Genomic DNA, 72,089 nt, shown 5'->3' with positions numbered 1-72,089 from the left:
ACGACACAGACAGCGCCACCACTTTCTACAACACCACCCTCACATCAGCTATTGATTCAGTCGCTCCCCTTGTGCATGGCAGAGTGAGACGAATCAATAGACAGCCCTGGCACAACAGCCTCACTAAAAAACTTAGGCAAAGGTCTAGGGCTGCAGAGCGGCGGTGGAAGAAAACGCACTCCCAGGAAGACTTCACCACATTCAAAAATGCAATTCACACATTTCGTTCAGTCCTCACCTCTGCTAAACACGATTACTTCAGAAACCTCATATCCTCTCTAACACACAACCCCAAACAGTTATTCAACACTTTCAACTCCCTCCTTCGCCCACCACTGCCCCCTCCAACCTCCCTCATTTCTGCAGAAGACTTTGCCACCTATTTCCAAGAAAAAATCGACCTAATAAGGCAAGTCTTCTCTGCTCAGCCACCACAACCCCTTCATGTAGCTGACCACTGCCCCTCCCCCATAAACTTCCTCCCCACCATCACCGAAGGAGAGCTTGCACGTCTGCTCTCAAAAGCGCACCTCACCACCTGCGCACTTGACCCCATGCCATCCCACCTTCCCAACCTCACCACCATCCTTATTCCAGCCTTAACCCATCTCTTCAACCTATCTTTAACGACTGGAACCTTCCCCTCTGCCTTTAAACATGCAACAGTCACACCTATCCTAAAGAAACCTTCCCTCGATCCAACCTCTACTACCAGCTACCGCCCCATATCACTACTCCCACTTGCCTCAAAACTCCTGGAACAGCATGTCCATGCTGAACTTTCCTCCCACCTCTCCTCTAACGCTCTCTTTGACAACCTACAGTCCGGCTTCCGTCCACATCACTCCACCGAAACTGCCCTGACTAAAATCACAAATGACTTGCTTACTGCCAAAGCGAACAAGCACTTCTCTATACTCCTACTCCTAGACCTGTCCTCAGCCTTCGATACCGTTGACCACTCCCTCCTATTACAGACCCTCTCTTCCCTTGGTGTCAGAGATCTTGCCCTCTCTTGGATCTCTTCATACCTCTCAAATCGCACTTTTAGTGTCTCCCACTCCCACACAACCTCTTCATCCCACCATCTCTCTGTTGGCGTCCCTCAAGGCTCTGTCCTAGGACCCCTACTTTTCTCTATCTACACATTTGGCCTGGGACAACTCATAAAGTCCCATGGCTTCCAATACCACCTATATGCCGACGACACCCAGATCTACCTCTCTGGCCCAGATGCCACATCTCTGCTGTCCAAAATCCCGAAATGTCTATCTGCTATATCCTCCTTCTTCTCCTCTCGCTTCCTAAAGCTCAATGTGGCCAAAACTGAACTAATCATCTTTCCTCCGTCTCACCTACACTCTCCACCTGATCTATCTATTACAATAAATAACACCACGCTCTCGCCAGTACCCAAAGTTCGCTGCCTCGGAGTGACCTTTGACTCTGCCTTATCCTTCATACCACACATCCAATCCCTCACCACCTCTTGCCGTCTTCAACTCAAAAATATTTCCAGAATCCGCCCTTTCCTCAATTTGCAATCTACTAAAATGCTAGTGCATGCCCTCATAATCTCCCGCCTCGACTACTGTAACATCCTCCTCTGTGGCCTCCCTGCCAACACGCTTGCCCCTCTCCAGTCCATCCTTAACTCTGCTGCCCGACTTATCCACCTCTCTCCTCAATACCACCCCGCTTCTCCTCTCTGCATGTCCCTCCACTGGCTTCCAATCTTCCACCGTATCCAATTCAAACTTCTAACACTGACCTACAAAGCTGTGCATAATCTTTCCCCTCCGTACATCTCCGAACTACTCTCCCACTACACTCCAACACGTCACCTCCGGTCCTCCCAAGATCTCCTCCTCTCCTCCTCTCTCATTCGCTCCTCACACAACCGACTCCAAGACTTCTCCCGAGCATCCTCAGTCTCCTGGAACTCGCTGCCTAAACACGTCAGACTATCCCCTACCCTTGCAAACTTCAAATGGAACCTGAAAACGCACCTGTTCAGAAATGCCTACAATCTACAATGAACTCGCTGCCGCCCGACCACCGTGCGGAGCTGCCGCCCGACCACCGTGCGGAGCTGCCGCCCGACCACCGTGCGGAGCTGCCGCCCGACCACCGTGCGGAGCTGCCGCCCGACCACCGTGCGGAGCTGCCGCCTGACCTACACCCCACCTATTGTCTCCTCCCCATAATCCTATAGAATGTAAGCCCGCAAGGGTAGGGCCCTCTTCCCTCTGTACTAGTCTGTCTACTGTAACTTGTATACGTATTTTGTATGTAACCCCCCCTCTCATGTACAGCACCATGGAATTAATGGTGCTCTATAAATAAATAATAATAATAATAATAATAATAGATCAGCCTGGAAGTGTGAAATGCACTGCAGCAAAAAAGAATGTTATTTCTTTTTTTTTTTTTTAAATTGTGAAAAGTTTATTCAGAGGGTCATTTATTATTCAACCCCTCAAACCACCAGAATTCTGTTTGGTTCCCCTAAAGTATTAAGAAGTATTTCAGGCACAAAGAACAATGAGCTTCACATGTTTGGATTAATTATCTCTTTTACCAGCCTTTTCTGACTAATTAAGACCCTCCCCAAACTTGTGAACAGCACTCATACTTGGTCAACATGGGAAAGACAAAGGAGCATTCCAAGGCCATCAGAGACAAGATCGTGGAGGGTCACAAGGCTGGCAAGCGGTACAAAACCCTTTCCAAGGAGTTGGGCCTACCTGTCTCCACTGTTGGGAGCATCATCCGGAAGTGGAAGGCTTATGGAACTACTGTTAGCCTTCCACGGCCTGGACAGCCTTTGAAAGTTTCCACCCGTGCCGAGGCAGGGCTTGTCTGAAGACCGAAGTTTGGTGCCAACCACACACGTGACGTTTGGAGACTGGATGGTACTGCATACGACCCCAAGAATACCATCCCTACAGTCAAGCATGGTGGTGGCAGCATCATGCTGTGGGGCTGTTTCTCAGCCAAGGGGCCTGGCCATCTGGTCCGCATCCATGGGAAGATGGATAGCATGGCCTACCTGGAGATTTTGGCTAAGAACCTCCGCTCCTCCATCAAGGATATTAAGATGGGTCGTCATTTCATCTTCCAACAAGACAACGACCCAAAGCACACAGCCAAGAAAATCAAGGCCTGGTTCAAGAGGGAAAAAATCAAGGTGTTGCAGTGGCCTAGTCAGTCTCCTGACCTTAACCCAATTGAAAACTTGTGGAAGGAGCTCAAGATTAAAGTCCACATGAGACACCCAAAGAACCTAGATAACTTGGAGAAGATCTGCATGGAGGAGTGGGCCTAGATAACTCCAGAGACCTGTGCCGGCCTGATCAGGTCTTATAAAAGACGATTATTAGCTGTAATTGCAAACAAGGGTTATTCCACAAAATATTAAACCTAGGGGTTGAATAATAATTGACCCACACTTTTATGTTGAAAATGTATTAAAATTTAACTGAGCAACATAACTTGTTGGTTTGTAAGATTTATGCATCTGTAAATAAATCCTGCTCTTGTTTGAAGTTTTCAGGCTCTAACTTATTTGCATCTTATCAAACCCGCTAAATCTGCAGGGGGTTGAAGACTACTTGTAGGCACTGTATATGGAGGGGCTTTTCATTCATTAAGGAAGGGGTCAGTTTGTGCCCGTAACACGTAGTGTCCTTTTAGTCCCACTGGTATTTTACTTATTACTAATAAATTATTTTCCTCAGCCTCATTGTCACTGCCTATCATTTTGATCAGCAGTGCACCAAAGTTTCATCCTTTTCCTGTGGGCCCTTGGCACTTCAGCCCAACACTGCATTTTAGGGTACGCTCACATGAGTGTATAAATCGGACGAGTGCAATGCGAGAAATTATTGCATTGCACTCGGACCAATGTTAGTCAATGAGGCAGAGCAGTTGGTCAGCTTTTTTCTTCTCTCGAGAAAAGTCGCAACATGCTGCAATTGTATCCCGAAAACGTCCAAGACTCGCCAATACAAGTCAATGGGTGCGAGAGAAAAATGGGCGTCACACGGACCATCCATGTGCTGTCTATTTTTTCACAAAAAAAAATAAAAGGAAATTGCATCATGCAAACCTCCAAAAAAAGACAAAAACGCCAGAAACCAATAGAAAAGAGGAAGTTCAGCGTCCACGGACACCATCACCATGTCAAGACACATCAATATGGAGATGCTGCTTGTTCTGGTGCAGGCAAGGTCAGTATTATGGGACACCAGGCACCCTGGCTATGTGAACTGTGCTCGGCAAGATGCATCATGGCTGTATATCTGTCGCCAGTTGTTCCCAACTTACAATGACAGCTCAACAGAGATCCAACATGAGATAAGTAAGTCAATCTGTTGATTATAGACACCTGAGATTATTTTGCTGCATGCAACAATACATAATGTTTACTTATTATGGTTTTGTTTATGTTTATTGTTACTATTCCTGCATTTTACAGTGTCTGATATCATTCGCCGCTGATGGAGCTGCCGGAATCAATACCGGCGAGAGAAACAACATCAATGTCATAGTGGTTCTGATGCTCCTAGGAAAAGGCGTTATATATATTTTGACCAGCTCAATTTCCTGGCTCCTATTGTGGATTGTCGCCCGTAAGTTATTTCTTTAAAAATTTTGTTAAAAAGTTTGTTCTTTCAAATATTGATTATGTATTATGTAACAGAATGGAAAGTAACCTCAGAGATCGGTCTTCCTCCGAAACAGAGGCAGCTGTGAAATCAGTGGAGGAGTCAGCAGAGGAGGTCTCTTTGACAGCTTTTGCAGCTCCTGAACCACCACCACCACCCAAAGCACCCACATCAGCTGGTGGTCAGCAGGGAATTGAGGAAGAGGAACAACAGAGCTGCAGTCCTTCACTGCCTTTGGACCACTCCCCGATAGCACTTCCAGTTTCAAGACGACCCCGTCGCAGGAGGGAACTCCCCATCATCAATACCAGGCGCGAGTAAGATACTGGTGTGTTACAGTATCTGGCTCACACTGTTAATGATGATGGGGAGGAGGCATTTACACGCAGCATGGCCAACTATCTGTGACAAATACCACAAGACGTCAGGCTGCATGCAAGGGCTGCAATGCAGATTGTTGTTGATGCATATTCTGTACCAAACAATCCACAAATCAAATTGTTTTCAATACCCTAGAACAATGGCAGCAGTCTTCTAACAACCAGCTGTGCATGCCAACAAATAATAATATGGTGCCACCCGCTCAAGCACCAGCACCTCAACCACAACCACCTCTTCCACCATCACCCCAACAACAATATGTTCAACAAAGAAATTATAGCTCATATCATGTTCTAAGCCTCTAAGGGAATATGGAGACTAATGTTCAAGTCAATGACCCACCTATTTATCAAGCACATCAATGGCCTTCTGCTCTCCAGGCACATGAGTCACAGTATGGTGAAAGTGTTCCATACCCTGTTCTGCAGTAGCCTCAGCCACAGACAACATCCAGTCAACATCAGCCGGATTCATATACCCATTTACAACCACCCCAGACATTCCAACAGCCACTTGCACCTCAAAATCCTGCCCCTCTACCATGTTCACCAATAACCTATCTGTAAAGTTTTTTTATTTGGTATGTTGATGTTTAATTATTCAGTCTTTTGGCAATGTTAAAGTATCCATATAGCTTAAATATGTTATGATAAAACAATATCCATGTTTTAAATTTATGAATAAATGTTTTAGTCAAAAGCATAGCAAAATGTTCTTTATTTTACGATTGTTTAAACTTAAAAAAAAAAGGTTGCGCCATCACAAAATTCAACAAATAATGTAAAATTAGGATATTTTAATTAAAAACTTTGCTTATTTTGACATTGAAAACAAAAATAATTAAAGGCCTAGTAACTAAGGATTCAGGCAAAGGAATAGCTTCCTCTGGCAAAAGTAACTAAGGATTCAGGCAAAGGAATAGCTTCCTCTGGCAAAAAAAAAATAGTTGGTAAAAAGTTCACGAATACGTATGCCCGAGGCCGCACTTCTCGTGTAACCGGGATGTCTGGTTGTGTTTGGCCTTGTAAATCTTGGTAACCATCAAAAACATCATGATGTTGCTCAAACATTCTGATGAAGTTATGTAAGATCACACATGCCTTTATAATACTATTTACATTCCTCTTACTCACTCTCACTGTCACTTGTAAGGGGGAGATCAATACTCTCCATTTTGATGTTAAAATATCAAAGGCACATTCCACAACTCGTCATGCAGGTGTTAATCTGTAGTTGAATATTTGTCGATGTTGATCAAGTCCACATCGTGGATATGGCCGGTGCCCTTCTCGACATAGTTGGAATGCCTCATCACCATCAACCACAAAAGGTGCCGGATGTGCTGTTGTACCCTGTGAGAGCTGTGGGAGTGGGACACACAAATCCTTGTTTCGAAGCCGCCAACTCATTATGGACGAATTGAAGATTAGAGGATCTGAAGGCCTCTTTACACGCTATGATTATCTGACGATATGTCGTCGGGGTCACGGTTTTTGTGACGCACTGCCATCATCGTTAGCAACGTCGTTGCATGTGACACCTACGTGTGACTCCGAACGATCGCAAATAGGGTGAAAATCGTTGACACGTCGTTTTGTTTCAAAATATTGTTTGTCGTTTGGAACGCAGCAGACATATTGCTACGTTTGACACCATGCCAACGACGAACAACATCCACACGACTGCCTTGGTCAAACAATATATCGCTGAACGACGTAGCGTCGTTTGTGAGATGTGTTCATGTGACCGCTACAACACGAACTATGAGCGATCTCGGCAAATCATAACAACGATCTGGGCGTGTCACATTGCTTACGAGATCGCTAGCGATATCGTTGTGTGTAAAGCAGTCTTTAAGTTCATCCATAGGCCCCTGTTACGAGGGGGACCCGGGGAAGCGTGCCAAGATGGGAAATGGACAGCTTCCGCCGGTCAAGGTCCACTGTGCGGTGTAAGGGACCGCCGCTATGGTGGGTGAAGAGTGAGCGGGTTGCTGCTAGCGATCGTCTGGAATGTCACAGACGATCTATGTACACCGATCTGCCCTAACCCGTGAGGGTTGTATGGCAGGGATCTCACGGCTCGGTGTACCTGTTGCACGGGGAAGCACAGAGGTGCCCACGCACGTGTGCCAGTGGAAGTCACGAGAATATGGCACGAGGGTAGCACAGAGGTGCCCACGCACGTGTGCTTTCAATAACCAGGTGAGTCCGGTGGAGGCTTGAGGAGCTCACCTGGGACAGGAACACGGCCTGTTGAAGGGGATACTGCCGGAGCAGCAAGGCAGGAACACGGCCTGCAAACGAGGTACTGCCTAAGCAGCAAGGGCCAAGCCCACAAGAGACAGTAATGCCTGAGCAGTGGCGTGGCAGCATGCTGCCAGACATCCAAACATAGAAGGACGGTCGCGCGCCGCCATGATGGCAGGGGGAGCTTTTAAGGAGGTGCAGCTCCACCCGAGGGCGGGCGCGAGGCGGAGATAACGGACTTGACCCAATCAGGGTCCATGACGTCCCAGCCTGGCCAGTCAGGATTCACCACGTCACCAGCCTTGTCATCAAGCCGTGTGACGACAGTGAGCAAATCAGGACCCACCACGCATTGCACATGCTCACCCTCCTGCCTCTGGGAAATAGAGGCGGGATCCTCGGTCTCACAATGTGCAGAGATAACGGGAGTCTCACTGCTTCCCTGAGCAGTAAACCTCTGCACATTGCGCAGCCTTGCAGACCTTCGGGGCCGCTGAGCAGGAGGGTCTGCGGCAGGCAAGGAATGGGAGACTGCCTCAGTCCTTGCCTCAGGAGAGCCACGAGATGTAACATTACCCCCCCGTCTAGGCCCCCCCTGTCCGTGCTCGAAGGCCGCTATCAAACCCGGGGCGCGGATATGATCCTCCAACTCCCAGGATCTATGCTCCGGACCACGGCCGGCCCACTCCACGAGGTAGTACCTCTTGCCCTGTATGACTTTTGTCTCCACAAGTTTTGCCACCTCAGGGTCGTTGGACGGGGAGTCGGTTTGAGCCGGCAGGGACCCCGAGAATTTATTAAGTCGTACGGGTTTCAGGAGGGACACATGAAAGGTGTTGGCTATAGCCCAGCGTGGAGGGAGCTGGAGTCGATATGCCACTGGGTTTACCTGCTGTAGTACTTTAAACGGACCCAGATACCTAGGGGCGAATTTGGCTGCCTGTACCCGTAGGTTAACATTCTTAGAGGACAGCCATACTAGGTCACCAGGGGCGAAGGATGGTGCAGGGCGGTGGCGAACATCAGCCGTTGTCACCATCTGTTCTTTAGCCCTTTTAAGAGCCTCTTGGGTGTCATCCCAGATCTCCCGGGCCTTGGTCGCCCAATCCTCCACTCTAGTATCGGGTGACATAATGGGCATCGGAACCGGGATTCTGGGATGTTGTCCGTTATTGAGTAGGAACGGAGTCTGGCCAGAGGATTCATGGACCGAATTGTTAATGGCAAATTCGGCCCAAGGAAGGAGGTTAGCCCAGTTGTCGTGGTGCGCGGAGATAAAATGGCGGAGGTAAGTTACCAAGGTCTGATTAGTCCTCTCCACTAGTCCATTGGTCTCGGGATGGTATGCGGAGGAGATGTTCAGCTCTATCTGCAGGAGCTTACAGAGCTCTCTCCAGAAGCGAGACGCGAACTGGGGACCCCGGTCGCTCACCACCTTGTCAGGCATGCCATGCAACCTAAATACATGCCGAATAAACAAGGTGGCGAGAGCACGTGACGTCGGGAGTCGTGGGAGAGGCACCAAGTGGACCATTTTAGAGAAGTGGTCCGTGATGACCCATACGACCCTGTGCCCTGCTGACTTGGGCAGATCTCCCAGGAAGTCCATCCCTACCACTTCCCAGGGACGATCCGGCACTGGCAGTGGGTGAAGAAGACCTGCCGGTCTCTGCCGGGACGGCTTATTCCGAGCACACGACATACAGGCTCCCACATACTCCTGTATGTCCTGGGGTAGTCTCGGCCACCAATAATGCCTGGTCACCAGGTCTCTGGTCCTTTTGACCCCGAAGTGACCCCCAACCTTGGAGGCATGGGCCCACGATAGCACCTCGTTCCGTAGTTCAGGGGGAACGAGGGTCTTGCCAGGTGGCACCTGGTCCAAAGAAGTGGGAGTGACCATCCTCAAGCTATCCGGGGGTAGTATAAGACGAGGCTCCTCCTCGTCCTCCTCCAACACAACCATACAACGTGACAAGGCATCGGCCCGTACGTTCTTCTCACCGGCCAGGTGGCGGATAATAAAGCGGAACCGGGAGAAGAATAAAGACCAATGGGCCTGCCTTGGGTTCAGGCGTTGTGCTGTCTGGAGGTATGTGAGGTTTTTGTGGTCAGAAAATACCTCAAATGGATGCTTCGCACCCTCCAGGAGATGCCGCCATTCCTGGAATGCTAGTTTCATCGCCAGTAACTCCCTATCCCCTATGGAGTAGTTCCTCTCGGCCGGAGAAAAGGTCTTGGAGAAAAAGAAACAAGGATGCTTCCTTCCTCGTTCGTTTTTCTGGTACAGGACTGCACCTGCACCGACCGAAGAGGCGTCTACCTCCAGTAGGAAGGGTTTGGAGATGTCTGGACAATGAAGGATGGGAGCTGTGGAGAAGTGAGTTTTGAGAGTGTGAAATGCCTCTACCGTTTCTCGTGTCCATGCTTTGGGATTAGCGCCCTTGCGGGTAAGGGCAATGATGGGTGCTGCCACCGTCGAGAAGTTGGGAATGAACTGGCGATAATAATTGATAAACCCCAAGAATCGCTGGATCGCCTTCAGCGAGCGGGGCTCAGGCCAGTTCATCACTGTCTCCAACTTCCCCGGATCCATTGCTAACCCCTGACTGGACACGATGTACCCCAGGAACGGCAAGGATTCCCGTTCAAAAACGCACTTTTCCAGCTTAGCATATAGCGAATGGGTGCGGAGCCTCTTAAGTACTCGGATGACATCCCTCCGATGGGTGGTAAGATCGGGGGAGAAGATAAGAATGTCATCCAGGTATGCAACCACGGAAAGATACAAATCCCGGAAAATGTCATTCACAAAGTCTTGAAATATGGCGGGGGCATTGCAGAGTCCGAAGGGCATTACTAGATACTGGTAGTGACCGTCCCTGGTGTTAAAGGCGGTCTTCCACTCATCGCCCTTTCGGACTCGCACTAGATTATATGCCCCGCGTAGATCCAGCTTTGTGAAGACCTTTGCCCCGCGGAATCGATCAAATAGCTCAGTAATGAGGGGCAAAGGGTATTTGTTCTTGATCGTGATTGCATTTAATCCCCTGTAATCGATACAGGGGCGCAGATCCCCTTCCTTCTTCTGCACAAAAAAGAACCCTGCACCAGCCGGAGAAATAGACTTGCGAATGAACCCCTTCGCCAGGCTGTCCTGAATATATTTGGACATAGCCTCCGTCTCTGGAGCAGAGAGTGGATACACTCTGCCCCTAGGGGGCTCGGAGCCTGGCTTCAGGTCTATTCGGCAATCATATGGCCGGTGGGGAGGAAGAGTATCTGCGGCCCTTTTGGAAAAGACATCCCTGTAGGCCTCATAAGGTGTCGGTAAACCCGGCCCCCCTGTATTCTCTGAGGACCCAACCGACCTAATGGTAGCGGGTGGTTCGGTAGTCACGAGGTGCTCTCTACAGGATCCTGCCCAGGAGGAGATCTCCCCTGTTGCCCAGTTGAGTATAGGAGCATGCTGTCTCAACCAGGGAAGGCCCAGTAGGATCTCATCCGTCCCCCCTGGAAGCACCAGGAAGGACACCTGCTCACGGTGTCCCGGTGGTACATCCATCCTGAGAGGAATAGTGATCTGGGTGATAGGATCGAGTAGTATGGACCCGTCGACTACCCGGACCCTGAGTGGCTTGGGCAACAGAACCAGGGGAACTGAGTATCGGGTTGCCAGGGAGGTCGAGATGAAATTGCCTTCAGCGCCTGAGTCCAAGCAAGCCAGGGCAGAGAAGAGAGTAGTGCCGAACTGCAACTGGGCGCTGATAGTCAACCTAGAGGGAGAGGTAGCGTCTAGAGTCCCCCCTCTGATAGAAACTAGACGCTGTCTTTTTCCCGACGGTTTGGGACATCGGGTAGCTATGTGTCCCCTCTGCCCACAGGAAAAGCAGATGACACAAGACCGAGAACATGGGGCAGAGGAGACCACCTTGGACACCTCCATTGACTCCACGGAGTCACCTACAGGGCTGGCTGGGAGAACTGTCTGATGGAAGACGGGAGCCAGACGCTTTTTAGGCCGAGAAGACGTGGGTGCTGAAGAGGCCTTGAGCCTTCGCTCCGCCTGGCGGATGTCTATGCGAGAGGCAACCTGAATCAAGGACTCTAAAGTGGCAGGCACCTCACAAGTGGCCAGTGCGTCTTTGACAAACCCTGCCAGGCCCTCCCAAAACACAGGGACAAGGACCTTATCCGGACAATCCAACTCTGCGGCAAGTGTCCTAAAGTGTACAGCAAAGTCCCCGACTGAAGCGGACCCTTGCCGAAGTCGTAGGAGGCGCAGCGCGGAATCGTGGGTGACTTGAGGCCCGAGGAACACCATTCTCATGGCCCCAAGATAAGCTGGTAAGTTATTCACCACACGATCTCCGCGCTCCCACAACGGCGTGGACCACTTCAGCGCTCTCCCTGTGAGCAGGGACTGGACGAAGGCTACCTTCGCCTTTTCGGTAGCGTAAAGAGTCGCGGACAGCTCTAAGTAGGTGGTAACCTGGTTTATAAAACCACGGCACTCAGAGCTGTTGCCACTAAAGCGCTCTGGGAGAGCAAGGCGAGGAGACCTTCCGCCCAATAGTACAGCCTGGGTAGCCGCCTGGGTGGCGACTGTCGTCAGAGTAGTCTTATCGGAGGAAGACTGCTCCACTGCTGCCAATCGTGACTCCAACTGCTGCACATAACGCAGCAACTGCTGCTGCTCTTCAGCCATAGCCAGACCTTTGGCGCGACCGTAATGTTACGAGGGGGACCCGGGGAAGCGTGCCAAGATGGGAAATGGACAGCTTCCGCCGGTCAAGGTCCACTGTGCGGTGTAAGGGACCGCCGCTATGGTGGGTGAAGAGTGAGCGGGTTGCTGCTAGCGATCGTCTGGAATGTCACAGACGATCTATGTACCCCGATCTGCCCTAACCTGTGAGGGTTGTATGGCAGGGATCTCACGGCTCGGTGTACCTGTTGCACGGGGAAGCACAGAGGTGCCCACGCACGTGTGCCAGTGGAAGTCACGAGAATATGGCACGAGGGTAGCACAGAGGTGCCCACGCACGTGTGCTTTCAATAACCAGGTGAGTCCGGTGGAGGCTTGAGGAGCTCACCTGGGACAGGAACACGGCCTGTTGAAGGGGATACTGCCGGAGCAGCAAGGCAGGAACACGGCCTGCAAACGAGGTACTGCCTAAGCAGCAAGGGCCAAGCCCACAAGAGACAGTAATGCCTGAGCAGTGGCGTGGCAGCACGCTGCCAGACATCCAAACATAGAAGGACGGTCGCGCGCCGCCATGATGGCAGGGGGAGCTTTTAAGGAGGTGCAGCTCCACCCGAGGGCGGGCGCGAGGCGGAGATGACGGACTTGACCCAATCAGGGTCCACGACGTCCCAGCCTGGCCAGTCAGGATTCACCACGTCACCAGCCTTGTCATCAAGCCGTGTGACGTCAGTGAGCGAATCAGGACCCACCATGCATTGCACATGCTCACCCTCCTGCCTCTGGGAAATAGAGGCGGGATCCTCGGTCTCACAATGTGCAGAGATAACGGGAGTCTCACTGCTTCCCTGAGCAGTAAACCTCTGCACATTGCGCAGCCTTGCAGACCTTCGGGGCTGCTGAGCAGGAGGGTCTGCGGCAGGCCAGGAATGGGAGACCGCTTCACTCCTTGTAACAGGAGAACCACTAGGTGTCACCCTTCTGCTGCCTCTCTGAGAAGGTATCTCCTGCACACTGCACAGTCTGGCAGACCTTCGGCACTGCTGAGCAGGAGCGCTCGTGGCAGGCAAGGAATGGGAGACTGCCTCAGTCCTTGCCTCAGGAGAGCCACAAGATGTAACAGGCCCCAATATCAACAACCACAAACCAGAATGTACTGTCAGCTAAGGCCAAAAGAACAATTGAAAAATATTAGGTGCCTGAGATTGGCGGCTTCTTGACGCGGATGTGTTTCCCATCAAGAGCACCTATGCAGTTGGGAAACTGACATTCTTCTAAAAATCCACTTGCAATCTGATATCAATCTTCTTGACTAGGCTCGGGCATAACTAGGGGTTGCAGCTTGCTCCAGATGGCTTCAAGAGTGGACTGAACAATGACAGATATGGTTGACTTGCCCAGTAGAAACTCAAGATGTAAGGCAGCATAGGACACACAACTGACCAGGAGCAGGGAGGGGAATGAATGGTGCCTCACCGGAATCCAACAAAACACAGGTGCCTGGAAGAGTGGCTGGATACCACTCCTTAGCAGCAATGAAGAAAAGAGAAAATTCCAGTACCAGGCGTTTCTTCATTAAAATCTTCAATATTTTATTTTCATGTCAAGAATAAAAAAATTCTCATGTGGGGATGCAGCCCCTAAACACTGACGTTTTTCAAGCAATGTTCTTATAATTTAACTGTGAGATAGCCTACCATAATTTTATGATGCCAACCCAAGCCATCGCCGATTCCGCTATATACACCAGTATAAGGCATTTCTAGACACCTGCAAAAAAAAAAAGAGAAACAAAAAGAAAACCAAAAACATTATAATCCTATTTCATAAAAGTGGCTTATATCGCCACATGAGAAATTTTTTATTCTTGCCATGAAAATAAAATATTGAAGATTTTAATGAAGAGACGCCTGGTGCTAGAATTTTCTCTTTTCTTCATTGCAGCACAAGATACACCTGTCGATAGGAACCTAGTGTTTGTGTTTTGAAAAAGAAATATAAAATTAAAATATCACTATGAAATAAAACACGAGTGAATAATTTGAAATGTATAAGCCAAATCAAAAAGTTAGCCAAGACCCATTTGCAAGACAACCCCCCCCCCCATAAAGAATTATTACAAAAACAAACTTTAAAGTCCTGGAAGGTAATGAGTGGCCGAATCAAGGCCAACAACCTATCAAAGGTGGCGATAGACAAACGGCTGTAGTCCATAAATTTTACTGGATGGCAGCGCAGCTCAGGCAAAGAGCCTATGGAAATGGCCTCTAGTGTCCCGTTGGCACAATAGCGGATAAACCCACACTCTACGCCGCCTCCGAGGAACATCATTTTCAGGGTAGAGATGAGCCACCCCCCTGGAGTTCGAGTTCGGTTCAGTTCGTCGAACAGTGCCCCGTTCGACGAGCCATTCGACGAGCTGTTCGACGAACCTCTCGAACCCCATTGAAAACAATGGGAGGCAATCACAAACACCTAAAAACAACTGGCAGACACCCTCATAGTTGGCCAAAAGGTGCCAAACAACTCCCAAGACAACACAAACACATGGGAAAGTGACAAGAACAAATACTCATGTGAAATCTAAACAGCTGGACGAGGAAAAAGAGGAGACACAGATATAGGCATGGCATGCCCTTCTAAAATTATGTAAAACACAGCAAGGGGACTCCAAGCAGACTCTCCCTTTTTTCCAAAAATTGGGCCCCACAGACACCACTTCAGTGGCAGCACTTGTGCCCTAGTTGCAAACAGGATGCTTTGATTTGCATCAAACACATTCCAAAATACGCCAGCCTTAACTGTCCCCAGGATGACACCGGGATAGGTAGTAAAGTCTTTGCTGAACCATGACTTGTTCATCTTGGCTCAATTCTAAAAACAAATCAAGGGTTACTCCAAGCAGAGTCTCCCTTTTTCCCAAAAATTTTGGCCCTACAGACACCACTTCAGTGGCAGCACTTGTGCCCTAGTTGCAAAAAGGTTGTTTTGATTTGCATCAAGCACATTCCAAAATATGCCAGCCTTAGCTGTCGCATGGATGACACCGGGGAAGGTCTAGCAAAGTCTTTGCTGATCCCAGATCTGTTCATCTTGGCTCATTTTTAAAAACACAGCAAGGGTTACTCCAAGCAGTCTCCCTTTTTTCCAAAAATTGGGTCCCACAGACACCACTTCAGTGGCAGCACTTGTGCCCTAGTTGCAAACAGGATGTTTTGATTTGCATCAACCACATTCCAAAATACGCCAGCCTTAACTGTCCCCAGGATGACAACGGGATAGGTAGCAAAGTCTTTGCTGAACCATGACTTGTTCATCTGGACTCAATTCTAAAAACACAGCAAGGGTTACTCCAAGCAGAGTCTCCCTTTTTCCCAAAAATTGGGCCCCACAGACACCACTTCAGTGGCAGCACTTGTGCCCTAGTTGCAAAAAGGTTGTTTTGATTTGCATCAAGCACATTCCAAAATATGCCAGCCTTAGCTGTCACCCGGATGACACCGGGGAAGAACTAGCAAAGTCTTTGCTGATCCCAGATCTGTTCATCTTGGCTCATTTTTAAAAACCCAGCAAGGGTTACTCCAAGCAGTCTCCCTTTTTTCCAAAAATTGGGCCCCACAGACACCACTTCAGTGGCAGCACTTGTGCCCTAGTTGCAAACAGGATGTTTTGATTTGCATCAAGCACATTCCAAAATACGCCAGCCTTAACTGTCCCCAGAATGACAACGGGATAGGTAGCAAAGTCTTTGCTGAACCATGACTTGTTCATCTTGGCTCATTTTTAAAAACACAGCAAGGGTTACTGCAAGCAGAGTCTCCATTTATTCCAAAAATTGGGCCTCACAGACACCCCTTTAGTGGCAGCACTTGTGCCCCAGTTGAAAACTGTATATGTTGAACAGCATCAAGCACATTCCAAAATACGCCAGCTTTAACTGTCCCCAGGATGACACCGGGATAAGTAGCAAAGTGTTTGCTGAACCACGACTTGTTCATCTTGGCTCAATTCTAAAAACACAGCAAGGGTTACTCCAAGCAGAGTCTCCCTTTTTTTCCAAAAATTGGGCGCCACAGACACCCCTTCAGTGGCAGCACTTGTGCCCCAGTTGCAAACTTGACAGGTACATTTGCATCAAGCACATTCCAAATCCACAAGCATTTACTCTCCCCTGGATGACACAGGGGTAGTAAAGTCCTTGCGGATCCATGACTTGTTCATTTTGATGAACGTTAGTCTGTCCACATTGTCACTGGACAGACGCGTGCGCTAATCTGTCAGCACACACCCAGCAGCACTGAAGATCCATTCTGACACAACGCTAGCAGCTGGACACGACAATATCTCCAAGGCATAAGTGTCGAGCTCAGGCCATTTTTCAAGATTTGAAGCCCAAAATGAGCAAGGCTCCAGTTGCAAAGTCATGGCATCGATGTTCATTTGGAGATACTCCTGTATCATCCTCTTCAGCCGTTGACTATGTGTCAGACTTCTTGTCTCTGTTGGCCTTGCAAAGGATGGTCTAAAAAAATTATGAAACGATTCAATAAAATTGCTGTTACCAGCACCAGATACGGTGGTGCTGGTACGGTTAGACTGTTGATGACGAGACCGTCCCATGTTTGTCAAGTTACAACTGGAAGATTCACTCCGTGCACCACTGGAGTTTGGTGGAAAAGCCGAGCTAAGATTGAGTAACAGCTTTTGCTGATACTCCTGCATACGTGCGTCCCTTTCTATGGCTGGAATTATTTCACAAAATGTGGACTTGTACTGTGGATCTAATAGTGTGGCAACCCAGTAGTCATCATCACTTCTAATTTTGACAATACAAGGGTCATGTTGTAGGTAATGCAGCAAGAAGGCACTAATGTGTCTTGCGCAACCATGCGGACCAAGTCCACGCTGAGTTTGTGGCATAGAGGTGCTAACCGTTCTTTCTTCCTCTGACATCTCCCCCCAACCTATTTCAACTGAAATTTGACCAAGGTCTCCCTCATCTCCTGAGTCTTCCATGTCCGTGGACAGTTCGTCCTCCATTTATTCATGTTCTCCTGTACCTTCCTCAACATTTTGCCTGCTACCATGCACCCTTGTTAATCCCTCTCCCCCACCGTCCCATGCCTGCCGCCTTGGTGATGATGAATGTCTGCACCTTAGTGATGTTGTTATCCCTTGCACATATAAATCCTCATGTACTTCCTCCCCTTCCTGTTGAACCACCCCCTGACTCCGAATAGTGTTTAGCGTGTGCTCCAGCATGAAAATGACTGGAATTGTCATGCTGATAATGGCATTGTCAGCGTTAAACATGTTCGTCGCCATGTCGAAACTGTGCAGAAGGGTGCATAGGTCCTTGATCTGAGACCACTCCATCAGGGTGATCTGCCCCACCTCTGCATCTCGTTGGCCCAGGCTATATGTCATGACGTATTGCACCAGTGCTCGGCGGTGCTGCCACAGTCGCTGTAACATGTGGAAAGTCGAATTCCAGTGTGTCGGCACATCGCATTTCAGGTGATGAACCGGCAGGCCGAAAGACTTCTGGAGCGATGCAAGTTGCTCAGCTGCGGCGGTTGACCGGCGGAAGTGAGCAGACAGTTTTCGTGCTCTGTGCAGAAGGCCATCTAGGCCGGGATAGTGTGTTAAAAATTGCTAGACAACAAGGTTCAACACGTGAGCCATAAGAGGCACGTGTGTCACCTTGCCCAGGCGAAAGGCCGCACCCAGGTTTGCAGCATTGTCGCACACGGCCTTAACTGGCTGCAGGTTGAGTGGAGACAACCATTTAAGAAACTCACACAGCAGAGCTGACCACAACTCAGCCGCTGTGTGACTCTTATTTCCAAGACATTTCAAGCTAAAGACCGCTTGATGCCGTTGTACTCTGCTGCCAGCATAGTAAGGAGGTGTGCGTGATTCCTTGTGCGCAATTACAACTCTGGTGGCCTGACCAGGCAGGCTTGGGGCGGAGGTGGAAGACCCACACGAGGTTGAGGAGGCAGAAGTGTTGGAGGAACTTATACATACAGAGGATTGACGCAGAAGTCATGGGGACGGCAAGACGTGTTCAGCAGACCCTTCACCATCTATCACCATAGTTACCCAGTGCCCAGTCAGCGACATGTAATGCCCCTGTCCATGCTTACTGGTCCAAATATCGGTGGTGAAATGCACCCGTTCACACACAGAGTTTCTCAAGGAAGCGGTGATGTTGTGTGCGACAAGCTGGTGTAGCGCAGGCACACCTTTCTTAGAGAAGTAGTGGCGACTGGGCATCTGGTACTGGGGCACAGCGACGGACATAAGGTCTCGAAAATCCTGTGTCCACAAGGCGGAAAGGCAGCATTTCGGTAGCCAAGAGCTTACAGAGGGATAAAGTCAACCTCTTAGCTTTGTCATGGGTCGTAGGAAATGGCCTTTTATTTGTCCACATCTGAGGGACAGAGATCTGGCTGCTGTGTGTAGACGGTGGTGAGTAGGGTGTCCCTGGAAAAATGCAGGTTTCTGAGGAAAGTGCAGGCGTAGACATGATGTTACCTTCATCCAACGTTGGTGCTATCGATGTCTGAGAGAGCTGTACACATGCACTTGTTTCCCCTTCCAAACCAACTAACGACCTAACAAGCAAACTGTTTGTTGCGGTTACAGTGGTGGAAGGTGTGCGTGGAAAACCAGGTTTGACAGCTGTCCTCACAGTAATAGAAGATAAAGAGCGCGCGGAGGCACTGGAAGGGGCAGGCGGCGGTTGGCCCGCTACGCTAGGCCGCATTGCAGCACGGTGAGCTTCCCACTGGGAATTATGCTTGGTATTCATGTGACGATTCATGGAAGAAGTTGTCAAACTGGTGAGTTTTTTGCCTCTACTTATAGATTCCTGACAAATTTTGCAGATCACATGATTTGGGAGATCCTTTGCAAGGCCAAAAAAGTACAAGGCTAGGCAAGGCTTAGAGGACATGCGACCTGCAGAGCCACCCCGACTTGTGCTCAGAGGCAGAGTGGTGGCTGAGGATGCAATTGTAGACGTGCTACCAGTACTACGACTCTGTCCAAGAAGGCGCAAGGTAACTTCGTCATAAGTTGCATCCTCCTCCACCGCCTCTGTTGACCTCCTCAAGTGCCTGACTGTGGGTTGACAGTAAGTCGGATCTGGGACTTCATCATCAAGGTTTGTGTTTGCACTTCCGTCGCCCTCAGACCTAGCCTCTTCCTGCCCTGACTAAATATTTAATTTGTCATCTCAATCTGGTATCTGCATCTCATCGTCATCAGTATGTTCCTCATTGTCTCCACCAACAGGCGTTACAGTTTGGGAATGAGGGTCTACATTATGCTCATAAACTTGGCCATCAGGGCCTGAATCTGAGTCACAAAAGTTCTGGGCATCACTACAGACCATTTCCTGGTCTGTACTCACTGTAGCTTGAGAGCAGACCTCTGATTCACAGGCTATAGTGTGACTGAACAGCTCTGCAGACTCAGCCATCTCTAGTACACCATACTGTGCAGGGCGGGTGGAGACTTGATAGCTGGGAGAAAGCAATTGTGATTGGGATGACAACTCAGAGGACTGTTGTTTTTTTTGATGTGGTAGTTGAGGGGGAGGAGAGTGCACTTTTTGGAGCACTTGAGATCCATTCAAGCATGTTCTTTTTTTGTGCATCATCTACCTTTCTTACAGTTGTTCGGGTCCGTAAAAAAGGGAGCACATCGGATTGTCCACGGAAAGTATTAAAAATCTTACTTTTGCTGGAAGATGTCTTATCTTCAGCAGATGTTAATGTAGCTTTGCCACCTTCCCCACGGACACAAACTTTTTTTCTTTTTCCAGCACGCTTGTTCACCTTTCCACCAGCATCTGTCCTTTTGACACTCATTTTGTTAGCGACAAGATTAGTCACTTAAAATGTGGTAGCAAAAATTGAGAGGTGGTGTAGATTGCAGAGGTGGTCTAACTTTATTCTTTATTGACAGCTGAAGAGCCAACACTGACTATCCCTGACAATGCAACTATGGCCCTAAAACTGGCAGCACTGTTTGCTTTAAAAATAGCGTAGCAAAATGTGCATCAGGGTTTATTGCAGAGGTGCTGGCAAATGCTCGGCGCCGGTGGGACACAAAATTAGTATAACAGCCACTTTTTGGATGCCACTTATGTTCAGCACTGTTTGCTATAAAAATAGCGTAGCAAAATGTGCATCAGGGTTTAATGCAGAGGTGGTGGGACTTGCTTGGCACAAGTGGGACACAAAATTAGTATAGCAGCCACTTTTTGGATGCCACTTATGTCCAGCACTGTTTGCTATAAAAATAGCGTAGCAAAATATGCATCAGGGTTTAACCCCTTCACCCCCGGCCACTAAAACACCCTAATGACCGGGCCATTTTTTGCAATTCTGACCAGTGTCACTTTGACAGGTTATAACTCTGGAACGCTTCAACGGATCCTGGCGATTCTGACATTGTTTTTTCGTGACATATTGTACTTCATGTCAGTGGTAAATTTAGGCCGATATTTTTTGCGTTTATTTGTGAAAATTTAGGAAATTGTGCGAAAATTTGGAAAATTTCGCAATTTTCAAACTTTGAAAATTTATGGCCATAAATCTGAGAGATATGTCACATAAAATAGTTACTAAATAACATTTCCCACTTGTCAACTTTACACCAGCACAATTTTCGAAAGAAATTTTTTTTTCGCTAGGAAGTTAGAAGGGGTCAAAGTTCATCAGCAATTTCTAATTTTTCCAACAAAATTTACAAAATATTTTTTTTAGGGACCACATCACATTTGAAGTGCCTTTGAGAGGCCGAGGTGACAGAAAATACCCAAAAGTGACCCCATTCTAAAAACTGCACCCCTTACACTGCTCAAAACCACATCCAAGAAGTTTATTAACCCTTTAGGTGCGTCACAGGAACCAAAGCAATGTGGAAAGAAAAAAATGAAAATTTTACTTTTTAACACAAAAATGTTACTTTAGCCATAAAATTTTCATTTTCTCCTGAGTACGCTGATACCCCATATGGGGTAAAAATCAATTGTTTGGGTGCACGGCAGAGGTCGAAAGGCAAGGAGCGCCATTTGAATTTTTGAACACAAAATTAGCTGCACTCATTAGCGGACGCCATGTCGGGTTTGAAGACCCCCTGAGGTGCCTAAACAATGGAGCTCCCCCACAAGTGACCCCATTTTGGAAACTAGAGCCCTCAAATATTTTTTCTAGATGTTTGATGAGCACTTTGAACACCTGGGGGCTTCGCAGAAGTTTATAACGTTGAGCTGTGAAAAGAAAAAAATTTTTTTTACCACAAAACTGTTGCTTCAACTAGGTAGCTTTTTTTTTCACAAGGGTATCGGGAAAAAATGCAACATAAAATGTATTGTCCATTTTCTCCTGAGTACGCAGATACCTCATATGTGGTGGAAATCAAATGTTTGGACACACGGCAGTGCTCGGAAGGCAAGGAGCGCCATTAGAATTTTTGAACGCAAAATTAGCTGCACTAATTAGCGGACGCCATGTCGGGTTTGAAGACCCCCTGAGGTGCCTAAACAATGGAGCTCCCCCACAAGTGACCCCATTTTGGAAACTAGAGCCCTCAAATATTTTTTCTAGATGTTTGATGAGCACTTTGAACACCTGGGGGCTTCACAGAAGTTTATAACGTTGAGCCGTGAAAAGAAGAAAACATTTTTTTACCACAAAACTGTTGCTTCAACTAGGTAGCTTTTTTTTTCACAAGGGTATCGGGAAAAAATGCAACATAAAATGTATTGTCCATTTTCTCCTGAGTACGCAGATACCTCATATGTGGTGGAAATCAAATGTTTGGACACACGGCAGTGCTCGGAAGGCAAGGAGCGCCATTTGAATTTTTGAACGCAAAATTAGCTGCACTAATTAGCAGACGCCATGTCGGGTTTGAAGACCCCCTGAGGTGCCTAAACAATGGAGCTCCCCCACAAGTGACCCCATTTTGGAAACTAGAGCCCTCAAATATTTTTTCTAGATGTTTGATGAGCACTTTGAACACCTGGGGGCTTCACAGAAGTTTATAACGTTGAGCCGTGAAAAGAAAAAAAAAATTTTTTACCACAAAACTGTTGCTTCAACTAGGTAGCTTTTTTTTTCACAAGGGTATCAGGAAAAAATGCACCATAAAACGTATTGTCCATTTTCTCCTGAGTACGCAGATACCTCACATGTGGTGGAAAGTAATTGTTGGGCGCATGGCGGGGCTCAGAAGAGAAGGGCACCATTTGACAGCAAAATTGATTGGAATCATTAGCGGACGCCATGTCACGTTTTTAGACCCCCCCCATGGTGCCTAAACAGTGGAGCTCCCCCACAAATTACCCCATTTTGGAACTAGACCCCTCAAGGAATTTATCTAGATGTTTAGTGAGCCCCTTGTACCCCCAGGGGCTCCACTGAAAGTTGATAACGTTGAACCGTGAAAATTATTTATTTTTTTTAAAAAAAATTTTTTAAATTTTTGCAGCAACAAGGTAGTTTTTTTTTTTTTCTCTTTTTACAACGGTATCAGGAAAATATGCACCATAAAACGTATGGTGCAATTTTTCCCGAGTACGCAGATACCTCACATGTGGTGGAAATCAATTGTTTGGGCGCATGGCGGGGCTCAGAAGACAAGGAACGCCATTTGACTTTTCAAACGCACAGACGCAGTGCACTGATCGGCCGCTGCAGGAGGCACGGTCGGATGAGATACAAAAAGCGCTGGGGATACGAAAAAAAAAAAAAAGTCACGCCAAAAATTGAGCAGGGATGTTGATCCGCGCTCAGCGGGACGCACGGACAGATGCGGTACTTTTTTTTCCGTATCCCCGACGCTTTTTGTATCGCATCTGTCCGTGCGTCCCGCCGAGCGCTGATCAGGGATGCACATAACGGATCGGCATCCCTGCTCAATTTTTGGCGTGACTTTTTTTTCCGTATCCCCGATGCTTTTTGTCACGCCAAAAATTGAGCAGGGATGCCGATCCGTTATGTGCATCCCTGATCAGCGCTTGGCGGGACGCACGGACAGATGCGATACAAAAAGCGTTGGGAATACGGGAAAAAAAGTCCCGCCGAAAACTGACCACGGATGCAGATACGTTATCTGCATCACTGATCAGCGCTCGGCGGGACGCACGGACGCATGAGGTGTAAAAATAGAAAGGGGATAGAGGAAAAAAAAGAAAAAAAAAAAAAGTTATACTCACAGTACCCAGAGGTTTAGCAGGAGGAACAGCTTTACAGCAGCAGCCAGCAGGCAGGAAGTTGGACAGCTCAGTAGAAGACCCAGGAAGAAGGACCCAGCGATGGAGGCAGATGTGATCGGCCGGTGAAGACAGGTAAGAGGACGTCGGGGGGACAGCAGAGGGGGAGGGGGACAGCAGAGGGGGAGAGGGACAGCAGAGGGGGACAGCAGAGGGGGAGGGGGAGAGCAGAGGAGGGAGATACCGGAGGAGCTGCAGAATAGAGATCACGGGGGAGGCCGGCAGATTGGGATGTCTGGGGGCAGACCGGGATGTCTGGGGGCAGACCGGGATGTCTGGGGGCAGACCGGGATGTCTGGGGGCAGACCGGGATGTCTGGGGAGGGCAGATCGGGATGTCTGGGGGGGGCAGATCGGGATGTCGGAGGACAGATCGGGATGTCGGAGGACAGATCGGGATGTGGGGGGGCAGATCGGGATGTCGGGGGGGCAGATCGGGATGGCGGGGGGCAGATCGCAGGGGGGCACGGGCAGGGGCCGTTACGGGAGCGCGCAGGAGCAAATCACAAGAGCGCGCAGGGGCTGCAAGAGAGCAGGGGAGGAGGGATACTGGAGGAGCTGCAGAATAGAGATGGCGGGGGGCAGATCGGGATGTCGGGGGGGCAGATCGGGATGTCAGGGGGGCAGATCGGGATGTCGGGGGGGCAGATCGGGATGTCGGGGGGGGGGGAGATCGCAGGGGGGCACGCGCAGGGGCTGCAAGGTGAGCACAATACTCACCGCTCCTGCTCCTGCGACGCGACGTGACAGCAGCGGCAGCAGCAGCGGTGGCGTGGTACCACTAGTACCAGCCAGTGCTGCACGCTGCAGACATGTTGGGGGAGGGTCCCCAGACCAGCACAGGCCTGGGGAGGGCGGCCACCGGCAGATCAGACCGCCCCACTGCACACTGATTGGAGCGATTGCGCGTCACCGCACGATCGCTCCAATCAGTGCTGCAGGGGGGGGCCACGGTGTCTGCTTGCTTCCAGCCAATGATCGGAGCTGCTGCAGCCCCGGTCCTAGCTGGATTTTACAAGATCACACTATTTTTGGCATTTTTTTTTGCCGAAAACAGCGTGATCAATGTGATTGGCGGTTCCGATTTGAACAGCCAATCACATCGATCGCCAATGGGGGGTGGCGATGCCACACCCCCTGGGGTCAAGCAAAGGTCCCCTGCTGTAAGAAACAGCAGGGGACATCATTTGAAAGCCGTTGCTATGGCCACGGCAATCAAATGAAGTTTAGGCAGTAAAATTACGTCCCTGGTCGTTAAGTCACGTTAAAATAGGACGTAATTTTACTGCCCGCGGTCGTGAGGGGGTTAATGCAGAGGTGCTGGAAAATGCTTGGCACCGGTGGGACACAAAATTAGTATAGCAGCTAATTTTTGGATGCCACTTATGTCCAGCACTGTTTGCTATAAAAATAGAGTAGCAAAATGTGCATGAGGGTTTAATGCAGAGGTGCTGGAAAATGCTTGGCACCAGTGGGACACAAAATTAGTATAGCAGCCACTTTTTGGATGCCACTTATGTCCAGCACTGTTTGCTATAACAATAGCGTGGCAAAAGTGGGCAGGTGGGTACAGTGGCCGGGTTCTCTGGGTCAGTGGACATGAAAGGAAGCCTCACTTTCTATGCCTCCTAATGGTGAAATGCTGCAAGGAATTCCATGAGCTTACGTACACAGACGCTGTTATCTGAAGCTGTATACAGCATTTCCACTGACCTGACTGTCACCTATGGCTCTGAGCCCAAGAAAATGAGCCCTGAAATAAACTTTTGCCCCTAATCTGTAGAGTGCTGTGTGTATAGCGTACACAGCCGGAGCGGCGCCAGGAGCTGCGTGAGCGGTGACTGTCACCTACACGCAGAAAGCAGATAATGGCGCCGTGAGGGAAAATGCCCGTATTTATGACATGTGAGATAGATGCCTATGACACATGCCTTGCTTGTCTGGCAAAAAAGACCACTTAGCTGTGTGTGTGTCTGGGATTGGCTAACATGCTGGCCCGCCCCACTGCACGCGCGCTTAGGGAAAAAAAAATGGCGATCACCATTATCCCAGCAGCACTGATCTAAACGTGCCACCCCTGCACACTATACGCTGAAATTAGATAATAGTGTGAATCACAGAGTGACTCACACTATTACAGTGAAAATCCAGCTAGTAACTAGCTAGGCTTTTTGCTGATCGAATCTTTCTTGACCGTAACTCGAGCTATCGAGCTTTTAGCATAGTTCGATCTCGAGCACCCCCAAAATCACTCGAACATGAAATTGGCGAACCTCGAACCTCGAACATTGCTCAACTCTACTTCAGGGTATAGGTCGCTAAACTGTCTAGACAATATTCAGTGCAATAATACATGTTCAGTGGTTTTAAAAGTGACAGGCAATGACTAGTGATGAGCGAGCATGCTTGTTACTACTCGGTACTCGCACGAGTATCACGGTACTCGGGCTACTCGGCGGGGACCGAGTAATCTCGCGATACTCGTGCTGTATTCGTGGTCTTCATTTCTGCATGTTGGCGCTCTTTTGAGAGCCAGCCGTCCTCATGCAGGGATTGGCTGGCAGACCACTGCAATGCCACAGCCCTGTTAGTTGTGGAATTGCAGTGATTGGCCGGCCTGCACAGCGTGACCGAGCCTTTATACCGGCGGGCGCGCTGTGCTCTGCTCCCAGCTATCCAGACAGTCAGTGCAGGGAGAGGGTCGCTGCTTCAGGGAAAGGTTTGCGGCCCTTTATAGCTATTTCCGTAGCAGGGCTGCAAACAGTGTGACCAAAAGTCCTTCTCAGGACTATTCTAGTTGTATACAGGCAGGCAGGATATAGCCAGGTCGGAGTACAGTAGCAGAGTCCTTCTCAGGACTATTGTTGCTGTATACAGGCAGGGTATAGCCAGGTTGGAATACAGGCTAGTGACCAAAAGAGTCCTTGTCAGGACTATTGTAGCAGTATACAGGCAGGCAGGCAGGCAGGGTATATAGCCATTCCTAGTGGTGACCGTATACCAGCCTTCATCATATCTGGGGCTGGTGTACACAGTCTAAAACAGTCCTGATAGTGTCAGACTTCTCAGCAATTGTCGCTCCTAAAACCTGTGTTAGGTTCTTAGCGCGTCCGTGCTTGCATTTAAAAACCGCATGTGTGTGCCTGTCGGTGGCAGCGTACAGGTGCACTTGTGTGCGTTTCTACCAAACTATTATATAACGCACAAGTGTAGTGTATAATACACGTCAGTCAGCAGTGGCTGATAGTGTCAGAGTTCTTAATTTTTGCTCCTAAAACCTGTGTTAGGTTCTTAGTGCGTCCGTGCTTGCATTTAAAAACCGCACGTGTGTGCCTGTCGGTGGCAGCGTACAGGTGCACGATTTGCACAAACTTGGATATAACGCCCAAGTCTAGTGAATACACGTCAGCACAGCATTGCAAAATGCGCAAGGGCGTTGGCAAGGAACAAGGAAGTGGACGTGATGGTGGTGCAGGCAGAGGCCGAGGTTGTGGGCAAGCTCTAATTTTGCCACAACAAAGGGCCACATCTAGTCGCTCGCACGTCCTGTCCCAAATTCTTGGGGACCGCAGCAGTACACCGCTCTTGAACCAAGACCAGTGTCAACAGGTTGTTAGTTGGATAGCGGATAATGCTTCCAGTCAGATTGGCACCACCACAAACACTCTGTCTTCCACACGGTCAAGTGTCAGTAGCCGTGATACTGCACCGCACATTTCAGAACCTGATCCTCCTTCCTACCACAAGGCTGAGTACACGTCCTCGGACATTAATGATCCCACACTTCGACACTCGGAAGAGCTGTTCACGTTTCCATTCGCACATTCTGGCCTCTCGCCAGCTCATGTTGAAGTGGGTCATGAGGAGATCGTATGTACAGATGACCAAATATTTGAGCAGCCACGTTCTCACGAAGTTGGCAACGTGTCTCAACAAGGGGTGGACGATGATGAGACACAATTGTCAGGAAGTCAGGAGGAGGAGCAGGGTGCGGAAGAGGAAGACGACGTGGTGGATGATCCAGTAACTTACCCAACCTGGCAGGAGGATATGCAGAGCGAGGACAGCAGTGCACAGGGGGAGGGAGGCGTAGCATCCCAACAGGCAGTAAGAAGCAGGGTGGTGGCTCCAGGCAGAAGTCAGGCAACCGTTCCCCGGAACAACAACACGACACAAGGTGCCTGTACAAATGTTAGGTCTTCCCGAGCCTGGCAGTTTTTTAAGTTGGATCCAGATGATTCTAAAAAGGCCATTTGCAACACCTGCCGTGCCAGCATCAGCAGGGGTACCAAAACTAGCAGCCTGACCACCACCAGCATGATCAGGCACATGTCAGCCAAGCACCTGACTTTGTGGGAAGTACAACAGAGTCGAGGAGCAGTGCTTGCTAATGTCACTGCTACATCTTCGCTGGTTGTGCATGCGAGCCAATCCCCTGTCCATGCTGCCTGCGAACAAGCCTCCTCCGGTCCTGCACCTGCAGTTGCCTACGCAGAAATAACACCATCATCAAGCACGTCCTTGTCCCAGCGCAGCGTTCAGTTATCCATTCAGCAAACCTTTGAACGCAGGCGCAAATACACTGCCAACACCCCACATGCCACAGTTCTAAATGCTAACATTTTGCGACTGCTTGCGCTGGAAATGTTGCCTTTTAGGCTGGTGGAGACAGAAGCATTCCGCGACCTGATGGCGGCAGCTGTCCCACGTTACTCGGTCCCCAGCCGCCACTATTTCTCCCGGTGTGCCGTCCCCGCGTTGCATAACCACGTGTCACAAAACATCACACGTGCCCTGAACAACGCTGTTTCACCCAAAGTCCACCTAACCACAGACACGTGGACAAGTGCTTGTGGGCAAGGCTGCTACATCTCGTTGACGGCACACTGGGTTAATATTGTGGAAGCTGGGACCCAGTCTGAGCAAGGGACGGAACACGTCCTTCCCACACCAAGGTTTGCAGGCCCTACCTCAGTCAGTGTTTCACCCACACTCTACAGCTCCGGAATGTCATGCTCTTCAGCCTCCTCCTGCGCATCCTCATCCACTGTACCCTCCACACCAGTCCCAAGCTGGAAGCACTGCAGCACTGCCTCGGCGAAGCGGCAACAGGCTGTGCTGAAGCTAATCTGCATAGGTGACAAACCCCACAATGCAGAAGAGCTGTGGACAGTAGTGATGAGCGAGCATGCTTGTAACTACTCGGTACTCGCACGAGTATCGCTGTACTCGGGCTGCTCGGCGGGGGACCGAGTAATCTCGCGATACTCGTGCTGTACTCGTGGTCTTCATTTCTGCATGTTGGCGCTCTTTTGAGAGCCAGCCCTCATGCAGGGATTGGCTGGCAGACCAATGCAATGCCACAGCCCTGTTAGTTGTGGAATTGCAGTGATTGGCCGGCCTGCACAGCGTGACCGAGCCTTTATACCGGCCGGCGCGCTGTGCTCTGCTCACAACTATCCAGACAGTCAGTGCAGGGAGAGTGTCGCTGATTCAGGGAAAGCTTTGCGGCCCTTTATAGTTAGTTCCGGAGCAGGGCTGCAAACAGTGTGACCAGAAGTCCTTCTCAGGACTATTCTAGTTGTATACAGGCAGGCAGGGTATAGCCAGGTCGGAGTACAGTAGCAGAGTCCTTCTCAGGACTATTGTTGCTATATACAGGCAGGGTATAGCCAGGTCGGAATACAGGCTAGTGACCAGAAGAGTCCTTGTCAGGACTATTGTAGCAGTATAGAGGCAGGCAGGCAGGCAGGGTAGTGGTGACCGTATACCAGCCTTCATCATATCTGGGGCTGGTGTACACAGTGTAAAACAGTCCAGATAGTGTCAGACTTCTCAGTAATTGTCGCTCCTAAAAACCAGTTAGGTTCTTATTGCGTCCGTGCTTGCATTTAAAAACAGCACGTGTGTGGCAGTCGGTGGCAGGGTACAGGTGCGCGTTTTGCACAAACTATTATATAACGCACAAGTCTAGTGTATAATAATACACGTCAGTCAGCAGTGTCTGATAGTGTCAGACTTCTCAGTAATTGTCGCTCCTAAAAACCAGTTAGGTTCTTATTGCGTCCGTGCTTGCATTTAAAAACAGCACGTGTGTGGCAGTCGGTGGCAGGGTACAGGTGCGCGTTTTGCACAAACTATTATATAACGCACAAAAGTCTAGTGTATAATACACGTCAGTCAGCAGTGTTTGATAGTGTCAGACTTCTCAGTAATTGTCGCTCCTAAAAACCAGTTAGGTTCTTATTGCGTCCGTGGTTGCATTTAAAAACAGCACGTGTGTGGCAGTCGGTGGCAGCGTACAGGTGCGCGTTTTGCACAAACTATTATATAACGCACAAGTCTAGTGTATAATAATACATGTCAGTCAGCAGTGTCTGATAGTGTCAGACTTCTCAGTAATTGTCGCTCCTAAAAACCAGTTAGGTTCTTATTGCGTCCGTGGTTGCATTTAAAAACAGCACGTGTGTGGCAGTCGGTGGCAGGGTACAGGTGCGCGTTTTGCACAAACTATTATATAACGCACAAGTCTAGTGTATAATACACGTCAGTCAGCAGTGTCTGATAGTGTCAGACTTCTCAGTAATTGTCGCTCCTAAAAACCAGTTAGGTTCTTATTGCGTCCGTGCTTGCATTTAAAAACAGCATGTGTGTGGCAGTCGGTGGCAGCGTCAGGCTCCATATTGTCCCTGGATACAGACGTGCATGATGGCCTGTAAACATGAAGTGCCCATTGTAAGGAAGTGGGTCTATTGTAGTATAGCCCTTAGGCAGGGCAGCCAAAAATTGGGAGGCTCCACATTGTCCCTGGATAGAGATGTGCATGAGGGCCTCAAAACATTGTTCCCATTGCAAAGGAGCGGGTCTCCTGTCGTTGTAATGCCCATTCAGAAATAATGGGCGAAAAAATTTACCACTGGGGGTATACCTGAAACAACGGCTTAACTATTGTAACGGTCACCATGATGGCGCATGAGGAGAAGGAGGAGCAGTCCAGCGAGTAGCCCAAGTCCAGAAGTGTGTTACCATGGGTGAGTGGAGGTACATGGCAAATTCCCGTTACAAACTTTAAATTCCGCTGTAATTTGCTGTTGGTGTGTGTGGTGAAGTCTGGCCAAATCCAACCCTTGTTCATCGTGATCAGAGTCAGCCTGTCAGCATTTACAGTTGACAGGCGGGTGCGTTTATCTGTAATGATTCCACCTGCGGCACTAAAAACACGCTCTGACAAAACGCTAGCGGCAGGGCAGGCCAGGACTTCCAAGGCGTAGAGAGCCAATTCATGCCACGTGTCCAGCTTGGATACACATTAATTGTAAGGCACAGAGGAATGTCGGAGTACAGTTGTTTGATCTGCAAGGTACTCCTTGAGCATCTGGGCAAACTTAGGATTTCTTGTGGCACTACCTCTCACCTCAGGGGCTGTGGTATGTGAGGGGCTGAGAAAACTGTCCCACATCTTAAAGACTGTTCCCCTACCTCTGGCGGATTGGACTTGTGCCCCTCTCGGCTGTACGCCTTGGTTGTCCACTGATTCCTGACCTATGCCGCTAGCGTTTTGTGAGGGGAATGCTTTGCCTACTTCCGTGACTATGGCCTTCTGGAACTGCTGCATTTTGCCTGACCTCTCCGCCTCGGGAATAAGAGACATAAAGTTCTCCTTTTAGCGTGGGTCTAACAGTGTTACCAACCAGTAATGATTGTCGGCCAAGATGTTCTTAACGCGAGGGTCACGAGACAGGCAGCTTACCATAAAGTCAGCCATGTGTGCCAGACTCTTAACAGCCATCACTTCAGTATCCTGACCAACACGATGACTGAACATGCTGTCCTCCTCCTCCTCCTCCTCATCATCTACCCTGTCCTCTGGCCAGCCACGCTGAACCGAGGATATGACTGCATGTCATATCCTCAATTTGGCCAGAGAGTTGCTCCATGTCTTCATCCTCCTCCTCGTCATAGTCCTCCACTGCATGTTGTGATGAGACGAGGCTGGGCTGTGTGTTATCATCACCCACACCCACTACTGTTTCTTGCTCAAACTCATCGCGCTCCGCCTGCAATGCATCATGGTTGTTTTTTGAGCAGAGACCATTTTAGAAGGCAGAGAAGCGGTATGGTGACGCTAATAATGTCGTCATCGCCGCTCACCATCTTGGTGGAGTCCTCAAAGTTTTGGCGGATGGTGCATAGGTCGGACATCCATCTCCACTCCTCAGGTGTTATGTGTGGAGTTTGACCCATTTCCCGACGGCTTAGGTGATGCAGGTACTCAACAACTGCCCTCTTCTGCTCACATATCCTGACCAACTTGTGCAGAGTTGAATTCCAACGCGTGGGGACATCACACACCAGTCTGTGTGCCGGAAGATGCAAACGGCGTCTTAAGCCAGCAAGGCCGACTGAAGCAGTAGGTGACTTTCGAAAATGTGCAGACAGGCGGCGAACTTTTACCAGCAGATCAGACAGCTCTGAGTATGACTTTAGAAACCGCTGAACCACGAGGTTGAGCACATGGGCCACGCATGGAACATGTGTCAGCTGGCCTCGCCTCAAAGCCGCCACCAGGTTCCGGCCATTGTCACACACGACCTTTCCTGGCTTTAGGTTCAGAGTTGTGAGCCAGTGATCTGCCTGCTGTTTCAGAGCTGTCCACATCTCTTCTGCATTGTGGGGTTTGTCACCTATGCAGATTAGCTTCAGCACTGCCTGTTGCCGCTTCGCCGAGGCAGTGCTGCAGTGCTTCTGTGTCGCCCTGGACAAGCCAGGGGCCACAGAGCACAACACTTAAACACCCCACACTCCCTGCAGGCATATCATAGTCAAAACACAAAATCCTTGTTGCCTTCCCCAGGGGCTGTTGTCCACACCAGGGTGTGGAGCCAGGCGGTTGGTCTCCACCCACCGAGGAGGAGGGAAAACACAGGCAGTGAGAGTTAAGCTAAGGAAGTGGAAGGAGGAAAGTAGTAGAGAGGAGAAAAGTGACAGCAAAGAGCCTGAAGTTGGTCCGGGTGTGTGGCCCGGACAGGACAGCAAGGTTGGCAGGATGTGGTGACCGTCTGCAGTGGAGGCCGATTGGAGTCTGCCGTAAGGACCGTGGACGGGTGGTGACCCGGCCGTACCGGACCGGTATACAAAGAGAAGCCAGCACCATTGGCAGAGGACTTTCGGATCCCGGCAAGGCTTGGTGTCGCCGTGAATTTGACAAATCCGTTAGTGAAGGGAACCTCAGGGTTTCCAAACAGCCAAGTCCAGATAGAAGGCAACCGTACAACCGTGAAGGGGAGACACAGCCACCGCCAAGGGCAACCGTCTCCCAGCGCCAGCGCCTGTGGGCAAAAGGGGCTCCTCCGGCCCATATCCAGGTCGGGGAGCGGGTTACCGTTGGGAAACCATCACTACCAACACTGAACTTAGGTGCAGGGAGAGACAGTCATCACTAACCTGCAGGGAGGAACAACCGCAGCCGTCCGAGTGACCCGTCCATCCAGCCACTTGTTTTACCGTGAACTGTGTCATCATCATTGGGCTGAGTGAGTACCTCCGTGCCGTGCGGCACAGCGCTGCCCCTGCGACCCTGCACCTCATCAGGCCCCGCAACCCGCCTGTCATCCATGTCTACCCCATCACCAGGCCCCGGGACAACCAACCCCCCTACCCACGGAGGGGAGAAATAACAACAAAGCTGCTCCCTGTCACAGGCTCCCGGGATCCCCGTCCAGAGCAGCGATGGTGTCCACACAATCACCACAACCATGGGTGGCGTAACGGACAATATCCCCAAAACCCAAACCACCCCTTTTCACTCACGGGCGAGTAGTGCCGCTCGAGTCCCCGGGATCCGGCCATCGCTCGAGCCAACGAGCAGCAGCAGCCGTAGAGCAGCGTCAGCCGGACCCGAGCAGTGGGAGAGCGCACCGTCCCCTCTTCCGCCCGCGACACTTCCAGCTTGGGACTGGTGTGGAGGGTAAAGTGGATCAGGATGCGCAGGAGGAGGAGGCTGAGGAGCATGACATTCCGGAGCTGTAGAGTGTGTGTGAAACCCTGACTGAGGTAGGGCCTGCAAACCTTGGTGTGTAAAGGACGTGTTCCTTCCCTCGCTCAGACTGGGTCCCAGCTTGCACAATATTAACCCAGTGTGACGTCAACGAGATGTAGCGGCCTTGCCCACATGCACTTGTCCACGTGTCTGTAGTTAGGTGGACTTTGGCTGAAACAGCGTTGTTCAGGGCACGTGTGATGTTTTGTGACACGTGGTTATGCAATGCGGGGACGGCACACCGGGAGAAATAGTGGCGGCTGTGGACCGAGTAACGTGGGACAGCTGCCACCATCAGGTCGCGGAATGCTTCTGTCTCAACCAGCCTAAAAGGCAACATTTCCAGCGCAAGCAGTCGCGAAATGTTAGCATTTAGAACTGTGGCATGTGGGGTGTTGGCAGTGTATTTGCGCCTGCGTTCAAAGGTTTGCTGAATGGATAACTGAACGTTGCGCTGGGACAAGGACGTGCTTGATGATGGTGTTCTTTCTGCGTAGGCAACTGCAGGTGCAGGAGTGGAGGAGGCTTGTTCGCAGGCAGCATGGACAGGGGATTGGCTCGCATGCACAACCAGCGAAGACGTAGCAGTGACATCAGCAAGCACTGCTCCTCGACTCTGTTGTACTTCCCACAAAGTCGGGTGCTTGGCTGGCATGTGCCTGATCATGCTGGTGGTGGTCAGGCTGCTAGTTTTGGTACCCCTGCTGATGCTGGCATGGCAGGTGTTGCAAATGGCCTTTTTAGAATCATCTGGAGCCAACTTAAAAAACTGCCAGTGTCAGAGTTCCGGGTTTTCCAGTTTTCTTTTGAAAGAGCTTGCCCTTTGTTAACATGGAGTTTTCTGTTCTGTTGCCCTACTTCCTGTCCATCTGTTTAAAAGCTGCCCCTAAAGCTTAGTCCAGTGCCTGAGTATACTGCTTCCTGTGTGCTCCTGCCCTGCTGCTTTTGGTTCCTGATTGTTATTCGGATCCTCTTGGAAAACAACCGACACCGACTCTGGACTTCATCTGGTATCATCTAGCTGTGCCCGGACTCCGTTTGCCGTCTTTGGTCGGCACTTCTGCCCGGTTCCTTCCGTTTAATACCACTCTGGACTCACATCACGTACGGACATTTTTGGACTTACCTATTGCCCTTTTGTGTCCTGGCTGCTGCGCATTTAGGGCTTCTGGGGTGATTGCCAGACAGTCCCTGTATAGGGGTTCGCTCTTGGTGGTCTCCCTGGGGGAGTCCGGTGCGCGGTCCCGGGAATTCCCTTTCGCTCCGTCCCTGGAAGGTATTTCCTGTATTTATGTTCTACTGTGTTTTTGTTCCGTTTATGTACATATTTGCTGGTTGCATATTATAAACGTCTTGCACCAAGAACTCGTCTCTGGTTGTCATTGCCCTAACGCAATCGAAATCCTCAATACATACAATAGTATTACAGCCAGACTCGGGAAGACCTAACATTTGTACAGGCACCTTGTGTCGTGTTGTTCCGGGGAACAGTTGCCTGACATCTGCCTGGGGCCACCACTCTGCTTCTTACTGCCTGTTGTGATGCTACGCCTCCCTCCCCCTGTGCACTGCTGTCCTCGCTCTGCATATCCTCCTGCCAGGTTGGGTCAGTTACTGGATCATCCACCACGTCGTCTTCCTCTTCCGCACCCTGCTCCTCCTCCTGACTTCCTGACAATTGTGTCTCATCATCGTCCACCCCTTGTTGAGACACGTTGCCAACTTCGTGAGAACGTGGCTGCTCAAATATTTGGGCATCTGTACATACAATCTCGTCATGGCCCACTTCAACAGGAGCTGGCGAGAGACCAGAATTTGTGAATGGAAACGTGAATGAACAGCTCTTCCGAGTGTCCAAGTGTGGGATCAGTAATGTCCGTGGACGTGTACTCGGCCTGGTGGTAGGAAGGAGGATCAGGTTCTGAAATGTGCGGTGCAGTATCACGGCTACTGACACTTGACCGTGTGGAAGACAGAGTGTTTGTGGTGGTGCCAATCTGACTGGAAGCATTATCCGCTATCCAACTAACAACCTGTTGACACTGGTCTTGGTTCAAGAGCGGTGTACTGCTGCGGTCCCCAAGAATTTGGGACAGGACGTGCGAGCGACTAGATGTGGCCCTTTGTTGTGGCGAAATTAGAGCTTGCACACAACCTCGGTCTCTGCCTGCACCACCATCACGTCCACTTCCTTGTTCGTTGACAACGCCCTTGCGCATTTTGCAATGCTGTGCTGATGTGTATTCACTAGACTTGTGCGTTATATCCAAGTTTTTGCAAAACTCACACAAATGCAGCGGAAAGCTGCCACCAACAGGCACACACGTGCGGTTTTTAAATGCAAGCATGGAGGCACTAAGAACCTAACAGGTCTCTATCCAGGGACAACGTGGAGCCTCCCAATTTTTGGCTGCCCTGCCTAAGGGCTATACTATAATACACCCACTTCCTTACAATGGGCACTTCAGGTTTACAGGCCCTCATGCACGTCTCTATCCAGGGACAATGTGGAGCCTCCCAATTTTTGGCTGCCCTGCCTAAGGGCTATACTATAATACACCCACTTCCTTACAATGGGCACTTCAGGTTTACAGGCCCTCATGCACGTCTCTATCCAGGGACAACGTGGAGCCTCCCAATTTTTGGCTGCCCTGCCTAAGGGCTATACTACAATAGACCCACTTCCTTACAATGGGCACTTCAGGTTTACAGGCCATCATGCACGTCTCTATCCAGGGACAATGTGGAGCCTCCCAATTTTTGGCTGCCCTGCCTAAGGGCTATACTATAATACACCCACTTCCTTACAATGGGCACTTCAGGTTTACAGGCCCTCATGCACGTCTCTATCCAGGGACAACGTGGAGCCTCCCAATTTTTGGCTGCCCTGCCTAAGGGCTATACTACAATAGACCCACTTCCTTACAATGGGCACTTCAGGTTTACAGGCCCTCATGCACGTCTCTATCCAGGGACAACGTGGAGCCTCCCAATTTTTGGCTGCCCTGCCCAAGGGCTATACTACAATAGACCCACTTCCTTCCAATGGGCACTTCAGGTTTACAGGCCCTCATGCACGTCTCTATCCAGGGACAACGTGGAGCCTCCCAATTTTTGGCTGCCCTGCCTAAGGGCTATACTACAATAGACCCACTTCCTTACAATGGGCACTTCAGGTTTACAGGCCCTCATGCACGTCTCTATCCAGGGACAACGTGGAGCCTCCCAATTTTTGGCTGCCCTGCCTAAGGGCTATACTACAATAGACCCACTTCCTTACAATGGGCACTTCAGGTTTACAGGCCATCATGCACGTCTCTATCCAGGGACAATGTGGAGCCTCCCAATTTTTGGCTGCCCTGCCTAAGGGCTATACTATAATACACCCACTTCCTTCCAATGGGCACTTCAGGTTTACAGGCCCTCATGCACGTCTCTATCCAGGGACAACGTGGAGCCTCCCAATTTTTGGCTGCCCTGCCTAAGGGCTATACTATAATACACCCACTTCCTTACAATGGGCACTTCAGGTTTACAGGCCCTCATGCACGTCTCTATCCAGGGACAATGTGGAGCCTCCCAATTTTTGGCTGCCCTGCCTAAGGGCTATACTATAATACACCCACTTCCTTACAATGGGCACTTCAGGTTTACAGGCCCTCATGCACGTCTCTATCCAGGGACAACGTGGAGCCTCCCAATTTTTGGCTGCCCTGCCTAAGGGCTATACTACAATAGACCCACTTCCTTACAATGGGCACTTCAGGTTTACAGGCCATCATGCACGTCTCTATCCAGGGACAACGTGGAGCCTCCCAATTTTTGGCTGCCCTGCCTAAGGGCTATACTATAATACACCCACTTCCTAACAATGGACACTTAATGTTTTGAGGCCCTCATGCACGTCTGTATGCAGGGGCATTGGTGAACCTCACAATTTTGGACTGCCCTGGCAAAGGAAAATACTACAAAGACTCACTTCCTCAAAATGGGCACATTAGACTCAAGAGGCCTTCATTTACGTCTCTTCTCAGGGACATCGGAGTGCCACACAATGTTTTCACGTAAAATCTTTCATGTATTAATCTCAAAAAGTAACATACACCAGCTCTATCTCACTATTGGGTATGTGCCCTTAACATTTCCGCCATGAAAAATCATTTTGGGGTCATTTTGGAAGGTTTTCTGGTGAGTCCGTAAAAATGGCGTAAAACTCGGACAAAATTGTTCACAGCTGTGACTTTTCAGTGATAAATGCTTCAAGGGGTCTTCCCCATGCTGTTGCCATGTCATTTGAGCACTCTTCTGAGACTTTTGTGACATTTTTAGGGTTTCTCCATGCTGCCGGGGGGTCATTTCACAAAAATACTCGGGTCTCCCATAGGATAACATTGGGCTCGTTGCTCGGGCCGAGTACACGAGTATCTTGGGAGGCTCAGCCCGAGCTTCGAGCACCCGAGCTTTTTAGTACTCGCTCATCACTAGTGGACAGCTCTGAAACAGCAGGCAGATCACTGGCTCACACCTCTGAACCTAAAGCCAGGAAAGGTCGTGTGTGACAATGGCCGGAACCTGGTGGCGGCTTTGAGGCGAGGCCAGCTGACACATGTTCCATGCGTGGCCCATGTGCTCAACCTCGTGGTTCAGCGGTTTCTAAAGTCATACCCAGAGCTGTCTGATCTGCTGGTAAAAGTTCGCCGCCTGTCTGCACATTTTCGAAAGTCACCTACTGCTTCAGCCGGCCTTGCCGGCTTTCAGCGCAGTTTGCATCTTCCGGCTCACAGACTGGTGTGTGATGTCCCCACGCGTTGGAATTCAACTCTGCACATGTTGGTCAGGATATGTGAGCAGAAGAGGGCAGTTGTTGAGTACCTGCATCACCTAAGCCGTCGGGAAATGGGTCAAACTCCACACATAACACCTGAGGAGTGGAGATGGATGTCCGACCTATGTTCCATCCTCCAAAACTTTGAGGACTCCACCAAGATGGTGAGTGGTGATGACGCCATTATTAGCGTCACCATACCGCTACTCTGCCTTCTAAAACGGTCTCTGCTCAAAACCAAACATGATGCATTGCAGGCGGAGCGCGATGAGTTGCAGCAAGAAACAGTAGTGGGTGTGGGTGATAACACACAGCCCAGCCTCGTCTCATCACAACGTGCAGTGGAGGACTATGACGAGGAGGAGGATGAAGACATGGAGCAAATCTCCGGCCAAATTGAGGATATGACATGCACACCAGTCATATCCTCGGTTCAGCGTGGCTGGCCAGAGGACAGGGTAGATGAGGAGGAGGAGGAGGAGGAGGAGGAGGACAGCATGTTCAGTCAACGTGTTGGTCAGGCTACTGAAGTCCTGGCTGTTAAGAGTCTGGCGCACATGGCTGACTTTATGGTAAGCTGCCTGTCTCGTGACCCCCGCGTTAAGAACATCTTGGCCGACAATCATTACTGGTTGGTAACACTGTTAGACCCACGCTACAAGGAGAACTTTATGTCTCTTATTCCCGAGGCGGAGAGGTCAACCAAAATGCAGCAGTTCCGGAAGGCCATAGTCACGGAAGTAGGCAAAGCATTCCCCTCACAAAACGCTAGCGGCATAGGTCAGGAATCAGTGGACAACCAAGGCGTACAGCCGAGAGAGGCACAAGTCCAATCCGCCAGAGGTGGGGGAACAGTCTTTAAGATGTGGGACAGTTTTCTCAGCCCCTCACGTACCACAGCCCCTGAGGTGCGGGGTAGTGCCACAAGAAATCCTAAGTTTGCCCAGATGCTCAAGGAGTACCTTGCAGATCAAACAACTGTACTCCGACATTCCTCTGTGCCTTACAATTATTGGGTATCCAAGGTGGACACGTGGCATGAATTGGCTCTCTACGCCTTGGAAGTCCTGTCTGCCCTGCCGCTAGCGTTTTGTCAGAGCGTGTTTTTAGTGCCGCAGGTGGAATCATTACAGATAAACGCACCCGCCTTTCAACTGAAAATGCTGACAGGCTGACTCTGATCAAGATGAACAAGGGTGGGATTGGGCCAGACTTCACCACACCACCGGCAAATGAGAGCGGAATTTAAAGTTTGTAACGGGAATTTGCCATGTACCTCCAGTCACCCATGGGTACACACTTCTGGACTTTGGATAATCGCTGGACTGCTCCTCCTTCTCCTCATGCGCCACCATGATGACCGTTACAAGAGTTAGGCCTTTGTTTCAGGTATACCCCCAGTGGTAAATTTTTTCGCCCATTCTTTGCAGAATGGACATTACAACGACAGGAGACCCGCTCCTTTGCAATGGGAACAATGTTTTGAGGCCCTCATGCACGTCACTATGCAGGGACAACGTGGAGCCTCCCAATTTTTGGCTGCCCTGCCAAAGGGCTATACTACAAAAGACCCACTTCCTTCCAATGGGCACTTCAGGTTTACAGGCCCTCATGCACGTCTCTATCCAGGGACAACGTGGAGCCTCCCAATTTTTGGCTGCCCTGCCTAAGGGCTATACTACAATAGACCCACTTCCTTCCAATGGGCACTTCAGGTTTACAGGCCCTCATGCACGTCTCTATCCAGGGACAACGTGGAGCCTCCCAATTTTTTGCTGCCCTACCTAAGGGCTATACTACAATAGACCCACTTCCTTCCAATGGGCACTTCAGGTTTACAGGCCCTCATGCACGTCTCTATCCAGGGACAACGTGGAGCCTCCCAATTTTTGGCTGCCCTGCCTAAGGGCTATACTACAATAGACCCACTTCCTTCCAATGGGCACTTCAGGTTAACAGGCCCTCATGCACGTCTCTATCCAGGGACAACGTGGAGCCTCCCAATTTTTGGCTGCCCTGCTAAAGGGCTATACTACAAAAGACCCACTTCCTTCCAATGGGCACTTCAGGTTAACAGGCCCTCATGCACGTCTCTATCCAGGGACAACGTGGAGCCTCCCAATTTTTGGCTGCCCTGCCAAAGGGCTATACTACAAAAGACCCACTTCCTTCCAATGGGCACTTCAGGTTAACAGGCCCTCATGCACGTCTCTATCCAGGGACAACGTGGAGCCTCCCAATTTTTGGCTGCCCTGCCAAAGGGCTATACTACAATAGACCCACTTCCTTCCAATGGGCACTTCAGGTTTACAGGCCCTCATGCACGTCTCTAACCAGGGACAACGTGGAGCCTCCCAATTTTTGGCTGCCCTGCCTAAGGGCTATACTACAATAGACCCACTTCCTTCCAATGGGCACTTCAGGTTTACAGGCCCTCATGCACGTCTCTATCCAGGGACAACGTGGAGCCTCCCAATTTTTGGCTGCCCTGCCTAAGGGCTATACTACAATAGACCCACTTCCTTCCAATGGGCACTTCAGGTTTACAGGCCCTCATGCACGTCTCTATCCAGGGACAACGTGGAGCCTCCCAATTTTTGGCTGCCCTGCCTAAGGGCTATACTACTATAGACCCACTTCCTTCCAATGGGCACTTCAGGTTAACAGGCCCTCATGCACGTCTCTATCCAGGGACAACGTGGAGCCTCCCAATTTTTGGCTGCCCTGCCAAAGGGCTATACTACAAAAGACCCACTTCCTTCCAATGGGCACTTCAGGTTAACAGGCCCTCATGCACGTCTCTATCCAGGGACAACGTGGAGCCTCCCAATTTTTGGCTGCCCTGCTAAAGGGCTATACTACAATAGACCCACTTCCAATGGGCACTTCAGGTTTACAGGCCCTCATGCACGTCTCTATCCAGGGACAACGTGGAGCCTCCCAATTTTTGGCTGCCCTGCCTAAGGGCTATACTACAATAGACCCACTTCCTTCCAATGGGCACTTCAGGTTTACAGGCCCTCATGCACGTCTCTATCCAGGGACAACGTGGAGCCTCCCAATTTTTGGCTGCCCTGCCTAAGGGCTATACTACAATAGAAAAAAACCAAGGAGAAAATTGCATGAAAAATACCCTGACTATAAATAAATAAATTGCAAGTGCTTAATAACAGGGTACTTAGTGTATACATTTTTGCAAAAAGGTAAAAAGCTGTCTCACCTCGTCACGGTGTACCCATCTGAGACAGTCCCTAACCTACTGAAGTTAAAAACATTATCAATACCTGACTTGTGTCATGTCAAACTCCAATATGAATGATGGCAAGTGGTCAGCTGTGTCCCAGATTAAATACACAGTGAAGTGAGACGCAATTAGTTGTTCAGTCTCAGTATTAGGAGGGCTGCGCCCCCAACTTGCAAAAAAGCAAGACAACATACAAAAAACACAAAAAAACTGAGCTGAAACAATGTTCAGTAAACATGCAACATTAAGCATGTGAATTGCAGCCTCAAGACTAGAAAAAAACCAAGGAGAAAATTGCATGAAAAATACCCTGACTATAAATAAATAAATTGCAAGTGCTTAATAACAGGGTACTTAGTGTATACATTTTTGAAAAAAGGTAAAAAGCTGTCTCACCTCGTCACGGTGTACCCATCTGAGACAGTCCCTAACCTACTGAAGTTAAAAACATTATCAATACCTGACTTGTGTCATGTCAAACTCCAATATGAATGGTGGCAAGTGGTCAGCTGTGTCCCAGATTAAATACACAGTGAAGTGAGACGCAATTAGTTGTTCAGTCTCAGTATTAGGAGGGCTGCGCCCCCAACTTGCAAAAAAGCAAGACAACATACAAAAAACACAAAAAAACTGAGCTGAAACAATGTTCAGTAAACATGCAACATTAAGCATGTGAATTGCAGCCTCAAGACTAGAAAAAAACCAAGGAGAAAATTGCATGAAAAATACCCTGACTATAAATAAATAAATTGCAAGTGCTTAAAACATGCAACATTAAGCATGTGCGCAGCCCTCCTAATACTGAGACTGAACAACTAATTGCGTCTCACTTCACTGTGTATTTAATCTGGGACACAGCTGACCACTTGCCACCATTCATATTGGAGTTTGACATGACACAAGTCAGGTATTGATAATGTTTTTAACTTCAGTAGGTTAGGGACTGTCTCAGATGGGTACACCGTGACGAGGTGAGACAGCTTTTTACCTTTTTGCAAAAATGTATACACTAAGTACCCTGTTATTAAGCACTTGCAATTTATTTATTTATAGTCAGGGTATTTTTCATGCAATTTTCTCCTTGGTTTTTTTCTAGTCTTGAGGCTGCAATTCACATGCTTAATGTTGCATGTTTACTGAACATTGTTTCAGCTCAGTTTTTTTGTGTTTTTTGTATGTTGTCTTGCTTTTTTGCAAGTTGGGGGCGCAGCCCTCCTAATTAGAGTTGAGCGCGGTTCGTGGTTCGTGGTTCTCCAGTTCTAGGCTCGAGTGATTTTTGGGCTGTTCGAGATCGAACTAGAACTCGAGCTTTTTGCTAAAAGCTCGATAGTTCTAGATACGTTCGAGAACGGTTCTAGCAGCAAAAAGCAGGGCTTTTTACAGCTACAGTGAGCAGGAGCCATCGCTGGCAGCCTGCCACAAGCTGGTAACCAAGATAAACATCGGGTATCCAAGCAAAGCGCTTTGGTTAGTAACCCGATGTTTATCTTAGTTACGTGCAGGAAGCCCACACTTTCCCGCTCAGCTCGCTCCACCCCCTCCTGCCCGCGGCATGTACACATACATACACATACACAAACACACACACACACATCCACCCCCCCCCCCCCCGCCCGCCCGCCCGCTCGCTCGGCTTACCTGCGGTGATGAAGTCCCGCCATCCCGACCTCAGCGCTGTCACTGTCCTCCATGGCCGCCGCTTGTCACATCACCTATCGCTTCCGACCCGAGACTGACACTGGCGGTGACGTCACGGACCTCTCGCGATACTTGATGTGAAGGCGCCGGTCATTGACCTCAGTGACAGGGGCTGTCAGTGTGCTGGAGATCAGCGCAGGTAATGTACCTCACTGACAGCAGCACTTGTCACCCCCCTGCAGTGACCTGGGCTGACCCATTGATGTTAGCTCAGGTCACTGCACTGCTCTCCCAGCCAATGGGGAACATCCTGCTCTTCATTGACTGGGACAGTGTGCATCGTCATGGCAACCCCTTGGATTACACCAGACCTGGATTTGTTTTTCAATCTAATAAATTGGTTAAAGAGGGAATGTTTTGGGGAGTGTTTTTTCAAATAAAAATGTGTTTGTCGTCTATTTTTTTTTTATTACTGACTGGGTTGGTGATGTCGGGTATCTGATAGACGCCTGACCTCACCAACCCCAGGGCTTGATGCCAGGTGACATTACACATCTGGTATTAACCCCAAATATTACCCCATTTGCCACCGCACCAGGGCGCGGGATGAGCTGGGGCGAAGCACCAGGATTGGCGCATCTAATGGATGCGCCACTTCTGGGGCGGCTGCGGCCTGCTATTTTTAGGCTGGGGAGATTCCAATAACCATGGACCTCCCTAGTCTGAGAATATCAGGCCCCAGCTGTCTGCTTTACCTTGGCTGGTGATCCAATTTTGGGGGACCCCTACGTGTTTTTTTTTTTAATTATTTATTTAATTTAAAATAACAGCGTGGGGTGCCCTCAGTTTTGGATTACCAGCCAAGGTGAGGTTGCCAGCTGTGGTCTGCAGGCTGCAGCCGTCTGCTTTACCCTAGCTGGCTACAAAACTAGGGGGAACCCTATGTCATTTTTTTTTCATTTTTTTGGCTAAATACAAAGCTAAGCACCCCTTAGTGCCACATGAAAGGTACCAAAGGGTGTTCCACTTTTTCTCCATTTTTTTCTCCACTTTCTCTCCACTTTTTCTCCACTTTTTCTCCATTTTTTTCTCCACTTATTCTCCACTTTTTCTCCTCTTATTCTCCACTTTTTCTCCACTTTTTCTCCACTTTTTCTCCTCTTATTCTCCACTTTTTCTCCACTTTTTCTCCACTTTTTCTCCATTTTTTTCTCCACTTTCTCCACTTTTTCTCCACTTTTTTCTCCACTTTTTCTCCTCTTATGCTCCACTTTTTCTCCTCTTAATCTCCACTTTTTCTCCACTTTTTCTCCACTTTTTCTCCACTTTTTTCTCCACTTTTTCTCCTCTTATGCTCCACTTTTTCTCCACTTTTTCTCCACTTTTTCTCCACTTTTTCTCCACTTTTTCTCCTCTTATGCTCCACTTTTTCTCCACTTTTTCTCCACTTTTTCTCCACTTTTTCTCCTCTTATGCTCCACTTTTTCTCCACTTTTTCTCCACTTTTTCTCCTCTTATGCTCCACTTTTTCTCCACTTTTTCTCCACTTTTTTCTCCACTTTTTCTCCTCTTATGCTCCACTTTTTCTCCACTTTTTCTCCACTTTTTCTCCACTTTTTCTCCACGTTTTCTCCACGTTTTCTCCACTTTTTTCTCCACTTTTTCTCCTCTTATGCTCCACTTTTTCTCCACTTTTTCTCCACTTTTTCTCCTCTTAATCTCCACTTTTTTTTCTCCACTTTTTCTCCACTTTTTCTCCACTTTTTCTCCACTTTTTCTCCACTTTTTTCTCCACTTTTTCTCCACTTTTTCTCCTCTTATGCTCCACTTTTTCTCCACTTTTTCTCCACTTTTTCTCCTCTTATGCTCCACTTTTTCTCCACTTTTTCTCCACTTTTTCTCCTCTTATGCTCCACTTTTTCTCCACTTTTTCTCCACTTTTTCTCCTCTTATGCTCCACTTTTTCTCCACTTTTTCTCCACTTTTTTCTCCACTTTTTCTCCTCTTATGCTCCACTTTTTCTCCACTTTTTCTCCACTTTTTCTCCACTTATGCTCCACTTTTTCTCCACTTTTTCTCCACTTTTTTCTCCACTTTTTCTCCTCTTAATCTCCACTTTTTCTCCACTTTTTTCTCCACTTTTTCTCCACTTTTTCTCCTCTTATGCTCCACTTTTTCTCCACTTTTTCTCCACTTTTTCTCCTCTTATGCTCCACTTTTTCTCCACTTTTTCTCCACTTTTTCTCCTCTTATGCTCCACTTTTTCTCCACTTTTTCTCCACTTTTTCTCCTCTTATGCTCCACTTTTTCTCCACTTTTTCTCCACTTTTTTCTCCACTTTTTCTCCTCTTATGCTCCACTTTTTCTCCACTTTTTCTCCACTTATGCTCCACTTTTTCTCCACTTTTTCTCCACTTTTTTCTCCACTTTTTCTCCTCTTAATCTCCACTTTTTCTCCACTTTTTTCTCCACTTTTTCTCCACTTTTTCTCCTCTTATGCTCCACTTTTTCTCCACTTTTTCTCCACTTTTTCTCCTCTTATGCTCCACTTTTTCTCCACTTTTTCTCCACTTTTTTCTCCACTTTTTCTCCTCTTATGCTCCACTTTTTCTCCACTTTTTCTCCACTTTTTCTCCACTTTTTCTCCACGTTTTCTCCACGTTTTCTCCACTTTTTTCTCCACTTTTTCTCCTCTTATGCTCCACTTTTTCTCCACTTTTTCTCCACTTTTTCTCCTCTTAATCTCCACTTTTTCTCCACTTTTTCTCCACTTTTTCTCCACTTTTTCTCCACTTTTTCTCCACTTTTTTCTCCACTTTTTCTCCACTTTTTCTCCTCTTATGCTCCACTTTTTCTCCACTTTTTCTCCACTTTTTCTCCACTTTTTCTCCTCTTATGCTCCACTTTTTCTCCACTTTTTCTCCACTTTTTCTCCTCTTATGCTCCACTTTTTCTCCACTTTTTCTCCACTTTTTCTCCTCTTATGCTCCACTTTTTCTCCACTTTTTCTCCATTTTTTCTCCACTTTTTCTCCTCTTATGCTCCACTTTTTCTCCACTTTTTCTCCACTTTTTCTCCACTTATGCTCCACTTTTTCTCCACTTTTTCTCCACTTTTTTCTCCACTTTTTCTCCTTTTAATCTCCACTTTTTCTCCACTTTTTCTCCACTTTTTCTCCACTTTTTCTCCACTTTTTCTCCACTTTTTTCTCCACTTTTTCTCCACTTTTTCTCCTCTTATGTTCCACTTATTCTCCACTTTTTCTCTACTTTTTCTATGGTCGGTCTACCCATTAGCTCTGCCATGCATAGTGTAGCTCTACACCTACTGCACATGTTACTTTATGATTGACATCTCTTTCGTACCAGAGCTGTCTAAGTCTACTCTGACCCCATATTTGTCATTACTATATTGTCCTTGTACTGTATTATGACATTTGTATCATGTGTTTCATTTCTTGCTGTGTTGCAATTTTTTTGCTGCATCCCAATTGTACCTCTACATTGTTCGAGTTTATGTTATTGTTCTCTCACTCTTATGTGATTCTGATTATTGTCATTTTTCATGATTACATGCAGATAAGTCCAATCTGACGAAGGCTCAGGCCGAAACGTCATTTGTAACTTGTTTTGGACAAAAACATATATGCTTATGAAAAAAAAATTTTCTTAATACGGACCAATAAAGAGTGATTTTGCATTACTATCCGTTGTGACTTACTGACTTAGTCTGGGAGATATAGAGTGCCGAGGTTACTCACTAATTTTATCTATTATTACCTCTGAGCACCTATATACCAGTGAGCAGAGCTTCCTCTACAGTAGTTCTCCTGATTAGGCATGCCCTTACCTCATGAGCAGGGCATTGCAGCTTTGGTAGCAACCATTACGACATGGACTCTGCTGCTGTGGACCCGGGGAGAGTGAGTGCAGATTCATTGCACCCACACTCCTCACATGAAGGGTCCGCACTCCTAGAAAATGGGGGATACGTTCCCTGAGTGTCTCCCCCCCATATTCTAGACGGTCCAGAGTCGTCGTGGGACCCCTTTATTTTTTTTCTTACAATAAATTGGTGAAAGAGGAAATGTTTTGGGGACTGTTTTTTCAAATAAATTTCTTTTGTCGATTTTTTGTTTTTGTTAGTACTGACAGTTTATGATGTTGGGTATCTAATAGACGCCATGACATCACAAACTGCTGGGCTTGATCTCAGGTGACTTTACAGCTAGTATCAACCCGATTTATTACCCCGTTTGCCACTGCACCAGGGCACGGGATGAGCTGGGGTGAAGCGCCAGGATTGGTGCATCTAGTGGATGCGCCACGTCTGGGGTGCCTGCGGCCTGCTATTTTTAGGCTGTGAAGGCCCAATAACTATGGACCTTCCCACCCTGAGAATACCAGACCACAGCTGTCCGCTTTACCTTGGCTGGTGATCCAATTTGGGGGGTCCCCTACTTTTATTGTGTAATTATTAATATTTATAAAATAATTATAAAAAAGAGCCTGAGGGGACCTCCACATTGGATCCCCAACCACGGTAAAGCTGCCAGCTGTGGTTTTCAGGCTACAGCCGTCTGCTTTACCCTAGCTGGCTATCAAAAATGGGGGGACCCAACGTAATTTTTTTTTTTTAACTATTTTTTAAATAGAAAAAATTAATGGGCTTCCCTGTATTTTGATTGCCAACCAAGGTAACGGCAGGCAGATGGGGGTGGCAACCCATAGCTGTCTGCTTTATCTGCGCTGAGAATCAAAAATACCGCGGAGCGCTACGTCATTTTTTTAAAGATTTATTTTTACAGCACTGTGATGTCCAGCAATCAAAATACAGGGAAGCCCATTTTATTTTTAGTTATTTAAATAAATAATTAAAAAAAATATATGTTAGCTCCCACTGCATTTTTTGTATTGCTAGCTAAGGGTAATCCAAGCAGCTACTGGCTGCTAACCCCCACTGCTTGGTGTTACCTTCACTGGCAATGGAAAATCCAGGGAAGCATTTTTTTTTTTTTTTTGCCAAAAAGCTACAAAAAAAGGACGTGAGCTTCGCCATATTTTTGTATGCTAGCCAGGTATAGCAGGCAGGTGCTGGAAGAGTTGGATACAGCGCCAGAAGATGGCGCTTCTATGAAAATGCCATTTTCTGAGGTGGCTGCAGACTGCAATTCGCAGCAGTGGGGCCCAGAAAGCTCAGGCCAACCGGTGGTGCGGATTCCAATCCCAGCTGCCTAGTTGTACCTGGCTGGACACAAAAATGGGGCAAAGCCTACGTCATTTGTTTTCTAATTATTTCATGAAATTCATGAAATAATAAAAAAAGGGCTTCCCTTTATTTTTGGTTCCCAGCCGGGTACAAATAGGCAACTGGGGGTTGGGGGCAGCCGTACCTGCCTGCTGTACCTGGCTAGCATACAAAAATATGGCGAAGCCACATAATTTTTTCAGGGGGAAAAAAACTTCTGCATACAGTCCTGGATGGAGTATGCTGAGCCTTGTAGTTCTGCAGCTGCTGTCTGTCTGTATGGAGAAGAGCAGACAGCAGCTGCAGAACTACAAGGCTCAGCATACTCCATCCAGGACTGTATGCAGAAGTTTTTTGCCCACCAAAAAAATGACGTGGGCTTCGCCATATTTTTGTATGCTAGCCAGGTACAGCTGGCAGCCACGGGCTGCCTCCAACCCCCAGTTGCCTATTTGTACCCGGCTGGGAACCAAAAATATAGGGAAGCCCGTTTTTTTTAATTATTTCACTTATTTCATGAAATAATTAAAAAACAAATGACGTGGGCTTCGCCCTATTTTTGTGTCCAGCCGGGTACAACTAGGCAGCTGGGGATTGGAATCCGCAGCACAGGTTAGCCCGAGGTTTGTGGGCGCCTCTGCTGCGGATTTCAGTCCGCAGCCGTCCCAGAAAATGGCGCTCTCATAGAAGCGCCATCATCTGGCGCTGTATCCAACTCTTCCAACAGCCCTGGAGCCGGGTGGCTTGTTGGGTAATCATGAGTTAATACTGGCTTTGTTTTACCAGCCAGTATTAAGCCAGAGATTCTTAATGTCAGGCACGTTTGACCCGGCCATTAAGAATCTCCAATAAAGGGTTAAAAAAAGACACCACACAGAGAAAAAATACTTTAATAGAAATAAATACACAGACACATTAGAGACTCCATCTTTATTACCCCTGTCAGCCCTCCACGATCCTGCTCTTCTGTCTTCTTTCTTTCTAGTGTAGTAGTAGTGACGATTGTAGTGAGGGGCATCACTTGGGGCTGGGGAACCTCCATCCTAACTACAATGCTCACTACAATCGGGAAGCAGCGTGCAGCCTTCACTCCGTGAGTGATCACTGCTGGCTGCTAGCGGTAACGCTGACAGACGCGTTACCATAGCAACGGTGCTTCCGGAGCCGCGGTTAGCGGTGACGTCACCGCTAACTGCGTTGCTATGGCAACGGTGATCTCCGTTAATGACCGGCTGTGTCAGCCGATCCCTAACGGAATGGGGAGTCGACCGTGTGCTAGAGCATGTCGCCGGTACACGGCGATTCACATATGTGCACCGTGTACCGGAGAGATGCACTCGCAGGTCCTACATGACGTGTCATAGTCATGTGACCAGTCTGTAGCCAATGAGATAATAGCCACGTGACTGGTCACATGGCTATTTTGACGTCACGATAGGTCCTGCTTCTTTGCTGGCAGTGCAGGTCACCGGGAGGATTCAGCGATCATCGGATGGAATAGCGGCAGGAGACAGAGTGCAGAAGGGATCGCGAGGACCGGTAAGTGTTATGGCAATGTTTATTAACTGTTTGTGTACATTTATAATGCATTTTTATGTGTTTGTGATTGCCTCCCATTATAGCCTATACGTTCGAGTTCGGTTCGTCGAACGTTCGACGAACCGAACTCGAACGGGACCCCCGTTCGGCGAACCGGCCTCGAGCCGAACCGGGACCGGTTCGCTCATCTCTACTCCTAATACTGAGACTGAACAACTAATTGCGTCTCACTTCACTGTGTATTTAATCTGGGACACAGCTGACCACTTGCCACCATTCATATTGGAGTTTGACATGACACAAGTCAGGTATTGATAATGTTTTTAACTTCAGTAGGTTAGGGACTGTCTCAGATGGGTACACCGTGACGAGGTGAGACAGCTTTTTACCTTTTTGCAAAAATGTATACACTAAGTACCCTGTTATTAAGCACTTGCAATTTATTTATTTATAGTCAGGGTATTTTTCATGCAATTTTCTCCTTGGTTTTTTTCTAGTCTTGAGGCTGCAATTCACATGCTTAATGTTGCATGTTTACTGAACATTGTTTCAGCTCAGTTTTTTTGTGTTTTTTCTATACTACAATAGACCCACTTCCTTACAATGGGCACTTCAGGTTTACAGGCCCTCATGCACGTCTCTATCCAGGGACAACGTGGAGCCTCCCAATTTTTGGCTGCCCTGCCTAAGGGCTATACTACAATAGACCCACTTCCTTCCAATGGGCACTTCAGGTTAACAGGCCCTCATGCACGTCTCTATCCAGGGACAACGTGGAGCCTCCCAATTTTTGGCTGCCCTGCCAAAGGGCTATACTACAAAAGACCCACTTCCTTCCAATGGGCACTTCAGGTTAACAGGCCCTCATGCACGTCTCTATCCAGGGACAACGTGGAGCCTCCCAATTTTTGGCTGCCCTGCCATAGGGCTATACTACAAAAGACCCACTTCCTTCCAATGGGCACTTCAGGTTTACAGGCCCTCATGCACGTCTGTATGCAGGGTCATTGGTGAACCTCAAAATTTTGGACTGCCCTGGCAAAGGAAAATACTACAAAGACTCAGTTCCTCAAAATGGACACATTAGACTCAGAGGCCTTTATGTACGTCTCTTCTCAGGGACATCGGAGTGCCACACAATGTTTTACGTAAAATCTTTCATGTATTGATCTCAAAAAGTAACATACATTAGCTCTATCTCACTATTGGGTATGTGCCCTTAACATTTCCGCCATGAAAATTCATTTCTTCAGCGCTCTATTGGGAGACCCAGACGATTGGGGTATAGCTACTGCCCTCTGGAGGCCACACAAAGCACTACATTAAAAGTGCAAGGCCCCTCCCCCTCTGGCTATACCCCCCCGTGGTATCACGGGTTCTCCAGTTTTAGCTTTGTGTGCGAAGGAGGTCAGACATCCACGCATAGCTCCACAGATTTTAGTCAGCAGTAGCTGCTGACTATTTCGGATGGAAGAAAAGAGGACACATATAGTGTCCCCAGCATGCTCCCTTCTCACCCCTGGATGGTGTTGTAAGGTTGAGGTACCTATTGCTGGTACAGGGCTGGAGCCTGACATGCTGTTTTCCTTCCACATCCCCTGGTAGGGCTCTGTGGAAGTGGGATCCTGCCGGCCTCTCAGCTCTGATGCCGGGCTCCATCCACAGACCCATTAGAACCTGATGGAGACGGAGCAGGAGTACGATCAGGGACAGGCCCTGCATCATACAGGTACTCTGTGTCCCCGGCAGGCACAGACACACTCCGGGCTGGCTGGGTGTTGTAGTGCGCCGGGGACCGCAACGTGGAGTTGGTGTCCCTACAGATTACTGGGGGATTGTTTGTGTTTGGGAACGCAGCGCCGACCCCCTCTGGACCGGGCGGCGCTGCTGTGACTTGTGGTGCGCCGGGGATCCGCCGTCCGCGCTTTTACGGCGGCGGCGGTTATAAATTTAGTCCCCGGCTTTTTGGGCCTAGGACGCCGGCAGCTCCGTTTCGTTCCCGCCCCCACCCTGTCATTCAGGGTAGGGGAGAGACGCTGTTCGCTAGCAGCGACGAGGGCTGGAGCCTGATTTACATGCTCCAGCCCTCACACTTGGCACAGAGGGAAGCAGGCTTCCCGCTCTCGGCCAGGAACGCCCAGGGCCCGCCCCCCTTCCTCTCTCGAGACGCCGGCAGCCATTACATGCATGCCTGGCTGGAGGAAGGACGCAAGGCTCTGGGAGACCTGGCTAGGGGCTATCTGGCGACCACACACCCGCTTTTTAAGCGGGCGGTAAGCGATTTTTCTGTGCTGGTCCCTCTAGTGCCTCACTGTGTATCAGTGTACTGGTACAGATATATAGTTATTGTATTACTTGCACTGTGAGGTGCGCTTCTGGCTGCATATCCCAGATCGCTCTGTGGAAGCAGCAACATGTCATCCTCAAAACGCAAGGCGGCCAAGGCAAAAAGGGCTGTGTATACTGCGTGTGCTGCATGTGGGGCTAATCTACCAGCAGGCTCCGATGACCCCCATTGTGTGCAATGCTCCGACCCGGTGCTGCTTCGCCAGCCGGAGTCAGGAGAGGTAGCGACCCAGGCTGAGACGCTTGTAAGTTCTGCCCCGGTGACAGGGACAGACTTTGCAGTTTTTGCAGATAATATGTCTGTATCTATGGCAAAAATACTTGAGACCTTGCAATCTATGCATGGGGCTCAGTCTCTGGGCACGGCGAGGCCTCTGTCCGCAGGTCCCCCTTACTTGGAATGTATCCAGCCCACAGGGGGGTCCCCGGCTTCACAGGCCGAGGATTATGACTCAGATGATGGCCCCAGCCACCCTAAGCGAGCTCGCTGGGAAAGACCCTCGACGTCTTCACACTGCTCAGGGTCTCAGCGCAATCAGTCTCCCTGTGATGTGTCTGATGAGAGTGATCAGGAATCCACTCCTGGAACCCCTCTCAACCTGGATACCCCGGATGGGGATGCCATGGTAAACGACCTTATCTCAGCCATCAATAGGCTGTTGGATATTTCTCCCCCAGCCCCTTCAGCAGAAGAGGCGGCTGCGGAGCAGGAAAAGTTTCGTTTCCTTTATCCCAAGCGTAAATTGAGTGCTTTGTTAGATCACTCTGACTTCAGAGAATCAATCCAGAAGCACGACGCTCACCCAGAAAGGCGTTTCTCTAAACGATCTAAGGATACGCGTTTTCCTTTCCCCCCTGAGGTGGTCAAGCGCTGGACACAGTGTCCAAAGGTAGACCCCCCGATTTCCAAACTTGCAGCTAGATCCATAGTTGCAGTGGAGGATGGCGCTTCACTTAAAGATGCCAATGACAGACAGATGGACCTTTGGTTAAAATCTGTCTATGAAGCTATAGGCGCGTCGTTTGCTCCGGCATTCGCAGCCGTATGGGCACTCCAGGCTATTTCAGCTGGCTTAGCAAAAGTGGATGCTATCATGCATCCAGCAGTGCCGCAAGTGGCGCACCTTACCACGCAGATGTCGGCGTTTGCGTCTTACGCTATCAATGCGGTCCTAGAATCTACCAGTCGCACCTCAATGGCGTCCGCCAATTCGGTAGTTTTGCGCAGAGCCTTGTGGTTAAAGGACTGGAAAGCAGATGCTGGTTCCAAAAAATGTTTAACCAGTTTGCCTTTGTCTAGAGATAGACTGTTTGGCGAGCCATTGGCTGACATCATTAAGCAGTCCAAGGGTAAAGACTCCTCTTTACCACAACCCAGAACATCCAAACCTCAGCAGAAAAAGTGGCAGCAGAGGTTTCAGTCCTTTCGAGGTTCGGGCAAGACACCATTTACCTCGTCCAAAGGGACTCAGAGGACGCAAAGAAACTCAGATTCGTGGCGGACTCACACACGCCCCAAGAAAGCAAATGGAGGTACCGCTTCCAAAGCGGCTACCTCATGACTTCCAGCCCCCCCCCTCCGCATCGCCGGTCGGGGGCAGGCTCTCCCGCTTTTCCGGCATTTGGATGTCACAGGTCAAAGACCGGTGGGTGACGGACATTTTGTCTCGCGGGTACAGAATCGAGTTCAATTCTCGTCCTCCAGCTCGGTTCTTCAGAACCTCCCCACATCCAGACCGAGCAGATGCTCTGCTGCAGGCGGTGGATTCCCTAAAAGCGGAAGGAGTGGTTATCCCAGTCCCTCCTCAGGAACAAGGGCAAGGGTTTTACTCCAATCTCTTTGTGGTTCCAAAAAAGGACGGCTCGTTCCGTCCTGTTCTGGACCTAAAACGGCTCAACAAACATGTGCACGCCAGGAGGTTCCGGATGGAAACCCTCCGCTCTGTCATTGCCTCAATGTCCAGAGGAGACTTCCTTGCCTCAATAGACATCAAAGATGCTTATCTCCACGTGCCAATTGCTACAGAACATCAACGTTTTCTACGTTTTGTGATAGGAGACGACCATTTTCAGTTCGTAGCTCTTCCATTTGGTCTGGCGACAGCCCCACGGGTCTTCACCAAGGTCATGGCGGCGGTGGTAGCAGTCTTGCACTCTCAGGGACACTCGGTGATCCCTTACCTAGACGACTTATTGGTCAAAGCTCCCTCTCAGGAGGCATGTCAGCACAGCCTGAATGCTACGCTGGAGACTCTACAGTCTTTCGGATGGATCATCAACTTTCCAAAGTCGATCCTATCACCGACTCAGTCACTAACGTATCTTGGCATGGAGTTTCATACTCTAGCAGCGATAGTGAAGCTTCCGCTGGACAAGCAGCGGTCACTACAGACAGGGGTGCAATCTCTTCTGCAGGGCCAGTTGCATCCCTTGCGGCGCCTCATGCATTTCCTAGGGAAGATGGTGGCAGCCATGGAAGCAGTTCCCTTTGCGCAGTTTCATCTGCGCCCACTTCAATGGGACATTCTCCGCCAATGGGACGGGAAGTCAACGTCCCTGGACAGGAAAGTCTCGCTTTCCCAGACGGCCAAGGACTCTCTACAATGGTGGCTCCTTCCCACCTCATTATCTCAGGGAAGATCCTTCCTGCCCCCATCCTGGGCAGTAGTTACGACAGATGCGAGTCTGTCGGGGTGGGGAGCAGTGTTTCTCCACCACAGGGCTCAGGGGACGTGGACTCCGCAGGAGTCCACCCTTCAGATCAATGTTCTGGAAATCAGAGCAGTGTATCTTGCCCTACTAGCCTTCCAGCAGTGGCTGGAAGGAAAGCAGATCCGAATTCAGTCGGACAACTCCACAGCGGTGGCATACATCAACCACCAAGGAGGGACGCGCAGTCGGCAAGCCTTCCAAGAAGTCCGGCGCATTCTAATGTGGGTGGAGGACAGAGCATCCACCATATCCGCGGTTCACATCCCAGGCGTAGAAAACTGGGAAGCAGACTTCCTCAGTCGCCAGGGCATGGACGCAGGGGAATGGTCCCTTCACCCGGACGTGTTTCAGGAAATCTGTCGCCGCTGGGGAGTGCCGGACGTCGACCTAATGGCATCCCGGCACAACAACAAGGTCCCGGCATTCATGGCGAGGTCGCGCGATCAAAGAGCTCTGGCGGCAGACGCCTTGGTTCAAGATTGGTCGCAGTTTCAGCTCCCTTACGTGTTTCCGCCTCTGGCGCTCTTGCCCAGAGTGCTACGCAAGATCAGATCCGAGTGCAGCCGCATCATACTCGTCGCCCCAGACTGGCCGAGGAGGTCGTGGTACCCGGATCTGTGGCATCTCACGATCGGTCGACCGTGGTCACTGCCAGACCGACCAGACTTACTGTCCCAAGGGCCGTTTTTCCATCAGAATTCTGCGGCCCTGAACCTGACTGTGTGGCCATTGAGTCCTGGATCCTAGCATCTGCAGGATTATCTCAAGGAGTGATTGCCACAATGAGACAAGCTAGAAAGTCGAATTCTGCTAAGATCTACCACAGAACGTGGAAGATTTTCTTATCCTGGTGCTCGGCCCAGGGAGTGTCTCCCTGGCCATTTGCATTACCCAAGTTTCTTTCTTTCCTGCAATCGGGGTTAGAAAAGGGCTTGTCGCTCAGCTCCCTTAAAGGGCAAGTTTCGGCACTTTCCGTGTTTTTTCAGAAGCGTCTAGCACGTCTTCCTAAGGTGCGCACGTTCCTGCAGGGGGTCTGTCATATTGTGCCCCCGTACAAGCGACCGTTAGATCCATGGGATCTGAACAGGGTACTAGTTGCTCTCCAGAAGCCGCCCTTCGAGCCTCTGAAGGAAGTTTCCTTTTCTCGGCTGTCGCAGAAAGTGGCGTTTCTTGTTGCCATCACATCGCTTCGGCGAGTGTCTGAGCTGGCAGCTCTGTCATCCAAGGCTCCCTTCCTGGTGTTCCACCAGGACAAGGTTGTGCTGCGCCCCATTCCGGAGTTTCTTCCTAAGGTCGTATCCTCTTTTCATCTCAATCAGGATATTTCCTTGCCTTCTTTTTGCCCTCATCCGGTTCACCGGTATGAAAAGGACTTACGTTTGCTAGATCTGGTGAGAGCACTCAGAATCTACATTTCCCGCACGGCGCCCATACGCCGTTCCGATGCACTTTTTGTCCTTGTCGCTGGTCCGCGCAAGGGGTTGCAGGCTTCTAAAGCCACCCTGGCTCGATGGATCAAAGAACCATTTCTTGAAGCCTACCGTTCTGCGGGGCTTCCGGTTCCTTCAGGGCTAAAGGCCCACTCAACCAGAGCCGTGGGTGCGTCCTGGGCATTACGTCACCAGGCTTCGGCTCAACAGGTGTGCCAGGCAGCTACCTGGTCCAGTCTGCACACTTTCACCAAGCATTATCAGGTGCATACCTATGCTTCGGCGGATGCCAGCTTAGGTAGAAGAGTCCTGCAGGCGGCAGTGACACCCCCATAGGGGAGGGCTGTTTTGCAGCTCTAACATGAGGTATTTATTTACCCACCCAGGGACAGCTTTTGGACGTCCCAATCGTCTGGGTCTCCCAATAGAGCGCTGAAGAAGAAGGGAATTTTGTTACTTACCGTAAATTCCTTTTCTTCTAGCTCTTATTGGGAGACCCAGCACCCGCCCTGTTGTCCTTCGGGATGTTTTTTTGTTGTTTGCGGGTACACATGTTGTTCATGTTGAACGGTTTTTCAGTTCTCCGATGTTATTCGGAGTTAATTTGTTTAAACCAGTTATTGGCTTCCTCCTTCTTGCTTTGGCACTAAAACTGGAGAACCCGTGATACCACGGGGGGGTATAGCCAGAGGGGGAGGGGCCTTGCACTTTTAATGTAGTGCTTTGTGTGGCCTCCAGAGGGCAGTAGCTATACCCCAATCGTCTGGGTCTCCCAATAAGAGCTAGAAGAAAAGGAATTTACGGTAAGTAACAAAATTCCCTTCTTTGGTGTCATTTTGGAAGGTTTTCTGGTGAGTCCGTAAAAATGGCGTAAAACGCGGACAAAATTGTTCACAGCTGTGACTTTTGAGTGATAAATGCTTCAAGGGGTCTTCCCCATGCTGTTGCCATGTCATTTGAGCACTCTTCGGAGACTTTTGTGCCATTTTTAGGGTTTCTACATGCTGCCGGTGGTCATTTCACAAAAATACTCGGGTCTCCCATAGGATAACATTGGGCTCGTTGCTCGGGCCGAGTACACGAGTATCTTGGGAGGCTCGGCCCGAGCTTCGAGCACCCGAGCTTTTTAGTACTCGCTCATCACTAGCAATGACATATTTGCCTGGACGAAGACAATGTGACAACTAAAGAGATTAAAGGGATCACAGCACAAACAAAAAATGATTTGCTATCATTATGTATCATGAGTCAGTATTCTTTTATAGGGTTGTCCTAACAACAAGGTCATGTTTTTAATCCACCACAATTGCTAACGTATGTGAAAAATCGCATTGAACACAGATTCCACACAGATGCCACACGGATGCCACATGGACCAGAAGAGAGGAGAAAAACCCCACACTCGCATTGCACAGGCAGTACACATGGACTACCACACGGATTACACTCGTCCGACTCACCTGTATGAGAATGGGACCAATTTTAGATATGTTCGTGTGAGTCCAGCCTTAGGCCTCCTTCACATGTCCGTGTCTCCGGTACGTGTTTTGTCCATTTCCTCACATACCGGAGACACGGGCACACGTAGACCCATTAAAATCAATGGGTCTGCCCTCACGTGCGTATTCTGCCATGGACCGTGTGTACGTGTGGAGCATACGTGTGCCCGTGTGCTCCACACGTAGACATGTCCGTTTTTCTCCGGCATCACGTTTGTCACATGGAACGCAAACGGGTCACATTGAACACAAACAGACCACACAGATGTGTTCCGTGTGACACACACTGGAGAAAACACATGTGTCTGCGAGAAAAAAAAACAAAACTTTACTCACCTTCTCCAGCCCTGCTGTCTCTACCGCTGCTGTCACTTGCTTCCAACCGCTGCTCATTATGCTCATTGCATATTCACTTCACTGCGGCCGGAAGCAGCAGCAGCGGGGAGTAGTCAGGAATGGAGACCGAAGATCAGCACCACGGATAGTGAAGCCAGGGACAGGTGAATAGAAAGTTCCCGTTCTCCGTGTGTTATCACGGATAACACACAGAGGTCACACGTGTACCATAAACACGGCTCACGAAGGGCAAAACGCACCTTTGACACGTCCGTGAAAAACGTGTGTGATTTTCACGGACGTGTGAAAGAGGCCTTAGTGAGAGGCCTGAAAAATAAACAAGTAATAAAACTGTTTATGGAAGCTATAGTGTGGGCCCCTAGAGTCAATGCCATAGGTGGGCCCTAGATACTCCACTCTGACCCTGCTAATATTACTTTGGATTCAAATGGTTAGTCTACATATTAAATATTATTTGCATGTAAATTAACATAGTAATAATTTTGTTAGTTTTAGCATTGTTTTTATCCTATATGTTTTATTATTTAAATTATTTTAATAAACACAATGCTTGTATGATATCCCCAAGAAAGAAACAGTAGTGGTTTTCCTCGCCTGCTTATTTTTCAGTCAACTGTTCACATTCATACAAAACATTTTTTTTTCATTTCTTTTGGAGTTCCTTGCCTCAGGACATGCCACAGGGCATGCTGAGAAACTGACTTTCTAGAAGTTAGTATTGGCTCTAACGGTTCTTGTTACTGCTCTTTCTTTGATGCACTGTTTATGCCGAAGTGCATATAGTCTGTTTGTTGTCTGCTGTGGATTGCCGGAATGCATACCAGGATGAATAGTCAGTTCATATAAAAATACTTCAAATTTTGGTTTATTCGCGAGACTATCTACTAAGTAGGCAAAGAATAGTTGTAATGATATTTTCATGTGCTCTAATATTATTATTTATAAAATTGGACTCTTACCTTGTTTTTCTTGTCATTGATTCATGTAATATAACAAACAATATCTGAACAAAAGTATTTGGACGCATACACATTACTACAAGAACTTTATTTACATCCCACTCTAAATAAAAAAAAAATAGTAATATTTGCAGCTATATACTGAAAGCTTCTAGGAGGACTTTCTACAAGATCTGAATTGTAGTGTATCTGGGAAATTTTTGCCCATTTATTCGGAGGAACATTTTTGAGGTAGAGCACATATGTTGCATGAGAGGTCCTGGCAATTTCTGCTCCACTTGATCCCCAAGGTGTTTGATGGGGTTAAAGCTTTGTGAGGGCCAGTCAAGTTCTTTAAAAAAAATAGAAATAAACAGAAGGACATAGTGATGGGCGATCCCCCCGATCGGGGAGACTAGTCCGATCATTTTGTAAAGATCGGGATAGAGATAACACAATCTTGCGTCCGATCACCCATCTTGGACTTTACAGTTATGTGATGGGATGGGAGGGACTGTAAAATAAAGAATACAGTTAATAAACATTGTCATTATACTTACAGGTCCCGCGACACGTCCTGCAGACTCTCACCGCTTGGGAGCCCACACATTTATTTTTTATTATTTTATTAAATAACATAAAAAAAATGAGCTTCCCTGTATTTTGATTGTTAGCCAAGGTGAAGCCAGGCAGACGGGGGTGGCAGCCCGTAGCCATCTGCTTTATGTGCGCTGAGAATCAAAAATACTGCGGAGCACTACGTCACTTTTTTACATTATTTATTTATTTTTATACAACCGTATATTGTGTAATCGATATATATATATATATATATATATATATATATATTATATATGTACTGCCCCGGGGCTCGGCCGGCTGCTGCTCGGATCCGGGCTCGTTTCTGGTGGGTGGCTCGAGCTCCTCTTGGACCCAGGGGGGTCACGTCACTCTGAAAGGGGGATGCTGGCACTATGTGAGGGGTGGTGTTCGGCGGAGAGGTCCATGGCTGGGGCCACGGTTGTTTGGGGATTAAGGTCGTGATGCCTCCCACGGGTTGTGGTGAATGGATAGGCACCACCGCTGCCGTTGACTAGGCTCCCGGGGATGGTGTTGCGCAGCTTGGCGTTGACCCCTCTATGGGTAGGGAGATGATGGTCCTGGGGGCCCGAGGGAGGTGCTGAGACGTGGGAATGGATGCATTCTGGCGTGTCGGTACGGTGCGGCGCAGTGCGCGGCCCGAAGGCACTGATGTACTCACTATTACAGACACGTTGGAGTCGCTGGTAAACCAAACAAGATGGTGGACGGTGCCCGCAACCGGTTGCGCTTTTCCCCTTTTCAGGTTGGTGGCTTCCGCCTTTCTCCTGCACCTCACTTTTGGTAGAAATGATGACTCCTATGCCTGAGCAATGGTAGTCCACTCCCCAGCCTTGTGTGTGGCGGTAGAGCCCGCTTTCTCAGAGACACTGGCCCGTGGGATCTCGATGCCTGGGTGGTGGCTTTCTATCCCTATGGTTGGGCTGTTGTCTTCAGTCGGATCTTAGGTGGGAAAGGACCTAAAGTCCAGTCCTCAATCAGTAAATTCGACTCGGTCCACAGTGGTTTCTGGGCCTCGTATTGTGTCTGAGTACCCCTCCTGGTGCTCCGGTTTCCAATCGATTCCCCGGTTCGGTACCGGCAGGCCACTACCCTGTCCCGGTCCCTTACGGTTCCGCCGGCTGTAATCCCAGCTCCTGCAGTCGGCCACCACCGTCTGCCTCCTTGCCATGGTACCAGGGCTACGACCCCGGCACCGGTCAGTGTTGACGCTGCAGACCTTACATCTCAGGCCTGCTGCACTTGAACTTGACTCCACTCCAAACCGACTCCAACTCAACTCTCTCACTGTTTCCTGTCTCAGGCTCTCCGAACTCCTAGGTGGGCATGGCCAACTGCCTGACCCCGCCCCCTGGTGTGACAATTGAAAACAGAGAGAGATGACAAGGTTTTGTAGGTTGGCTGCTGTCACCTTATAAAGGGGGGGAGGTGTTTGTGTAAGGGCCTACCTGTGACTACCTGGCTAGTCCAGGGCATCATATATAATCATATATACAGTACAGACCAAAAAGTTAGGACACTCCTCATTCAAAGAGTTTTCTTTATTTTCATGACTCTGAAAATTGTAGATTCACATTGAAGGCATCAAAACTATGAATTAACACATGTGGAATGAAATACTTAACAAAAAAGTGTGAAATAACTGAAAATATGTCTTATATTCTAGGTTCTTCAAAGTAGCCACCTATTGCTTTGATTACTGCTTTGCCCACTCTTGGCATTCTCTTGATGAGCTTCACCGGTAGTCACCAGAAATGGTCTTCCAACAGTCTTGAAGGAGTTCCCAGAGATGCTTAGCACTTGTTGACCCGTTTGCCTTCACTCTGTGGTCCACCTCACCCCAAACCATCTCAATTGAGTTTAGGTCTGGTGACTGTGGAGACCAGGTCATCTGGCGTAGAACCCCATCACTCTTCTTCTTTGTCAAACAGGCTGGAGGTGTGTTTGGGGTCATTGTCCTGCTGAAAAAAAAAGATTGTCCAACTAAATACAAAACCGGATGGAATAGCATGCTGCTGCAAGATGCTGTGGTAGCCATGCTGGTTCAGTATGCCTTCAATTTTGAATAAATCCCCAACAGTGTCACCGGCAAAGCACCCCCACACCGTCACACCTCCTCCTCCATGCTTGACGGTGGGAACCAGCCATGTAGAGTCCATCCATTCACTTTTTCTGCGTCGCCCAAAGACATGGTGGTTGGATCCAAAGATATCACATTTGGACTCATCAGACAAAAGCATAGATTTCCACTCTTCTAATGTCCATTCCTTGTGTTCTTCAGCCCAAACAAGTCTCTTCTGCTTGTTGCCTGTCCTTAGCAGTGGTTTCCTACCATGAAGGCCTGCTGCGCAATGTTTCCTCTTAACAGTTGTTCTAGAGATGTGTCTGCTGCTAGAACTCTGTGTGGCATTGACATGGTCTCTAATCTGAGCTGCTGTTAACCTGTGATTTCTGAGGCTGGTGACTTGGATAAACTTATTCTCCGCAGCAGAGGGGACTCTTGGTCTTCCTTTCCTGTGGAGGTCCTAATTTGAGCCAGTTTCTTTGTAGCGTTTGATGATTTTTGCCACTGCACTTGGGGACACTTTCAAAGTTTTCCCAATTTTTCGAACTGACTGACCTTCATTTCTTAAAGTAATGATGGCCATTCATTTTTCTTTACTTAGCTACTTTTTTCTTGCCATAATACAAATTCTAACAGTCTATTCAGTAGGACTGTTAGCTGTGTATCCACCAGACTTCTGCACAACACAACTGATGGTCCCAACCCCTTTTATAAGGCAAGAAATCCCACTTATTAAACCTGACAGGGCACACCTGTGAAGTGAAAACCATTTCTTGTGACTACCTCTTGAAGCTTATAGGGAGAATGCCAAGAGTGTGCAAAGCAGCAATTACAGCAAAAGGTGGCTACTTTGAAGAACCTAGAATATAAGACATATTTTCAGTTGTTTCACACTTTTTTGTAAAGTAGTTCATTCCACATGTGTTAATTCACAGTTTTGATGCCTTCAATGTGAAGCTACAATTTTCAGAGTCATGAAAATAAAGAGAACTCCTTGAATGAGGAGTGTCCAAACATTTTGTCTGTACTGTGTGTGTGTGTATATATATATATATATATATACACAGCTCTGGCAAAAATTAAACCACCACTGCAGAATTTTCAGTTTTTCTGATTTTTCTCTTTATGCTGTATGTTTGAGTAAAATGTAAATTGTTCTTTTATTCTATAAACTACTGACAACTAGAGGTGAGCGAACCGGCCGTGGTTTGGCTCGAGTTCGGTTTGTCGAACGGAGGTCCCGTTCGAGTTCGGTTCGTCGAACCGAACTCGAACCGCATAGGAAACAATGGCAGGCAATCACAAACACATAAAAACACCTAGAAAACACCCTCAAAAGTGTCTAAAAGGTGACAAACAACTCACAACACAACACAAACACATGGGAAAGTGACAAGGACATATACTCATTCGAAAACAAAAGAGCTGGACAAGGAAAAAGAGGAGGAGACACAGAAATAGGCATGGCACGCCCTTCTAAAATCATGTAAAACACCACAAGGTGACTCCAAGCGGAGTTCTCCCTTTTTTCCAAAAATTGGGCCCCACACACACCCACCCATTCAGTGGCAGCAGTTGTGCCCCAGTTGTACACTTCACAGCTAGATTTGCATCAAGCACAATAAAAAATATGCCATACTTAACCGTTTCCAGGATGACCCCGGGGTAGGTAGCAAAGTCTTTCCTGATCCCAGATCTGTTTATCTTGGATCATTTTTAAAAACAATGTAAGCAAGGGTTACTCCAAGCGGAGTCTCCCTTTTCTCCAAAAATTGGGCCCCACACACACCCACCCATTCAGTGGCAGCAGTTGTGCCCCAGTTGTACACTTCACAGCTAGATTTGCATCAAGCACATTCAAAAATACGCCATACTTAACCGTCCCCAGGAGGACACCGGGGTAGGTAGCTAAGTCTTTGCTGAACCATGACTTGTTCATCTTGGCTCCTTTTAAAAAACACAGCAAGCAAGTGTTACTCCAAGCGCAGTCTCCCTTTTTTCCAAAAATTGGGCCACACAGGCACTCACCCCTTCAGTGGCAGCACTTGTGCCCCAGTTGTACACTTCACAGCTAGATTTGCATCAAGCACAATCAAAAATACGCCAAACTTAACCGTCCCCAGGAAAACACCGGGGTAGGTATCTAAGTCTTTGCTGAGCCATGACTTGTTCATCTTGGCTCCTTTTAAAAAACACAGCAAGCAAGGGTTACTCCAAGCGGAGTCTCCCTTTTTTCCAAAAATTGGGCCACACAGGCACTCACCCCTTCAGTGGCAGCACTTGTGCCCCAGTTGTACACTTCACAGCTAAATATGCATCAAGCACATTCAAAAATACGCCATACTTAACCGTCCCCAGGAGGACACCGGGGTAGGTAGCTAAGTCTTTGCTGAGCCATGACTTGTTCATCTTGGCTCCTTTTAAAAAACACAGCAAGCAAGGGTTACTCCAAGCGGAGTCTCCCTTTTTTCCAAAAATTGGGCCACACAGGCACTCACCCCTTCAGTGGCAGCACTTGTGCCCCAGTTGTACACTTCACAGCTAAATATGCATCAAGCACATTCAAAAATACGCCATACTTAACCGTCCCCAGGAGGACACCGGGGTAGGTAGCTAAGTCTTTGCTGAACCATGACTTGTTCATCTTGGCTCCTTTTAAAAAACACAGCAAGCAAGTGTTACTCCAAGCGCAGTCTCCCTTTTTTCCAAAAATTGGGCCACACAGGCACTCACCCCTTCAGTGGCAGCACTTGTGCCCCAGTTGTACACTTCACAGCTAGATTTGCATCAAGCACAATCAAAAATACGCCAAACTTAACTGTCCCCAGGAAAACACCGGGGTAGGTATCTAAGTCTTTGCTGAGCCATGACTTGTTCATCTTGGCTCCTTTTAAAAAACACAGCAAGCAAGGGTTACTCCAAGCGGAGTCTCCCTTTTTTCCAAAAATTGGGCCACACAGGCACTCACCCCTTCAGTGGCAGCACTTGTGCCCCAGTTGTACACTTCACAGCTAAATATGCATCAAGCACATTCAAAAATACGCCATACTTAACCGTCCCCAGGAGGACACTGGGGTAGGTAGCTAAGTCTTTGCTGAACCATGACTTGTTCATCTTGGCTCCTTTTAAAAAACACAGCAAGCAAGGGTTACTCCAAGCGGAGTCTCCCTTTTTTCCAAAAATTGGGCCACACAGGCACTCACCCCTTCAGTGGCAGCACTTGTGTCCCAGTTTTACACTTCACAGCTAGATTTGCATCGAGCACAATCAAAAATACGCCATACTTAACCGTTTCCAGGATGACCCCGGGGTAGGTAGCAAAGTCTTTCCTGATCCCAGCGCTGTGCATCTTGGATCATTTTTAAAAACAATGTAAGCAAGGGTTACTCCAAGCGGAGTATCCCTTTTTTTCAAAAAATTGGGCCACACAGACACCCCATCAGTGGCAGCACTTGTGCCCTAGTTGCAAACAGGATGTTTTGATTTGCATCAAGCACATTCCAAATCCACAAGCATTTATTCTCCCCAGGATGACACAGGGGTAGTAAATTCCTTGTGGATCCATGACTTGTTCATTTTGATGAACGTTAGTCTGTCCACATTGTCACTGGACAGACGCGTGCGCTTATCTGTCAGCACACACCCAGCAGCACTGAAGACACGTTCAGAGACAACGCTGGCAGCTGGACACGACAAAATCTCCAAGGCGTAAGTTGAGAGCTCTGGCCATTTTTCAAGATTTGAAGCCCAAAATGAGCAAGGCTTTATTTGCAAAGTCATGGCATCAATGTTCATTTGGAGATACTCCTGTATCATCCTCTCCAGCCGTTGACTATGTGTCAAACTTGTTGTCTCTGGTGGCCTTGCAAATGACGGTCTAAAAAAATTATGAAAAGATTCCATAAAATTGCTGTTACCAGCACCAGATACGGTGCTACTGGTACGGGTAGACTGTTGAAGATGATGAGACTGTCCCATGTTTGTCAAGTTACAACTGGGAGATTCACTCCCTGCACCTGCACGGTTGTTTGGTGGAAAAGCCGAGCTAAGATCGAGTAACAGCTTCTGCTGATACTCCTGCATACGTGCGTCCCTTTCTATGGCTGGAATTATGTCACAAAATTTGGACTTGTACCGGGGATCTAATAGTGTGGCAAGCCAGTAGTCATCATCACTTCTAATTTTGACAATACGAGGGTCATGTTGGAGGTAGTGCAGCAAGAAGGCACTCATGTGTCTTGCGCAGCCATGCGGACCAAGTCCACGCTGTGTTTGTGGCATAGAGGTGCTTTCTTCCTCTGACATCTCCCCCCAACCTCTTTCAACTGAAATTTGACCAAGGTCTCCTTCATCCGCTGAGTCTTCCATGTCCATGGACAGTTCGTCCTCCATTTCTTCATGTTCTCCTGCACCTTCCTCAACATTTCGCCTGCTACCATGCGCCCTTGTTGATCCCTGTCCCCCATGGTCCCATGCCTGCCGCGTTGGTGATGATGAACGTCTGGACTTTGATGATGTTGTTGTGTCTTGCGCATATGAATCCTCCTGTAGTTCCTCCCCTTCCTGTTGTCCCACCCCCTGACTCCGAATAGTGTTTAGCGTGTGCTCCAGCATGTAAATGACTGGAATTGTCATGCTGATAATGGCATTGTCAGCGCTAAACATATTCGTCGCCATGTCGAAACTGTGCAGAAGGGTGCATAGGTCCTTGATCTGAGACCACTCCATCAGGGTGATCTGCCCCACCTATGCATCTCGTTGGCCCAGGCTATACGTCATGACGTATTGCACCAGGGCTCAGCGGTGCTGCCACAGTCGCTGTAACATGTGGAGAGTCGAATTCCAGCGTGTTGGCACATTGCATTTCAGGCGATGAACCGGCAGGCCGAAAGACATCTGGAGCGATACAAGTCGCTCAGCTGCGGCGGTTGAACGGCGGAAGTGAGCAGACAGTTTTCGTGCCCTGGTCAGAAGGCCATCTAGGCCGGTATAGTGTGTTAAAAATTGCTGGACAACAAGGTTCAACACGTGAGCCATACAAGGCACGTGTGTCACCTTGCCCAGGCGAAGGGCCGCACCCAGGTTTGCAGCATTGTCGCACACGGCCTTACCAGGCTGCAGGTTGAGTGGAGACAACCATTTATTAAACTCAGTCTCCAGAGCTGCCCACAACTCAGCCGCTGTGTGACTCCTATTTCCAAGACATGTCAAGCTAAAGACCGCCTGATGCCGTTGTGCTCTTCTGCCAGCATAGTAATGAGGGGTGCGTGATTCCTTCTGCGCAGTGCAAACGCTGGTGGCCTGACCAGGCAGGCTTGGTGCGGAGGTGGAGCACCCAGATGAGGTGGAGGAGGAAGAAGCAGTGGCGGAACTTGGACAGACAGAGGATTGACTCACAAGTCATGGGGACGGCAAGACTTGTGAAGCAGACCCTTCACCATCTATCACCATAGTTACCCAGTGCCCAGTCAGAGACATGTAACGTCCCTGTCCATGCTTACTGGTCCAAGTATCGGTGGTGAAATGCACCCATTCACACACAGAGTTTCTCAAGGAATCGGTGATGTTGTGTGCGACATGCAGGTGTAGCGCGGGCATACCTTTCTTAGAGAAGTAGTGGCGACTGGGCATCTGGTACTGGGGCACAGCGACAGACATAAGGTCTCTAAAATCCTGTGTGTCCACCAGGTGGAAAGGCAGCATTTCGGTAGCCAAGAGCTTACAGAGGGATAAAGTCAAACTCTTAGCTTTGTCATGGGTCGCAGGAATTGGCCTTTTATTTGTCCACATCTGAGGGACAGAGATCTGGCTGCTGTGTGTAGACGGTGTTGAGTAGGGTGTCCCTGGAAAAATGCAGCTTTGTGAGGAAAGTGCAGGCGTGGACATGATGTCGCTTTCATCAAACGTTGGTGCTATCGATGTCTGAGAGAGCTGTACACACGTACTTGTTTCCCCTTCCAAACCAACTGACGACCTACCAAGCAAACTGCCGGTTGCGGTTACAGTGGTGGAAGTTGTGCGTGGAAAACCAGGTATGACAGCTGTCCCCACAGTCCTAAAAGATGAAGAGCGCGCGGATGCACTAGAAGGGGCAGGCGGTGGATGGTTCGCTCCGCTAGGCCGCATTGCAGCACGGTGAGCTTCCCACCGGGACATATGATATTTATTCATGTGACGATTCATGGAAGAAGTTGTCAAACTGCTGAGGTTTTGCCCTCTACTAACAGAATCATGACAAATTTTACAGATCACATAATTTGGGCAATCTTTTGCTATGTCAAAAAAGTACCAGGCTAGGCAAGGCTTAGAGGGCATGCGACCTGCTGATCCACCCCTACTAGTGCTCAGAGGCACAGTGGTGGCTGAGGATGCAGTTGTAGACGTGCTACCAGTACTCCGACTCTGCCCAGGAAGGCGCAAGGTAACTTCGTCGTCAGTTGCATCCTCCTCCACCATCTCTGTTGACCTCCTCGAGGGCCTGACTGTGAGTTGACAGTAGGTGGGATCTAGAACTTCATCATCAATTGTTGTGTTTGCACTCCCCTCACCCTCAGACCGAGCCTCTTCTTGCCCTGACCGAATATTTAAGTTGTCATCCCAATCTGGTATCTGCGTCTCATCGTCATCAGTATGTTCCTCATTGTCTATAACAACAGGTGTTACAGTTTGTGAAAAAGGGTCAACATTATGCTCAGAAACTTGGTCCTCACGGCCTGAATCAGAGTCACAAACGTTCTGGGCATCACTGCAGACCATTTCCTGGTCTGTACTCACTGTAGCTTGGGAGCAGACCTCTGATTCCCAGGCTATAGTGTGACTGAACAGCTCTGCAGACTCAGCCATCTCAGTTCCACCATACTGTGCAGGGCGGATGGAGACTTCAGAGCTGGGAAAAAGCAAGTTTGATTGGGATGACAACTCAGAGGACTGGTGTTTTTTGGATGCGGTAGTTGAGGTGGTGGAGAGGGCACTTGTTGGACCACTTGAGATCTATTCAAGCATTTTCCTTTTTTGGCCATCATCTACCTTTGTTCCAGTTGTTTGTGTCCGTAAAAAAGGGAGCACATCGGATTGTCCACGGTAAGTAGTAGACATCTTACTTTTGCTGGAAGATGGTCTATCTTCAGCAGATGTTAATGGAGCTTTGCCACCTTCCCCACGGACAAACCCTTTTTTTCCTTTTCCAACATGCCTCTTCCCCTTTCCACCAGCATCTGTCATTTTGCCACTCATTTTGATTGCGACAAGATTGTGCACTTAAAATGTGGTAGTAAAAATTGAGAGTTTGTGTAGATTTCAGCGGTGGTCTAGCTTTATTAACAGAAGAATAAACAACAGTAATTATCCCTGACAATGCAACTACGGCCCTTAAACTAGCAGCAGTGTTTGCTAGTATAATGGCTTAGTAACAATGAGTTTGAGTGTGCAATGCAGGCAGACGTGCTGCAAATATCTTTGCACTAGTGGGACAATACAGAAGTCCAACAGCCACTTTTATGATGCCACTAAGTTCACTCAGTGTTTGCTAGTATAAAGGCTTAGTAACAATGAGTTTGAGTGTGCAATGCAGGCAGACATGCTGCAAATATCTTTGCACTAGTGGGACAATACAGAAGTCCAACAGCCATTTTTATGATGCCACTAAGTTCACTCAGTGTTTGCTAGTATAATGGCTTAGTAACAATGAGTTTGAGTGTGCAATGCAGGCAGACGTGCTGCCAATATCTTTGCACTAGTGGGACAATACAGAAGTCCAACAGCCACTTTTAGGATGCCACTAAGTTCACTCAGTGTTTGCTAGTATAATGGCTTAGTAACAATGAGTTTGAGTGTTCAATGCAGGCAGACGTGCTTCAAATATCTTTGAACTAGTGGGACAATACAGAAGTCCAACAGCCACGTTTAGGATGCCACTAAGTTTACTCAGTGTTTGCTAATATAATGGCTTAGTAACAATGAGTTTGAGTGTGCAAAAGGCAGGAGGGTACAGTGGCAGGGTTGTGAGTCTCTGGGTAGAGGAAAGGAAGCCTGCCTTTCTATCCCTCCTAATGAGGAAATGCAGCGAGGAAATCCCTGACCTTAGCTACACAGACGCTGTCATCTTGTGTAGCTGTTAAACTCTGTTTTCACGGACCTGTCACCTATGGCTCTGACCCTGCCGGTATTAGCCCTTAAAAGGACTGATAGAAAGTGTTATCCCTATTCTGTACAGGTCTGTGTATAGAGCGTACACAGCAGTATCGGAGATAGGCGCTGCGCCGGCGGTGACTAACACCAAGGACGCAGAAGAGATAATGGCGTCCGGACGGGCAGATACTCGTTTTTATAATGCAGGGACATGTGACATGGACATCCTATCACACATGCCGTTGCTTCTCTGGCTAAAAGTACACTTAGCTGTGTGTGTGTCTGGGATTGGCTGACATGCTGGCCCGCCCCACTTCACGCGCGCGCTTAGGGAAGGAAGACAAGGAAAAAAAAAAAAATGGCGATCGCCATTATCCATACAGCAGTGATCTGAATGCGCTGTTCACGCACACTATACACTGAAATTTCATAATAGTGTGATCTCGGATCTGGAGACTGGGAGCCCTGTTAGCGTCACAGGGTCCACATGACCACCCAGCCCCGGAACTCCCTGTTAACAACACAGGGGCCATTGGGTACGCTGTCCGTGTGCGTAGGGTACACACCTGTGGACAGCAGGAGCATCAGCAGCAGCAGGCCTGTTTATGCCACTGGGCTGCACTAGCAGGACTGAAAGGACAGGAGCTGTTCTTAAACGTTCTGCGTTACCAACTGTGGTGGCGGCGGCCTGCATCGATGCCCTCTCCCTGCCTACCTCTGGCCTAAAGCCGCAATGGGTTCAACACATGGAGGTGTGCTCTTTCGGAGCATAATAGAAGACTGGGCACCTTCTTGTTGGCTATAGTTATATAGTTTTATAGTTTGCTATAAAATTTGCTTAGCAAAATGAGCAGGAGGGTGTAATGCAGAGGTGATGGAAAAAGCTTGGCACCAGTGGGGCACAAATGGAGTACAACAGCCACTTTTTGCATGCCACTAACTGGCAGCACTCTTAAATTAATATGGCTTTACAAAAATGTGCAGGAGGGTGTAATGCAGAGGTGCTAGAAATAGATTGGCACCAGTGTCGCACAAATGGAGTACAACAGCCACTTTCTGAATGCCACTAACTGGCAGAATTTTTTGCTATTATTATAGCTTATTAAAAACAGAGCAGGAGGGTGAAATGCAGAGGTGCTAGAAATAGCTTGGCACCAGTGTGGCACAAATGGAGTACAACAGCCACTTTTTGGATGCCACTAACTGGCAGCATTTTTTGCTATTATTACAGCTTACTAAAAACAGAGCAGGAGGGTGTGATGCAGAGGTGCTAGAAATAGCTTGGCAGCAGTGTGGCACAAATGGAGTACAACAGCCACTTTTAGGATGCCACTAAGTTTCCTCAGTGTTTGCTAGTATAATGGCTTAGTAACAATGAGCTTGAGTCTGCAATGCAGAGGTGCTGCAAATAGATTTGCACTAGTGGGACACTAATGGAAATCCAACAGCCACTTTTAGGATGCCACTAAGTATCCTCAGTGTTTGCTAGTATAATGGCTTACTAACAATGAGCTTGAGTGTGCAATGCAGATGTGCTGCAAATAGATTTGCACTAGTAGGACACTAATGGAAGTCCAACAGCCACTTTTAGGATGCCACAAAGTTTCCTCAGTGTTTGCTAGTATAATGGCTTAGTAACAATTAGCTTGAGTCTGCAATGCAGAGGTGCTGCAAATAGATTTGCACTAGTGGGACACTAATGGAAGTCCAACAGCCACTATTAGGATGCCACTAAGTTTCCTCAGTGTTTGCTAGTATAATAGCTTAGTAAAAATGAGTTTGAATGTGCAATGCAGTGGTGCCGCAAATAGCTTTGCACCAGTGGGACAATAATGAAGTCTAACAGCCACTTTTAGGATGCCACTAAGTTTCCTCAGTGTTTGCTCGTATAATGGCTTAGTAACAATGAGCTTGAGTGTGCAATGCAGAGGTGCTGCAAATAGATTTGCACTAGTGAGACACTAATGGAAGTCCAACAACCACTTTTAGGATGCCACTAAGTTTCCTCAGTGTTTGCTAGTATAATGGCTTAGTAACAATGAGTTTGAGTGTGCAATGCAGAGGTGCTGCAAATAGATTTGCACTAGTGGGACACTAATGGAAGTCCAACAGCCACTTTTTGGATGCCACTAAGTTTACTCAGTGTTTGCTAGTATAATGGCTTAGTAACAATGAGCTTGAGTGTGCAA

The sequence above is a fragment of the Anomaloglossus baeobatrachus genome, chromosome 6 (assembly GCF_048569485.1).
Source record: "Anomaloglossus baeobatrachus isolate aAnoBae1 chromosome 6, aAnoBae1.hap1, whole genome shotgun sequence".
NCBI lineage: Eukaryota > Metazoa > Chordata > Amphibia > Anura > Aromobatidae > Anomaloglossus > Anomaloglossus baeobatrachus.
The sequence above is the reverse complement of the archived record's forward strand: the minus strand, read 5'-3'. Positions refer to the sequence as shown.